The sequence below is a fragment of the Coffea arabica genome, chromosome 10e (assembly GCF_036785885.1).
Source record: "Coffea arabica cultivar ET-39 chromosome 10e, Coffea Arabica ET-39 HiFi, whole genome shotgun sequence".
NCBI lineage: Eukaryota > Viridiplantae > Streptophyta > Magnoliopsida > Gentianales > Rubiaceae > Coffea > Coffea arabica.
The window spans coordinates 4,766,943-4,827,890 of NC_092328.1; the positions used below are offsets into that span (position 1 = coordinate 4,766,943).

General features: G+C 36.7%; 7 protein-coding genes across 8 annotated transcripts; 3 read left to right on the forward strand and 4 right to left on the reverse strand.

The window, feature by feature from the left end:
* Nucleotides 1–4,065: 4,065 nt before the first annotated feature.
* Nucleotides 4,066–6,678, forward strand: LOC113711038 (cyclin-D5-1-like). The gene is made up of 5 exons (XM_027234173.2): nucleotides 4,066–4,824; nucleotides 4,948–5,034; nucleotides 5,201–5,492; nucleotides 5,584–5,717; nucleotides 5,813–6,678. Exons 1-5 carry the CDS (start codon nucleotides 4,543–4,545, stop codon nucleotides 6,032–6,034), a joined length of 1,017 nt encoding a protein of 338 aa, XP_027089974.1. The 5' UTR covers nucleotides 4,066–4,542; the 3' UTR covers nucleotides 6,035–6,678.
* Nucleotides 6,679–8,838: 2,160 nt separating this feature from the next.
* On the reverse strand, nucleotides 8,839–15,110 carry LOC113711037 (calcium-transporting ATPase 1). The gene is made up of 7 exons (XM_027234171.2): nucleotides 14,505–15,110; nucleotides 13,761–13,815; nucleotides 11,703–13,633; nucleotides 11,168–11,326; nucleotides 10,338–10,509; nucleotides 9,924–10,222; nucleotides 8,839–9,410 (listed from the first exon to the last, which is right to left on the reverse strand). Exons 1-7 carry the CDS (start codon nucleotides 14,679–14,681, stop codon nucleotides 9,162–9,164), a joined length of 3,042 nt encoding a protein of 1,013 aa, XP_027089972.1. The 5' UTR covers nucleotides 14,682–15,110; the 3' UTR covers nucleotides 8,839–9,161.
* A 10,343-nt stretch (nucleotides 15,111–25,453) lies between these two features.
* Nucleotides 25,454–27,093, forward strand: LOC113713001 (probable strigolactone esterase DAD2). Its single transcript, XM_027236689.2, has 2 exons — nucleotides 25,454–26,009; nucleotides 26,364–27,093. The coding sequence occupies exons 1-2, from the start codon at nucleotides 25,639–25,641 to the stop codon at nucleotides 26,794–26,796; spliced, it is 804 nt and encodes a 267-aa protein (XP_027092490.1). The 5' UTR covers nucleotides 25,454–25,638; the 3' UTR covers nucleotides 26,797–27,093.
* An 8,845-nt stretch (nucleotides 27,094–35,938) lies between these two features.
* On the reverse strand, nucleotides 35,939–38,669 carry LOC113712959 (uncharacterized). Its single transcript, XM_027236638.2, has 2 exons — nucleotides 37,399–38,669; nucleotides 35,939–36,522 (listed from the first exon to the last, which is right to left on the reverse strand). Exons 1-2 carry the CDS (start codon nucleotides 38,404–38,406, stop codon nucleotides 36,418–36,420), a joined length of 1,113 nt encoding a protein of 370 aa, XP_027092439.1. The 5' UTR covers nucleotides 38,407–38,669; the 3' UTR covers nucleotides 35,939–36,417.
* Nucleotides 38,670–44,724: 6,055 nt separating this feature from the next.
* LOC113713014 (mitochondrial outer membrane protein porin 2-like) lies at nucleotides 44,725–47,609 on the forward strand. Its single transcript, XM_027236706.1, has 6 exons — nucleotides 44,725–44,992; nucleotides 45,089–45,156; nucleotides 46,200–46,310; nucleotides 46,397–46,483; nucleotides 46,599–46,807; nucleotides 47,077–47,609. Exons 1-6 carry the CDS (start codon nucleotides 44,941–44,943, stop codon nucleotides 47,381–47,383), a joined length of 834 nt encoding a protein of 277 aa, XP_027092507.1. The 5' UTR covers nucleotides 44,725–44,940; the 3' UTR covers nucleotides 47,384–47,609.
* Nucleotides 47,610–49,457: 1,848 nt separating this feature from the next.
* On the reverse strand, nucleotides 49,458–50,844 carry LOC113712389 (F-box/kelch-repeat protein At5g43190-like). Its single transcript, XM_027235788.2, has one exon. The coding sequence runs from the start codon at nucleotides 50,678–50,680 to the stop codon at nucleotides 49,604–49,606; it is 1,077 nt and encodes a 358-aa protein (XP_027091589.1). The 5' UTR covers nucleotides 50,681–50,844; the 3' UTR covers nucleotides 49,458–49,603.
* Nucleotides 50,845–52,009: 1,165 nt separating this feature from the next.
* LOC113712388 (WD repeat-containing protein ATCSA-1) lies at nucleotides 52,010–57,946 on the reverse strand. 2 transcript variants are annotated; one of them, XM_027235786.2, is made up of 10 exons: nucleotides 57,657–57,946; nucleotides 56,609–56,866; nucleotides 56,317–56,476; nucleotides 55,164–55,342; nucleotides 54,486–54,735; nucleotides 53,708–53,862; nucleotides 53,528–53,617; nucleotides 53,083–53,154; nucleotides 52,889–52,962; nucleotides 52,010–52,367 (listed from the first exon to the last, which is right to left on the reverse strand). In XM_027235786.2, exons 1-9 carry the CDS (start codon nucleotides 57,804–57,806, stop codon nucleotides 52,906–52,908), a joined length of 1,371 nt encoding a protein of 456 aa, XP_027091587.1. In that variant the 5' UTR covers nucleotides 57,807–57,946; the 3' UTR covers nucleotides 52,010–52,367; nucleotides 52,889–52,905. The 2 variants fall into 2 exon arrangements, with proteins under 2 accessions (XP_027091587.1, XP_071923361.1); XM_072067260.1 differs by lacking the exon at nucleotides 53,528–53,617.
* Nucleotides 57,947–60,948: the final 3,002 nt, after the last annotated feature.

A 60,948-nucleotide genomic window follows, 5' to 3' on the forward strand; every position in this document is an offset into this window, starting at 1 on the left:
CCTTATATTTTGGAGCAAGTTTTAATTAATTAGAAAATTCAATCCAATTTATTTTTAATTATCTAACGCATCTGAATATGTTATTAAATTTAAATGTTGAATTGAATTATTAAACGGACTGTCACGTGAAAGAATTTATGCATGCATAGTTAGAAGCCTATTCAACACGGACGTAACACCGAGGTTTACAAACAAAATCGCTTTAATTAGTGTTTAATTTCCAAGGAACAAATACATGATATTCCCAAACAAGGAAATTAATTTGCAGGCTATCCTTTCACGAAGAGATTGATTGCCTTGTCACTTTGTCAGTCGTGAGCGGGGAGTTTTTCAGATCGTAATGCAACCAACAGTTCTCAAATCTCAAGACCTGCCTACCCGTCTATTGCTGTAATCCGAGATCTCGCACATGAACTCTAGTAGCAAAACTTACAATTATCAATTACATTCCTTTCTCAAGAGTTGGGTTTGGGTTAGGTTATAAGTCCTTGGGACACCCTCAAGAGTTGCCGGCTTTTGAGGACTGTTCTGGGATTAGATTTATAATTTGACAAAAAAAAAATTACATTCCTTTCTCTCTTTTTCTTTTTTTTTTTTCACATAATATCCAAGCTTGGACCACCCCACAATTCTTAAATGTTATTCATTTTTTCATTCGTTAATTGTTAAGCTCGAATTCTTGGCAATTATTTCTTGATGGGATATACAAGTCCCTTTTTTTGCTGTTAGCTGTATTATTTAGTGTCAAATTCTTTGGCATTATTTTGATGAGTAATACTAACCTAAAATTACATGGCAAACAATCAACATTAAGAACAAGTGTTGCGGGGAGAGTTGGATTTGATGTTAAGGTGAAAAATGATTGTAAGTAAGAGATCTTAAATTTAAAACCTTTCATTTTTTTTTTTAAAAGACAAGTTGATAAGTTAATTTCCAGCTATACTTTGATGGCAAGTATTCCTAACTAATTGCCATCCTAGTCCATGATTCTGCTGACACCTTCGTGGTCCGGGGCCTCGGGCATTGATGTCACAGAGGTCAAAATCTCGATTTAAAAATGTCTCAACTCATGTTGGTAATCGAATTTATTAGTCTCTTCAAATATTAATGACCATCATGCTCTATGTAAATTTGCCATTAAATGCAATAAATGCTGCTTAAAAAATTCCATAAAGAAAAAGAAAAGAAAAACATAAATGTATGTCTAAGGGGACATTTGCTAAAATTGAAGTTTGAAAATTGAAATCCGAATTCATTAAATTATTGGATTGTTAAGTAATAAATCTGATATTTTTGAATGTATACCACACTAAGGTCTTGTTTGATAACCCAATTCAGCACTTAAATTTAATAAATTCAGATCTTAATATGTTTAAACACGTTTGATAACTAAAAATTAAACATCTGAATTAATTAAGTGGCATTGAATTTCCTAAATAAAACTTGCTTTAAAAAATAAGTGATAAATTATTCATTTATCATTGAACCTGATATACAATTTAATATACACTCAAATTGAATATACACTCAAATATATTTGATTTAATATTTAACAATTTAATAATTTAATGGATTCATATTTCAGTTTTCAGATTTTAGTTTTATCAAATGCACCCTAAGTGTATCACTTATTTTTGGAAAGTAAATTTTGCCTAGAAATTAGTCAATCAATGAATTCAAATATTTAATTTTTAGTTATCACCCGTGTCTGAATGTATTAAAATCTAAATACATCAAATTTAATTGCGGATTATCAAATAATAACTCAAACATTGATAGCTGGCCTCGTACCTTTCTGATGCATCTGACATCTACCCACGTTCTGGTGACAGTAACATAAAATGGGGTATACCTAAGACAAGGTTAAAATGATGAACTAACGTTTAATTACGACTCCAAATTAGTATAACTTCATAGAGAAATGCACCAAATAAGACACCCATTAGCATAAAAATAAATCTTATCCAATACAGCAGTGTTCTCTTATTTATTGCTTCATAATAAATTAACAAGCTACTTACTGAGCATTCGGTCTTAGTACAGTTACAGACTGACCCAATTGCTGAAGTCGAGATCATAAAGTATGTGGGTTCGTATAAAACTACAGAGAAGGTCTGGTGCCTTTGAATTCATCAACCGAGCTCCAGCTAGCGATGGGAAGAATAATCAAAATGGTCCTCAAAATTCTGCTAAGCTAATAAAGACAGAGCACAATCATTAAAAAACATGGCAGTAGAAACAATAGATGCAGAAGAAGAAGCCAATGCATCGACTTGACTCATTTTTGGATCTTGTGTCATTCTTCTTCTTAATTAGTGGAGGGGCTATATTATTAGTGTATTAGCTATGACCCCATAGCTGCTTTGCTGTGCTTGACATTTAATTTGATGAAGCCATAATTAATTAATGTTAAGATTCTTGAAGCACAGAAAAAAATGAATCCAGCGTCAACATGGCTTTAAGATATTCCATTAAAGAAGGGATGAACCAATAATATTTTTAAAGTCTGTTTGATGTGCTTAGCAGCAAAAGGAACCAAATGAAAAGAGAAGTAGTTGGTGTTATCTACATAGATAACCTCAATAATATCGAATGAAATGTGTTGATGATGGAAATCATGATGAATTCTGCACATCAAAAACCACTAAAACTAACCAATGCAATTTTTCATGTAAATGGATTAATACTTGGTACTAAATTTTTGATAAAATGAGATAATTGAGTAAAAAAAAAAAAAAAAAGAGGCACGAATTACATGGTAGACATACTGTATTACTGCACTAAGTGGCAACCAAGCTAGCTACTCTATTCTAATTTTTAACTTCTTGGATGTTTTAGCATTATTATTTAGCAGACTTAGTAGAAAGTCATCAACTACTAGCTTAAATAAATGAAATCATAAAGCTACATTGGAGAACTACTTAATATGAATTAGCATTTAATCAAGATTAAAATTTTAGGTTTGGTAGAAGATTGATTTTTATATCTATTTGATTAGGACCCTTTTTTTTATGTGGAGAAAGACTTCAAACTTTATCAGGGAAAAAAGAATAGTCATCTACTTTTTTTTTAATGTAAATGGAGGGGAGTGTCGAACCCGAAATCTTTTACTTATACTCCCGTACCACCCAATCCCCCGGCTCCAAAAGTTTATATAATTATTGTCTCTATCACCTCAATTAAGTCTTGGAAACATTTAATCTACATTTTAATCTGCAGTTGAGCTCGTCGAAAGCTGCAGGAACAAGTGATACTCGGCCAGATAATGAAGGAAAGAACACTGTAGAGTCAAGACTCGAGACGGAGAAAGAAAAGCAATAAATGCGTTCGATGAAACAAGTCATTGACAAAGAAGAAAATAGAAAGAGAAAGGCAAGCCAAATCATGCATAGAAGTGTTAACACATATTGGCTCAGTTGATAAAATCAGGCCACTTCTATATAAAAAATTATGTGTTCGAATCCTATTATTAAGATAAACTATATGTTAATGGATAATATATAAAAATCTCCTATATGCGATATATTGAAGGTTGATATATAAGAATTTGTTTTCTGAGATGTGTTTTTGTCGTGATAATGATTAGAGTCGAACTCACAATAATAATGTTTTTGGAGGCATATCCTAATGCCGTGATAATTATCGAAACTAAACTCATCCAAACTTTTATATATATAAAAAAAAAAAAAAAAAAAGAAGTCCTGTTGAATTACGTCATGCCGCCGGGGGAGTTTGCCTACAATTTCTACCAGAAATCAATTTTGAGATTGCTTACATGGTAACCTTTGACTAGTCATGCGACAACACTACTGGACTGGGGGTAACAAGAGAAACCGGCCCCATCTTTCAGCCATTCACAGAAGTACTAAAACCTGAATGTGGACCCCAAAACAAACCTTGCCACGTTTCAGCAATTCTTAAGTAATCAAAGGGCACGTCGTGTCACGCGCCACTACCAGTCCCATCCACGATCCATCCATCCCACGGTTTTAAGCTAAAATTCCCTCGTTCCCCTCAAACTCAGCAATCCCATCCCTTCAGCCCCTCGCCCATCTCACTTCTACAGTCAAAGCCCAGTTGTCGCCCTCTACATCTTCAATTTGACCCAATTTTTTTTTCTTTTTTTTTATAAAAAAATAGTAATAATAACAATAATAATCCCCACCCTCCTCCACCTCCTCCTCAGCACCACCTCCACCTCCACTTCCACCACTCCATCTCTTGCTTACTTCTTTGCTACCGACATTCATGCCCCATTTTACGTTTCCCTGAATTTAGCTTTTTGCTAGATTTTCCATATTTTTATTTCTGTTGAAACCGTTTGTTAATCTTTAGCAAATAACTCACGTATATTAACCCCCAAAAAAGAAGAAAAAACTATCACATCCTAATCGGCATCAAAACTGCATCCTAACCTCATCTCGATAGCAACCACACTAGTATATACCTACTGCATAGGTCTTGGTACCCTTTCGAGCATTCTTTCCGATTTCCGTTGACGCTTTCACACAACACTCACAACTGAAAGAAAGGCAAATACACATGCAAAATTCTCAGGATGCATTTTCATCTCCTTCAAGTCTACTATGCCGAGAAGAAAGTGAGAATGTCTTAAATGATGGTGGTGGTACAATTGGTGATTACATATCAAATGCGGGGAAAGAAGAAGAAGAAGAAGATGATGATGATGATGCTGAGTACGTAGAGATGTTGCTCCGAGAAGAGATTAGCGGCAATGGACCTGTACTTCAAGAACAAGAATGCGCATACATTAGTAATTGGATTAAAGAAGCTCGTTTGGATGCCATCCAATATATTCTGAGTGTCAGTCTTTCGAGTCTCAATCTTGATGGATTATTAGTCTTTCAAGTCTCAATCTTGATGGATTATGCATTAATTGTATTAATTGTGATGGATGAGTCTAACCTTCTACAATCTTTAACGCAGACCAATGCATCATTTGGATTTAAAATCCAAACAGCTTTCTTGGCAGTCACATATCTTGACAAATTTCTTTCAAGAAGGCTTATTGAGGTATCATTTCATCTCAAATTCTGATTCTGTTAGAACCCCATGTACTCCAGTGGTTTTAGAGACACTGTCTCGCTGTCTCCCTTCCCCTTTCCGGGCACAACTTCCTTGTTCTTCTCTATTGATCTTTCATTTATGGGTTTTCATCGTCTTTGCTCGTTCTATACAGGGCGAGAAATATTGGGCAATACGTCTGCTAGCAATTGCTTGTTTGTCATTGGCCGCAAAAATGGAAGAATGCAGAGTACCCCTATTATCAGAATTTCCAGGGGAGGATTACAATTTTGAAGGCAAAGTGATAAGGAGAATGGAGATTTTAATATTAGATACATTGGAGTGGAGAATGGCAATAGCTACTCCTTACACCTTCACCCCTTATTTCGTATCAAAACTTTGCAAGAACAACCAATTGAGAGACGCGGTTTCCAGAGTAATTGAGATCATCCCTGTTGCAATAAGAAGTAAGTTTATCTTCTATTTTTGAGTTTTGTTCCAAGTCCAAATCTTTTGGTTTCAATTAATTGCTGACATTAGTTTTGCTTCATATGGCAGATGCCAATCTAATCCATGATAGACCGTCTACAATAGCAGCAGCAGCAACATTGTGGATGTTGGACCAAAGATTATCAAGAGAGTCTTTGGAGCTTAAGATCAACGCCTTATCCTCCAGTGGTTTTCTAAAAATTGTCAGACTCCTCCCTAGTTTATACTAGTTTATTTAGAATTCCTCTGAGTTTGATGGTTGGCGTTTGTGTCCTAATTACTATTCTTTTTTTGGCAGGAAGATATAATATCGTTTTATAATCAAATGAAGGAACTAGACACGTCCAGCAGCATAAGATCTCCTCCATTAACACCAATTCAGTTGCGAAGAACGTCGAATGATGTTTTGGAGAACTCTTCCATTGCTAGCTCTGGCCTTAGTGCTAAAAGAAAGAGCCTTACTTTCACTGATGAGGGTGATCAAAACGTTAAAATGCCTGATAGTAAACGACAAGGCTAGAGAAATCTTTTAAACGTGGTTTGGCGGGGAAAAGAAAGCAAAGTTTGCTCGCGTTACGCCTATGGACATCTATATGAATTGCAATTTAATTGGTGAGGTTGATGGTGATTTGTTGTTCTTCCGTTACATCACAGTATATGATATGAATGTGATTAGATGTCTCACGAACTACTGCAAAATAAAGGAGAACATATGAGAGGAAAAGAAAAAAAAAAAACGAAACAAAAAAGCATACTTTGGTGCAGCATGAAAAAAGCTTATTTGAAGTCAAGGTTCACAGCTCATAAGTTTGAAAGAGGAGGAGTGCTTCAAGAATCAAGATCACTTTTAAGAGTCATTCTTGATATGGACACTTGTACCTATTGATTTGGTTGTTGTTTTTCTTTATCTTTTTGGTTATTGTTGGATATGTATCTCCGGCAAGCCTAACTTTTTAAGGGTGTGCTTGGGATGCTTCTTTCTCGAGTCTTTGAAAGGCTGAAAGCCAAAAAGACTTGGGAGAAAGAAGGGCAATCGAGTGGGGTTAGAATGGCTGTTTATCGTGTGATTAGATGCATCTAAATGTTGCATGTTGGCCATCAGAACTCAAAAGAAGCTTTTGTAAAGTGATGGATTTTATTGGATTGGTTTGAATGTTTGTAGCATGACGCTTTCGAAACGGGTCCTGCTGTTTTTTTTTCGATAGGCTCTATGGGGTTTTGCCGAGTGGTGAAGCCTGAAGAAAAGCGACACACTTTGTTGTGGAAACGGGTGGAATTTCACTAGAGCAGGTATTTGATCCTGTGTACTTCGTTATCTGTCAATGAAGTAAAGCCAACGTCACATGTTGTTGTTATGGGGCAAAGTTGCTTAGTCGTTTGGGATTTGTTTCTGAAAGAGATCGTCTTCTTTCACCTCACGAATTTCATGCCCCAAGAATGTTGAATGCCAGGGGCTATGAAGCAATTTCAAATCAAATATCAAAGTTGTTTGGTCTTGCATTTCTAAGACAGCCTTTGCGTTAGTTTAACGTCCGTAACTGCAAATTGCCCAGCAAAATTGAGGCTTTCAGTGACATAGGATGCAGTGGGGAATTTGTACCTCTAAACCAAGTGAAACTTCCTCCATGCATGCTGAAACTGTAATGAGCCAAGATGGTGGGGAAAAGAACAAAGGTCCCTTTTTCTCTGGTCTTTTTTCCCTTTATCCTTGCAAAAAGTGCTTCGAGAACGAGTCCAGTCCATGCAAATCAACGCCCGTATATGAATCTCTGAGGAGGATGCTTCTGAACTGGCCCTTCCGTTCTTCTCTGCTTTTTTCGTTTTTGTTGTTGAGGTGGTCATTGGATTATTCTACAAGACATATATTTAAGCAACCAAATTAGTCCACCACAAATTAGAAATTCTGCATGACTTGTGTTTAAGCAATCAAACTAGCGGCCAGCAGGGTTTGGTTTAGTGATTGAGATTGAGATTCCAGGATTTAGATATATCTTGAGTTCTAATCCCCTTTCCCTTGGCTTCATCTTAAATTTCACTCATCCCCTACCGATTTTTTTTTTTTTTTTGTTTTAAATCAATCGAACTTTGTTGCTTTTAGCATAGCATATAGTCCAATTGAAACTTGGGATGATTTTGTATGGTTGGACCTTCAGATATCCACCATGTGAGAAGCTTTTGGTACACGTCTGGCCTGGTCTCCTCTCAGCAGATAGCTGCCTTCTTTGTTGCCAAGACTAGACCTTAGAGCGGCAGCAACCGGCAGCCTTACCTCATATGGTACAACGCATAATAATTGTGCATATATTTATCCGCCGGACTGGTCCACCTCTTTGTCTTCGAGTGCTAAGACCTATCAGAAATACTTCGCCTGCACAAGAAGTTGTTTGTTTCATATTATACGCACGAAATACTTGATGATATAACAAATCTTGTAGCATGGAAAGCTATACAGAAGATACCACTCTCTTTTACCGGCTTGAGCAGAAGGCCGGTTACCAGTGTTCATCCTTTTGTTGAATTTTGCATGATCAATGGTAATTACCAACCCCTCGTAATTAAGAAAACATAGCCAAGACTCTTTAGTACCTGGAGACCTCGAAGGGAAAGGCCATGAAAACACTTTTGATGTGACTTTTATTGATGTGCTATGTGACATTGACTGAAGGACGCGGTTCTCCATATATAATGAATGGTGCTGGTTGCTACTAACTTATTATTGTCCAGAAGCCAAAAAGAAAAAGATTCCAATCGTATTGCATTCCATCCCTCAACCTCAAGCGTGTCTGGACAATTTTCGCGAGTTTTCTGCAGAAAGTGGCTGAAATCTCCCTCAGGTAATAAACTAGATCTTTCCTCAATCCGTCGAGTTAGATTTGGAGCAAACGCTTGTAGCCTATCATTATAATGGGTTGAGGTCCGCAAAACAGGTCCATTTAAACTGTGATTTTGTGTTTTTTCAGTCAGAAATTTCACTCCGACCAATTTCCAATTCTCTTACTAAACCAAAACAAATAAGCAGGCTAAAGCCGTTCGCCCGGTTTTAAATTTAGAAACAGCATGAAGGAACACGAAGGTAAACCAAAACTATACGTGTCTTCTACATTCTACAATAACACACAAATTTTCAGGGATGGGCACGAAGGTCAAGAATTACTCTAATGAATCACTAAAAAGTGCACAAGCAAGAATGGTATAGACAACAGGACTTAGCTAACACGAAGGAACAGACGAAAAACCACAGGATACTTGAACAGTCATATAGGGCAAATATTCATCTGTAAGAAGGTACTGCTTCCAAAGAATCTGAGAGGGAAAAGGGAAACGTAGTCCTAAACCTTCAAAAATTCATTCAGGAAGAGATTGTTCATTCAAAAATTCATTCATGTTAGTCCTTTTAGCCTTCCCTGGAGTAGTTTATAAATGCAACCCAAAAGAAGCTTATAAGGATGTAGAAATTGTTCCTAAAAGATGAGTAGACCACATATTAAGCAATTTGAAATGTGGCCTTTGATAAAATTTCTGTTCTATTGCTTCTATGTATCAGAAATGTAGTCGGTGCTCCCCTAGTGCAGAAACATAGACATTCTGAAGCACACTCCAAATCCAAGGTTGGGCAAAATTGTCAGTGGAATTCTCTCCATCATGCTTCAATTTGATCCAACAGGGATCATCTTTATAGCAGCGGCTATTGGCATTCCAAGAAATCCCAAGCACACACTTGCAAACCACTGCTGCCAAGTAAGAGGGGAAGTGTTTGCAAAAGTACCAAGAAATTCAACAATTATAATTTGGAAGAGGACCGTGCAGCTGATCACAGCTACAAAAACATAGTTCTTCAGTATGCCTTTGAAGACATTTATGTTCTCCATTTCTCTGGAGCTAATCTCATTGAAAACCTGCAAGAAAAAGTAATGATCGATTTGAATTAATAACACAAGAAGTTTTAAACAGAATCCCACCACAGACTAATCATGATCATCAGGATGTATTCTGCCAAACAATGAGCTATTTTAGTTGCTACCATTAGGTAGATTTATGTGGACAGCAACGCTCATCTTTCTTTAAACCAAAATCAGGAGATAGAGTCAGCAAGAAATAAAAATCAACTTGCACTACCTACCTGCTGGATGACATACCATGCTGCTTTAACAATTATTACTCTCTCTTGTTTTGGGGGAGGGGGGTGGGGGGAGTGATGAGAGTGAGAGCGAGGGAAAAACCTTCTATCAATTCAGTGTTCCTTGAAAAATAGTCATGAACTTGAATTAATGAAAGCTTAGTGGTTTAACCACATTCAATTCCACTATTTGCTAAAATGGTTATCGTTCTAGTCATGCTCCAGAATTCTAAAGCAACAGGGACGAAGTCCCTGCATATCATCCTATACTTGAATAAGCCCTTGAGCATACCTGGCAAAAGACAAATGAGTTGAATATGAGGGTATTCAGAATCAAATCAGAATCAGAGCCATCAAGATGGAAAACTGATTTCCCTGATGTCTGAAGATACCATATGATCACGAACTGATATATTGATTGCCCCAAGATATTCCTCCACATGACATTGCTAATAAAGTTTCCTTTCCTTCCTACGGGAGGTCGCTTCATCAAGTCACCATTTGGAGGCTCTGTGGCTAGAGCAAGTGCTCCTAGTGTATCCATGATCATGTTGACCCATAGAAGCTGGACAGCTGTGAGAGGAGCATTGCCTGATACCATACCACAATGCCACCACACAAAAGTAGAACAAAAAAAAGTTCAACACAAGGATTACATGATCTTCTATAAGAGGAATCTCAGGTGGAGATGGATAAAAACGTCTACCTGTCAAACAGGCTGAAGAAAAGTTGACAATTAGGGCAACCACATTTACAGTCAACTGAAACTGCACAAACTTCTGAATGTTTACGTAAACCGAACGTCCCCATTTGGCAACAGTCACAATTGTGGAGAAATTATCATCGAGAATGATGACATCAGCGCTCTCTTTAGCTACCTGGAATTTTTGAATCAGCACAGTGACGTGTCAAAAAGATTGCCCGCCTAACCTATCTCACAATGCCAAAGGTAGATACAAAAGCAGACTAACTGGAACTGCCACTAGATTGATCGAGGATGATTTATATGTTTCATTTTTGAATAATCACATTTTACTAAGTTAAGGTGGGACAAATTTTAAGTGAATAAATCTAGTTGCAGCAAAAGTGAGGCTGAATATTGCAATAGAAGTTCTTCCCCAACACCCCCCCCCCAAAAAAAGTTATTGCAATAGAAGCTTCAAAAGACAGAACAAGACAATGAACCTTATGTTAAAAAATCAAAATATAAGGCTAGTTGAACTCCAAGAGTAAAATTAATGGGACAGAAAAAATCACGACAAAAGTTCAAGAATGTATTACCTAAGAATAAAATCAAAGTTCTCCACATAATACCCAGGAATAAACTGCTTGACTTTGGATTATTGAGCATTCGATAAACAGAACGTATGCCATATCACTGTCCTTTCTAAAAGAATGTCCATTACTAGTTTACAGAAAATTCTAAATTAGCGCTTGAGATAAATCAGTAATGTAGTTCTAGAAATTGTCTTAAAAAAGAATCGAACAAGCTGCACGTAGCTGCTGGAGAAAAACATTTCAGGCATTAAGCATCACCTCAGTTCCAGATATGCCCATTGCAAGCCCTATATCTGCTTCATGAAGTGCAGGAGCATCATTTGTACCATCTCCAGTCACAGCAACAACATCTTGAAATGTGGTGCGCAAATGTCTCACAAGGGTGTGCTTATCCATTGGTGAAGAACGAGCCATGACCTGTCAATAGACATGAATCTGATATAGTTCCCTAAGGCATTCGGCAGTGCATGAAGCCAATTATAGTTGTCAATGAAAGCAAACAGCTAGTCGCAGATGATGGAGTTTTTCATTATTGCAAGGTAGAGATGGGAGGTTTTCATTACTAATAGGATTTAACACCCCACTAAATTGCCAATTTTAGCCTCGCTAATGGGAGCAACAAAGATTCTAGCACACAACTTCTGCAAATCCAGGTAGACAATTTCTCTTAAAAACTAACCTGATTTCTTACTATTGATCATAATAGTTCTATTGTGGATGCCGAGGGCCATTAACGTGACTACATCAATATTAGGTGACGGAACAAGAGGACTAAATTACAACAAAAAAGCACCTGTAATTTAGGGATGATTTCTTGCAACTCTTCCTCACTCTTCAATCGAAAGTCAGGGCCTTCAATTGCTATGCCCTCGTCAGTCAAAATCCCACACTCTCTAGCAATTGCCTTGGCAGTATTTATGTTGTCGCCTGTGACCATCCGCACAGTAATCCCAGCTGACCTACAAGTTGCAACAGACTCCTTAACACCAGGACGTACAGGATCTTTAATACCTATAATCCCTATACAAGTATAGCCCTCAAAAGGGATTGGGTTTTCAGCCGAAACTTCACTTCCAATTTCCTTGTAAGCAAGGCATAAGGTTCGAAGAGCCTCAGAAGCAAATTGTTCAATTGTATCTTTGAGATGACTAATGGATGCTTCATCTAGGGGAACAATCTCTCCTTCTTTGTTCAGGACCTTGTCACATGCAGCCAATATTATTTCAGATGCACCTTTACAGTGTGCCCTGAAATCTCCTTCCTGAAGCTCCAATACCACGCCCATACGCTTCTTCACAGAGTTAAATGGTTCAACTTTCACAAGTTTAGATGCTTGTCTCTCAGCCTGAAAATTCCCACCAAGTGAAAGACCGAATTCCAAGAGCGCAGTTTCAGTGGGTGTTCCCAATATTTCTATTTTTCCCCCTTCACACTTTACTACATCTCCTCCAGTATTGAAAAAGATAGATTGAAGCAGAATTTGGACAACAGAATCAGGAATTCCAGAGCAGATATTTGAAGGCTCCAGAGAGCTAAAAACTGTACCGCAAATGCAAGTTTTTACAACAGTCATATGGTTAGTAGTTAGCGTACCAGTCTTGTCACTACAAATAGTTGTGGCAGATCCCATAGTCTCACAAGCAGCCAAATGACGAACTAGTGCTTTATCATTCATCATCTTCTTCATGGCAAATGCTAGGCTTAGTGTGACAGCTAAAGGTAAACCCTCAGGAACAGCAACCACAACAATTGTAACTGCAATAGCAAAATATTCAAGCATTTCCACGGCATCATCCCCAGCCCAGCTCCAGCGTGACCCTTCTCTTAATTTGCGGCTTAACAGTCCTTGCACCAGGACAGAAAACGTGATAACAGCAAAAAATAATCCTATTTTTCCAATAACGGTTGCTACTCCATTCAACTTCACTTGCAGTGGTGTCTCATCATCTCCTCCTTCACTGAGGGTGGCCATCAATTTACCCCACTGAGTTCTCATTCCGACAGTAGTAACAAGCATTTTGCAGGATCCATCTTGCACCTTAGTTCCAGAGAGGAGAAAAGGATTTTCAGCAGTAACATTAATTGGTTCACTCTCTCCTGTTAGGCTCGATTCGTCTATCAACAAAGAGTATCCTGAAAGAAACAGTCCATCTGCTGGGACCTGATCACCTATAGATAGGTGAACAATATCACCGGGAAGTAAATCATATATCGAAATCTTCTGCCTGTATCCATTTCTAGTAACATGAACAGTTATCTTTTTCTTTTCCTTATCCAAATCCTTAAATTGTAACGACTGTTTATAATCACTAGTTGCTGTCACGAAAACTACTAGCAGGATACTGGCAACAATTCCAAGTCCATCATGTGCACCCTTTGGCCAGCCCTCTGTAGCTATCCCAACAATCAAAGAGATAAGCGCACATACAGCAAGAATCATAAGTGTTGTATCCTGAAGAGCTTCCCAAACAAAAATCCAGAAACCCTTCTGTGGGATTTCAGTAAATTTATTAATTCCATAAATTTGTTTTCTCCTATCAACTAAATCATCAGAAGTGCTGATCCCATCAGGCACTGATGTACGGAGTTTCCTCACAATACCTTCAACCCCTTCATGAACCTTCAACTTCCTCAAATTACGGCCTTCAACAATGGATCCTAACTCATCAGCGCATACTTGGAACCCTGCCGCTTTGACTTCCTCGGGTATGGTGTAACTGATGCCTGGAGTCATTCATTTTGAAATATTAATCCAAAATGTGAAAGCTGTGGAGTCATTCATTTTGAAATATTAATCCAAAATGTGAAAGCTATCATACCCCAAGTCATCAAGTATAAGCAATCATAGTACCTTGAATGAAACTAAGAGCAGCTTGAGAAACCAGCACTGCAATTCTAAGCTTCTCCTACAATGTTTCAGAATGAAGTTCAGAACACAAAACACAACCGGATATGAGTTCTATATGAAATAATAGAAGCCGACGCCAAATTAGTAGATCATTTTACCGAAAACATTGTTTTAAAATGTTATAAACTACAATAAAACACAATTGTTCCCTGAGCTACTCAATTTGTCAACACAGTTAGCTAAGCTAGCTATTTTCAAATTGTCCTCGGAATATAATTCTTGCTTTTCTAAGATACCACAAAAAACAACAAAAGTTCCTGAAAACCAGAAAAGGGAATGAGGTATAGTCATTTTGCTACATGTAATAACTTTTACAGCTTCAATTTATAGTTCGAAAAAGACCTAATTTAGCTTTTCCTTTTTTCTTTTGAAAAATAATAGAAAAATCGAAACTATAATCTAATAGATAAATACATTATTGAGTATGATTGTGAAGCCGATCTTAAGTGCACGGCAAGATCAATGAATTTCCCCTTGAAGTCTTCCACGCATTTCCATTGATGGAAAAAAAAAAGCAGCTAAGGAAGTTAAAAAAAAAAAAAAAAAAGAGTCAACCGAGAAGGCGAAAATACATCTTCGCTGCAATTTCTCAAACACATAAAAAAGAATCTACTTATTTACTGAAAATAGCAGAGCGAGCCCGTGCTCGAGCTGGAAAACGCGGAAAAAAAAAAAAAAAAAAGCAACCTGATTGGAGCGTTGGATAGCACGAACTTCGCAGCGTTTGGACAGATTAGCCGTGAATCGAAACCTTCGTTTGCGATTTTTGACGAGCCAGCACAACTTCCTCCATCTCTGCAGCGCTTCTTCCGATGAGTTCTTCGCCTTCACTTCTCCGAAGTTCTCCTTCAAGTAGCTCTCCATCTCTAACGTGCTTAATATCTATCTATCTATCTACTTCGCTAGTTCGCTTAAAACCCTACCTTCACTTCATTTTACTGGCAGATCAACAACAAAAGTATAAGTCTGCTAGTAACTGAATTTTCGAATATTAATGGAAGCAGGCAGTTGATCTAAATCTACGAAACTTCCAGATTTTTATTTTATGTAGAAAATGCAACGCTACGCTGAACTTAGGTGGAGGAGGAGGAGGAGGCAGTTGAGAAACGTGGTTTCTGAATATGGATCTCGTTTGCTTGGTTTGGCGTTGGCTTAGCTTAGATTTTAAGTAGTGGAATTTCCTTTTCCAGTTTCTGGTTACTGTAATTGGTACGGACTATGGAACTGTCAGTCAACGTGTCGTGGGATACCACTACCAGAACGGGAAGAGGTAGATATTTAATTGAACAATTAACCATCTACTTGCACACTTGTTTATCACAGCAAATTGTTGCTGTTCATGGGAATATAATCTAACAAACTCGGATAATTACTAGTTAGTCAATAGGTAGAGTTGTTATCAAGTAGAGTTCAGTTCGAATAGCACGCTATTCTAGTAAAAATAATTAAACTCGCGCTTGAATTTGTTGAATTGGAATTTAAATTCGAGTTCGAGATGGATCAAATCAAACTTAATAGGGTTCTTAAGTTCAATTTTTTTTGGTTAAATTTAATAATTGTATAATAAATAATTAAATATAATATTATAAATAAAAGTATTCGATAAGACTCGACGAATACTTAAATTTAATTTTTTTCATCTCGTACTTGACTAGAAAACCTTATCAAATGGCTTAAAGTCAGACTAAAAACTCAATCACTGATGAATTCGAGTCATGTCTATGATCAAGTTATTCGTTGAGTTTTAGTAGAGTAACTTCATTTATTTACACTCTCAATCAATTCTAGTCACTGAACGCTATATTTGCTACTAATATAGTGGGAGCAAGTAGAACCCTATCTTCATGAAAATAATTTGAATTTGTTTATAATCACTAATGGAGGACCTTGGATGTTGTTTTATGTAGACTTCTTTGGTTATCTACGATTAAAAAAAAAAGAAAAAAGAAAACTAAGATAGTCCATAACAAATGAAGCGAAGTTTTAACTTAGTTGGTCAAAATTTTTTAAAAAAATTTGTAATTGATGGCCTAGATAAGTCAATTTGAATTTAGATGAATGAGATTGGTTAGAGGAATAATTTTAAATGTGACAAAATTTGTTATAAGATTATTTTGATTCTTTCTTTTCATGGAATACCAATTTTTATTTTTTTATTTCCAATTTGTGTAAAATAGAACTTATAGAGCAACTAAAAACAGTTCGCAACTTACAGATTAGGTCAATGTGGAAGTGTTTCTATTAAGGCTTTAGCTTGCTTTTGCATTAAAAATTTAAGGTGAATAAAGTTGTGTTTCTATAAATTAAGTCGTGTAAACTTCATCAAAATTTTTAAAAAAAAAAAAAAAAACAGTCGGGTTGGTTAGTAAAATAGTAGTATGCAATTTAGAAACCCTTCAGGGGAAAAAATTGGAGAAAAAGTATTGATAAAGTTTGTCTAACGTCTGCTTCAAAAAAATAAAATAAAATAAAAACAAATTAGATCTCTACTCGAGCACATTTTAAAGAGGTAGTCCAACTACGACATGAAGAATTTATGGGGATTGAATTAACTTCGACACACTCGCATAGATCTGATGATCCAACTGAACCATGGTATAAGACTATACCGCCTTTAGAACAAAGGTTCGAATGCAATGTGCACTTGTACGAATTCGGAGAAGTGATAGAAAACAAGTTTTGAATCTTAACCTCTGCCTCCACAAAGATTCTTTTGCAATGGTCAGCAGCCTAAGGGGCTGAGGGTTCATCCGGCGACTACCAATTAAAAGCTAGGAACAGGCGCACAAAATCCTGGCAGCTGTGGATTGGTCTGGTGGAGGGCCAACCCAAACACATGTCGACACATGATGTTCCATATTTCCGCCGTCTTTGTTTGTCGTTTATGTTTCACGGTCGGCGTTCGGCCGAAGCCCGTAGACTTCCCGGTTGTTGAGCAGTCGTCCAAGCTCTAGTCACTATCGTTGGAGATGAAACGTTTGTCATGCCTGCTTGGACAGAGGATCCGAACTGGCGAAATCAGCAACAAAACGACATTCATGTAATTCTCCATTTGTACTAATCCGCAACAAAACGGCGTTTCTGGGATTGTAAACTGTAGATAGTGGCGGATTAGTTATCTCCACTCCATTACATAATCAGATTATTTTGGATTTTTTCAGGTTTAAATTCAGGGATTCCTGGCATTTCTGTTGTCAAACACCAACGATGGCACTAGGCCCACTTAGTTGGCCTTTGTCATGAGGCATGGATGGCTTCATCTTGTTTTTTTTTTGGAAGCCCAATCTACAATCTAATTTCATGTTTCCAAGCCCACTGCATTAGTTCTCTACAATCAAATTTTGCCCATTATGAAACGTGTGGTTGATGGGCTTCTATAACTGATCAAGAGTGTAAATTGGATTGGGTGGAAAATCTGAAAAAAAAAAAAGGGTGATGGAAGAGAAGAGACTTGGGGAAGAGAATTCTAAATGAGTTAATTAAATTTGATGGATTATTTAATAATACCCATTTAATGAATGGGTATTATTACATAACCTATTTATACTCATATATAAATAAATAAGATACCCATACCCATCTATTTATGGATGAGTATGAATAAATTTAGTTAAATGAATTGGTTTGTCACCTATAAGTATAAGGAAGAAAACCCGAAAATGTAGGGGCAATCTCCAATCACCTCCCTCTGAGCTTATCATACAATTAATGCGCAAGGGGGAAAAAAAGACAGGTTATGCGAAACCTCATACTAAGTCACAAGCCATCGAATTTACCTTAACCCTTTGTCCCTGTCCCTTCAATGTTTTAAAAGGTAAGCATGAATATATTGTACAAATCGCCTTCCTTTCATTTTTTGGCTGTTTCTAAAACTGGAGAAAAAAAAAAAAAAAAGAGTTAGCATGAGTACTATCCAATGTTAAAAGCAATGTTTTGAAATCCAACTCAGATCGCTCGATCGAACCAGTTGAACCAATTGTTAGCTGGATAGTTTTCTGGATTGAGCGAAGGCTGAAATCCTATAGAATAAAAAAAAAAACACTTTATTTTGTAGGAACCAATTGAATCATTTAGTCGAACCAATGAACTGATGAACCGGAATGATTTCCACTAAACCGTTTGATTCTTGATGTCAATTGAAAAAAAAACAAAAAAAACCAGTCCCACTCGTCAGATGCACAAGTTGCAAGCGCCGACTACTCTTTCTATATTTTTCATTTAATCCTTATATTTTATTTTTATATTTCAAAGCAACCCCTAATTCATGCAATATATATTTTTTGTATCATATCACCTTCTAAAAATTATAGTTTAGCTCTAAATTGTTTAAAACTTCAAAATTTCTTCCTAAATTTTATATTTCTATCTAAAACCATTATAACAATTCTACTATATATATTGTCGCTTATTTTTATATAAAATTTTCAATTTTTATTCATAAATTCACAAATTTTTTATTTTTAATATTAATACAATTTCATTTTTACCAAACATATTTTTTAGTGTAAGTGGGAGGTTTCGAATTCAGAACCTCTCATTTACATTCTGTCTTCTAGTACCATCCAACCCATTCCTCCTCTTTTAATTTTATCAAAGTTAGTTCTTTTTTAGTTTGTAATGATCTATATAATAATACTAATAATAACATATTAATTAATGATGACATATTTATGACTTCACGGGTCAATAACAACTCGACTATGACGATTTCAATAGTTGGACCAGTGACCTTTGACCCAATAAAATTCCTAGTTCACTAAATGGTCTGGGTTTTAAAAACTTGGGTAAAATAACCACAAACAGATTGATGACCATGTTACAAATCGATAAAGTAATTGTAACACGAGTTGATGGTAGAATCTCTTTTTACATTGATGGATCCTTTTCCAAGTTTTCATATGGGATAGTGATTGGACATTGATGGTAAACATGCACAGTCTAACGTGTCTAATCTAATCTAATCTAATCTAATCTAAATCGTTTACTTTTACGATATGATTAACATTAATATATCCATTGATGCTTCATGTCATCTACTCTAAATTAATTAGATGGTTGACCCCATCAAGGTAATGAATATTGTCCGCTTAAAGTTTTTGTTGGCCTTTCTTAGTCCAAATCCCAAACAAACCTAGAGGAGTATAAATCAAATGATTTGTATCCACTGACTCAAGCATGATAAAACTAGTTTCGCAGCGTGACCAATTTATACTCAATCGTTTTCCAGCTTCCTGCTCGTGTCCTCAGTACATTTTGACGTATGCATCGGTTCTTCTTCTATAGCTAACAGTAAGGCTTTGTTTGATTAGAGAGAAAGCTATGTGAAAAGGTGAAGTAAAGAAAAGAGAAAATCATTATATATATATATATATATATATATATATATATATATATTTGTTTGATAAGAAAAATTTTGAGAAAAAATGGATAGTTAGTGGAAGTTATTAAAAATACTGCGAGTAATCGATAATTTTCCTCCAAAATCCTGCAAAATTTGCAAGACGCATAATGATGGAAAGTGAGGAAAAGTGGGAAAAAATTTTCTAACTTTCTTGGTGAACAAACACACACAAAGGAAAAAATAACTAACCTTCAAGAGATAGTCTCGCTCACCTGAGTAAAATGTGCTTTAAAACTAATGATTGGGGATTAAATTTTTTTTTTTTTTGCTTTTGTTTTGTAGGTGGAAGGTTTTGAATTCAGAATCTCCTACTTACAACCCTCTTTCGATTGGGTATTAAATTTGTTTTCGAACTTGTAAGCACTTTGAATTAATTCATTTTTATGGCCCATATTTCATTCATTTCATGAAAATTTTTATGGCCCATTAAGCTTTAATAAATCAATAGATTTTTTTTGGATAAAAAAAAAAAGAAATCAATAGACAAGACAGAATCATTATGTCACTCAAAAAAATCGTGAATAGTCCATCCGGAAAAAAGGAGAAAAAAGAAGAAGAAGAAGAAATAGCGAACATTTCCCAACATTTCAAAGACATGTGACAAATTGTAGCCATTCCTAGGATGCATGCAACATTTTTAGTTGGGAAAATTGGTCTCTGAACTATATGAAACCTAATACGGCCTTTTGTCCATGTCTATGAAATGGAAATTTATGATTGAAAATGCGACCCAGAGGCCCTGGTCACCATTTTAAAATGTGGGGTAATGGGCTGCGTGATGCGTTTCTTGGCGCACGCCAGGATAAGAAGAAGATTGAAGATAATGTTCGCCTTTTTCTCTGTCTTCCCCTCCTTTCTCTCACCTAACCCCATTGTAATCAGAACTAAGCTAAAGAGATTTTTCACATGGATATGGTACGATATTGGATTTAATCTCCTCTGGTATGATTGGTTTACCCCAAAAATGACACCATGTCTCCCTTCATTCATGGAACTGACTTGGAATGCAATAACAGCCAGGCCTTAGAATCGTCAAAGGCTACAAAAATCCCTTTTTTCCCAATAAATTGCAGGGCCTTTACACGTTTTTTTACCTCAAGGATAGAAACCCACACACACACACACTTACACTCAGTAGACGCAGAGAGCATCGAGAAACCGGCCCAACAGAGCAATCTAAGGGGGACCACAGAGAAACCCTAGCCAGCCAATTGGTAGGGCCTTTACACGTTGAATGGGCTAAAAATTGATGAACCAACCTCACACTTGGATAGACTACTTGGATAGACTTGGGTTGTGTTTGGATTGCATTTTTCGTCATATTTCATGGAAAAATTACTGTAGCGATTTGATATATGTGAGGGAAAAAGGTGATAGGGAAATGTGATCACGGAAAACGACAATATTTTCCGACGGAAACAAGCAATCCAAACAAGGCCTTGATTTTTATAGACTCAATGACTCAGACTATGTCACGCTGGTAGGAGTAGGAGCGCTCGCATTCGAAAGTTCATGTGCTTAGATTGAGAGATGTACAAATTAGCAAGAGAATACCATTTCTGAAGTAAAGAATCTCAAGTAGAAATTTGGACAGTTTGGATCGTGGTGATTTTCTGCAGAAAAATTTTTATGTTTTTTATAAACATATTTTTATAATTATTTTTTTATTTCACATACATTAAATCGTTACATTACATTTTTTTTTTCTATCAAAGTTCCTAAAAATAACAATCTAAACGGGTACTTAGTCGTAGCTAGCAATGCAATCTGATCGAAAGACAATTCTTTGTAAATTGGTGGTCGCTTTTGTTTTCATTCCTCCTATTCTGCTCAAGTCTCTGTTAATTTTATTAACAGATTTATGATAAGTACTCTTCTTCATTTAGGAATTTTTGTTCATCACAACGAGACACGTTACACAAGTGCTGGACCATCGTACTACTACTGTGTACGATATTATTATTATTAGGTTAGTATAGTATGAGCCGTTATTAAGCACCACCGTATCATCTGTGGCTGGACCAGAAAAGTGGAGCTCTCGTGACTCGGGAGGCATCCATTTCTCTGCACGCATGATTGATTGCTCAGAGAGCAGATTAGCTTTGAATAGGGGATTGGAGGAGGACATGACAACATGGGGCAGATGCAGTGTGTGGTCATGTTGAGGAGAAATTAATTTATTTTGCCATATCCATCAACCTCAGCTATCCTTTTCCAACGTAGACAAAGTCGAAAGACTTCATTGTGGTAGATGCCTGCTGCGCTATACAAAGCAAAAGAAGAGAATATGTAAGCGGAGGAAAAGTCTTTTATAGATAAGATAAGCTCGATGACACATCAAACCTGCCAAAGCATTATGGATGGAAATTTCCCTCTGCATGCGCCCTTTCTTTAACTGCTGCTTCTTCTTCTTCTTCTTTTCTTTCTCTAAAACTAAAACAAAAAAGTCTTCATATCATCCATCCAGTGTCTGTCAACAGGTTATGCGACCTGTGGGATCAAAGCACATGGCCCCCCAATCACCTTGATGAACGCCCGTAACTTTCGAGCTCGTGCCCTTTCAATTCTTTCTTTGGCTCCATCATCATTGATGGAAGAAGCCTGTGAAGCTTAGCTCTGCTACGCATGATAATAGGAGTATGGCATAGTATAGTATAACTTCTGAATTCATTCACCCCGTGATCCAATTGCCTGGTCAGGCACTGCTCCTTATCTAAGCCCTGGCTACAAAATTCGTACCTGATTTCGGTGCATTGAATGCGACGAATTAATGCTCAGTGGATAAAGATATGGCCGTGGCTTACTTTTAAGCTTCAGAATCTATGAACCATATGTATTTATCAGTTGAGTACGGGCTGTTGTCAGTCAGTCACAACCGCCCGTCCAGAAAGGCCTTATATATATATCATATACTGTATTATCAACAGAGGAAAATTGTTTAAAAGATAAGGATCTAATAACGTCATGTAATTCTAACATATAATTAATATATACATCAACCCATATGAATAATAGTTGAACATAACATTTTTATTATTATTCTAAGAGTGTATAAGCAGTTACCAACGAGAATTATGAATGATTGCATTGCACTGGCAATTTTTTTTATCCCTCTCTCACTAACCATATCCATTTGGTTCATTTAATGCCAATTTTGCTTGGCTTTTATTCTTTACCACTAAAAATAAAGACCACCAAATAGGCTCATAGGATAGTAATTCAGGTCCGTTTGGATTGGTTTTTTTTTTAAATAAAATTTTTAAATATAGTATTATAATAATACATAAATATAAATAATTCAAAACACATTTCATTTATATAACATATCAAATATTTCAAAAAATATTTATAATAAAAATTTTTCATATACATTATTACAGTAAAATTTTTTTAAAAAGTCTCAAAAACAGCTAATTCAAGCTGAGTCTCTCGTCGATCGCGGGCTTTTTGTTTGTCAAATTTTAGTTGGTTGTGGCGTGTGGGCATACAGCCGACTTTGGTTTATTTATACACACATTGAATGCCCCTTAAAAAAAGTCTCATTTTCTATTTTCGTGGTCTTCCAGCACACAAGAATTTTACACTGCTCTAGTATTATCTCAAGAACGTTGGGTTAGTCCTATGTTTTTTTTTTTTTGATCTAATGTGTAGACGCAGAAAGATGGCACCTCAATTTTTAGGGTCATGATTACTACGTCATCTTCAATATCATTCACATTTGAGCCAGTTGGAGGAGCCTTTTTGTAATCATGTTTCCATACAGATGTCTATTCTGGACTTGACGAATGGATATGGATGCGGCAACATGAAAAAGAGGGACCATGCTAATTAAAATTGTGTGTGGGGTTTTTTTTTTTTTTGGGAGTGGGGGGTGGCTGTTGGGGTTTTGAAGGTAACTTCGATATGTTGCATCAGATTCTTCCATTAGCCTACAGTGAACTCCTCAATTGACGTTTCTTTTCACAGGGAAGGAAAGCACTACACATTTTGCAGCAGATGGAGATTCCCTGCAAAAAATTTGAAGGCTTTTTAGGCATGGTTTTCAGCTAGACAACGTGACCTGCAGTTGGATAGCAATCAAATAGAAAGTATTGGCTGCTCTATCATTTCTTGCAATGTTAATTGTCTACGTTGAAGTAGTAATTTCTGAGGCCAACTTTTATTTTTTGCCCTTTTCGGGGGGCTGTTTATTGTCCTAATTTATCAACTTCGTCAGCCGTTGCATCATGGCTGGTCTTGAATGGTTGCCATTATCAACATCCACTCAGCGATTCCTTCTGTTTCCCTGTATTTTCACTGCAATAGTACTGTGCAGTATGTACAGAGAAATCCTTTACTTCACCTACAATAAAGCTTAAAGCTATTAAATGTGGAGATTGTACTTAAGTTTTTTGCTTTTCATGATATTGTTCTTTTAATCAAATAAAGCTTAAAGCAACTAGATGTGGAGATCGTACTTAAGTTTTTTGCTTTTCATGATATTGTTCTTTTAATCCAAAAATTAACTGAAAGGAATTAGAAGTTCTGAATTCAAATTTCCTTCTCTTCCCCCAACTTCTTAAATATCACCCTTCTCTTGCTAGAAAAAATTTGACAAAATAAGGAGTGAAAGGATTGGCAATAGGTGCTAGACTGTAAAACAATTCAAGCCATGTTTTTATGTGGAAGCAAATAACTATATCTCATTACAGGTGTCAAAATGGATAATTTGAGCGGGTTTGGACGGGTCATAACTGGATGAACCTATTTAAATAAATGGGAATAAATGGATATCTATTTAATAAATGGATATGTATAATATACCAAATTACTCATTTATGAGTCACTTAAAGTTTTACTCTTTTTTCTATTTTTTTGCTTGTTATTTGACAAAAAATAATGATATTTTATTATTATTAGATTGGTAAGAAATTCAAATGTATTTGTTTAACACTCACTAAAAATTGAAGTTAAATGTATAAGTATTTATAAATTGGTATAAATGAATGAGTTGATTCAACTCCCTGTCCATCAATTAAATGAGTTTAGTTGAATACTCATTTAGATTCATTTAAAATTAATCGATGAATTTGAATGGATTATTAGTGGGCGAGTTTGTGCGGATCAACATACATAATTGAGTCGTTATCAATACCTCTGCCTTGCCTAAATCATCCAATACAGTGAGTTGCATCTAGATACTTCGATGACCTTTTTCTAGGGTCTAGGATGAGGAACAATCTAGATTACTCCAACACAAGCTTGTGCTCTAGGTAGGGCTGTCAAGGGGTCGGGTCCGGGTCGGAATTCATTACTCCGGACCCGGACCCGAATTACTGTACCGGAATCGGACCCGACCCGTTTACCCGACGGGTCTTTTATTCTATGTTTCGAATCCGGATCCGGCGGGTCCCGGATCCGGGTCGGGTCTACCCGCACAAATTTAGCAAAATTTATAATTTCTAATAAAAATGAAAAAAATATATATTTGTAAACTAATTTCTAACTAATGCAAAGAAAAAATCAAATAAGAAAAGAAATCAAATTGACTTTATTCAAATACATTATCCTAATCAAATTATATTGATAAATATATATTTTTTAAATTATGAATTCGTTTATATCCGGATCCGAGTCTAATACGGGTCGGAATACTATATTCGGTATCCGACCCGTTTTTTGTTTGAAAAAATGGATCCGGATCCGGATCCGGAAAACGGAATTAAATCCCTACCCATACCCGCAATAATTTCACGGATCCGGTCTGGATCCGGGTCTAGACCCGACCCGTTGACAGGCCTAGCTCTAGGACAGAGTATTATTTGAAATAATTATTATTATATTTTTTGTGATATGATGTATATGAGATAAAGAAGTGATTAATAATATAAAAATGTAGGTCGAAAAATGTGTTTATGATGCAAGAGAAATATTATTTAGAATAATGAGATATACAAACACACCAAAAATTTTCTGATAAAAAAAAAAGCAAGTCAATTTCTTTTATTATTTCATTATCATAAAACATGAAATTTAATACTACGTGTAGAACTCTCAATAGAGAAAATAAGAAAAAAAAAACACAAATTGTAGCAAGCTTGGCACCACAAGAAAAAAAAACAGGGAAAAAAAATGGTTATTCAGCTGTCACCACGTTGAAACGAAATATCCCATGTTATACCAGCAAATACATCCAAAATTCCAAGTTCACATTCACGCAACTATAAATAGCTCTCAAAAACTAAACCCAGACTTTGACCTGCACACAAGATAACACAACACTCGACTGTGATGATTTGCCAGCCCACCTTCTATTCATACCAACAGTATCCCGCATTCGTTTTCTCCCCACTACCACTCATCAAGAAGACTCTCTCTCGCAATTCAAGAACTTGAAAGGAAAAAAGAATATAACTAAACTATAAAAAAAATCCCATCATCATGGTTCCCAGCCTCCTGGAGGCTTTGAACGTGCAAGTTGTGGGCTCTGGCGAAAAAATCCTGGTCTTAGCCCATGGCTTCGGCACTGATCAGTCTGCCTGGCAGCGAATTCTGCCCTTCTTCTTGCCGAACTACAGGGTCATCCTCTATGACCTCGTCTGTGCTGGCAGCGTCAATCCTGATTACTTCGATTTCCGGCGTTACACCACTCTGGATGCCTACGTCGATGACCTCCTCCATATCCTCGATGCTCTTCGCGTCGATCGATGCGCTTATGTTGGCCACTCTGTCTCCGCCATGATCGGGATTCTAGCCTCCATTCGCCGCCCTGAACTGTTCTCTAAGCTCATCCTGATAGGTGCATCACCTAGGTAACCAAAAATGGACTGCTTCAATCCCAGTATTTGTTGTACTTTTACAAATTTAGCACCGTATATTTTAAGACTAGCCCACAAATGGAATCTTTGACCCTTTTTTTTTCCCCTTTGTTTTTGTGTGTGTGTTTTTTTTTTTGTTTCAATTATTATCAATTAAGTATATGAAAAGTAAAAACTGGATGGATTGGCTTTGGCTGAGGGAAGAATTAAAAGGGGTATGCCAATTGTGAATTGTAATGATGAATTTAAAGACTCTTGCACACTTTATGAGTTTATATTCTCCTGAAATGAGGCATCTGTCTAACCCCAGCTGGACAATGACCAATAATGTTGTCGTCCATTTTTTAGGTTCTTGAACGACAATGACTATCATGGTGGATTTGAGCTAGGAGAAATTGAGAAATTGTTTTCGGCAATGGAGGCCAATTACGAGGCATGGGTCAACGGCTTCGCTCCACTAGCGGTGGGGGCCGATGTGCCGGCGGCTGTTCGAGAATTCAGTCGGACCTTGTTCAACATGAGGCCCGATATAACATTATTTGTGTCACGCCAAGTTTTTAACAGCGACTTAAGGGGAGTGCTAGGTTTTGTAAAAGTGCCCTGTAGCATAATTCAGACTGCTAAAGATTGTTCAGTGCCAACATCGGTGGCGACTTATTTGAAGAATCACCTTGGCGGGCGGAGCACGGTGCACATGCTGAACTTAGAGGGCCACCTTCCCCACCTGAGTGCACCGGCTTTGTTGGCTCAGGAGCTCCTGCGAGCTCTGCCCCGGTGCTAATGGCTTTTTTGCTGGATGGCTAGGCCAGTCAGTCCCACTTTCTTTCTTCTTTTTTTTTCCATGGACAGGGGAAAGGGGGAGGGGGAAGGGCGGGGCCTGGGCGGGGCTGTGTGGGGAGTCTTGTACCAAATTCTCTCCTATTTTAACAGCTTATTATGATGAAAAATTGGAGAATTGAATAAGTGGGCAGGTGAGATGATGTTGAGACATGGCAAATAAATTGTGGACAAATTGCTTTTGAACTTTTGGATATACTCTTCTATTATTAGTATAATCTTTGCTTTGGATGGTTTTGCATCTTTCATTTTCTTTTACTCTTGACTCTTGATGAGAAAGAAAGAAAGAGGACGAGATGAGGATAAGAATTTGCACGTGACCTTCACGTGATGACGTGTTTGTTTTCTGTCTTCCCTTGAATTTTTGGTGTTTTGTGCCTCCCTCCCTCACGTTTTCTTGTTTTTTCTATTAACCCCATTTGGTTCAGTTAAAGAAAAGAAAGGGAAATGATGATGATATTTTGTGAATCTGTGTACCCTTTGTCCCATCAGTTTTTCCAAGATTTTGTACTCGAGTCATGAATGAATACTTGATTAACAAATTTCGAGTGTGTTTGAATTGCAAGTTTTCGAAGAAAAATTGCTACGTTTTTTCGTGGACACATTTTTCAATCATTTTTTTATCTCACTTACATCAAATCGCTACAGTAATTTTTCTATAAAAAAAAGCCGAACGGAGAAGTTCATGGAAAACTTGTTTGCTTCATATGGGCTGGCTCAAACTGAGGAGAAAAATTACCAATTTTGGTTATGTGAAACAAGTAAACCAATGAAGTCAAATGATGAAGTAAATCTTAACAACATGATATGGTGGATTAGTAAAATTCAGTGAACAACAAATGAGAGCACCAATCCGAGACTCCCAATGTTCTGAAGATATAAATTTGTTGCAACACATTACACACAGGAAAGACAAAAGAGTTTCTCTTAGGAAACCTTCGAGGTAATTGCATGTTCTTTCTGTTAACACGTTCCAGTTTAGACATTTAAATGCGTCATACATTGTTGTTGAAAACAAATGCCTCGAGTTGCTTTGCTTGTGGGCAACACATATGAAGAGATACTATACTACTGCTGAATTCGCGGATGATAAGTAGTAGTAGAGGAAGAAGACCCACGAGTATGAATGATCCAGAATATTGTCGTCCCCACCACTTGAAAGGCCTTGCCATGGATAATGGATTCGCTGTCTCAGTCTCAGAATTGGCCTGATCACTGCTTCAAACAAACAGATTATTGGCTCTTTCCTATCTCACATTTCTGCTGTATGCAGTTCTTTTGTTAATGCCCACTGAAATTGTCTCTCTCTTTGTTTTTCCTTTCACAAATAATCAAGGCAATATGTATCTGCAAGCTCAGGACGATCTGATTTTGGCACAAGCTTCAGCAAGCAGATATTCTTGTATCTCAATTAATTTGATAGTGAACCTCATGAAAACCAACTTCTGGGACGACATTATGGCATCAACTGTTTAATCAACCAATATGATCCGAATTCAGCAACATTCCTTAGCAAGGATTGTTGCAGTCATCTAAACATGCTCATACGCGGATTTACACGGGCTGGTTTGGACTTTCATGAGTTTGACAAGAATTTGCAGCTATCCAACTGTTTTTGTCCATTCTCCTGGGGCTAATATCAAGCTTCCCAAAGCTTCGCTGCAAGATTTTGCTCTCTCCTATACTTCACTGCAAAGGCGGTGAGTTATAAGCTTCAACCATTTCATATCAATCGAAAATTTGCTTATATATATATATACATTTTTGGATTAAGTTTTTATACAATATTAATGTATATTTATATATATAGCAGTTGTTAATATATGTCACTTATGTAAAAATTGAATTTTAAATTTGAAATCAAATTACATGACATATATCTAGTATTGCATGTGTCTGTACACTGACTGACAGTACATAAAAAAATTTTCCTGATTCTTTTCTCTTCTATTCGAGAGTGACCTAAGCTTTACAATAGGAAAGGGAAGATAAAGAATTTCATGGTGCTGGTTGCTGTAGATCGTCGCCTGGGCGCCACCCGTCCAGTTGGGCCAGCGCTGCATGAATATTTTACAACTCTCTGGAGTCTGGAAGAATAAAATGGGCTCTACTCATTTGTTAGATGCTCATTTTAAATGCCACCTTCACTGCTTGAATGATTCTCTCTGGCGCATGTTTATGTTCTCAAAGCCCAAGCAAGAGTTCAAGGCCGAGCAACAAGGAAAAGCCCGTCTAGCATTTTTTTTTTATTATAGCCCATTGTATTTTGTTTCTAATCTTGTATTCCGAAATGAACTTGTCTTGTGTTTATACATCTGTCAAAAAGAAAAGATAAGTAAAAAACAAAAAGGCTCCCCGTGGTAAGTTTAATATACAAAAAAGATTCCCACGATTTCAAAATGTACAACAGGAGACCTTATACTTTGAACTAAATTGTAAAAGTGACGGAATCCGTTAAACTTAACGAAAATAGACGAAATGACAAAAATGCCCTAATATAATTAAGCAAAAGAGAACTCAATAAAATCATTTGTTTTATTCTCTAGAGAAAGAAAATTGAGGTTTAAGGGGTAGAATAGGTATATTTGTTAAAAATTAGATATAAATTTTTTTAAAAGTTCCAATAAGTTATTTCTGTTAAGTCTAACAGATTCCGTCACATTTACAATTTAGTTTAAAGTATGAAGTGTCGTGTTGCATGTTTTGAAACTACGGGAATTTTTCTGTATATTAAGTTTATGACATGGGACTTTTTTGTTCTTTACCCAAAAAAAAAAAAGAAAAGAAGATTACATTACACGTGCACTCAAAAGTAGTTTATATTTCTAATTGGGTGTTATTCTTTTCCCTTATCCGCCTAAGATTATAAAACTATTCTTGGCATCATAGTAAGAGTGTGGCAATGTAATTGGCCTTGAAAGCCTCTTTTCTCACCGGAAAAAAACAAAAGAAAAAGGACGAGAGATCCCACTACAAGACCATTTCGTATTTGTGCTGAACTCACTAATGATGTTGAAACGAGAATATATCTACTATTTCATTGTTATTTTTAAAAAACGGAAGCCTTTACTTTTATATGTCAATACAAAGGGAAATGTGGATGTTTAGTGCTATTGAGTGGAAGAGTACCTCCGACAGTGACGGAGATACAGTGGGGCAATTGCGCCCCACTGACCCCATCAAAATATATGATTTATATAAGGGTTAATTACATTTTATCCCTTTAAAGAATACCCCATTTCTCAGATTATGATATTTTTTTTAGAATAAAATGAGAAACTAGAAAGGAAAGAGAAAAACCTAAAATTGAAAGAATTGAAAGACTAAAAAAATTGTATTTTAGGGAAGTGATTTGAATATTTTTTTAATCATTTAAGGAGAAGATAGATCTCTGCAATTCCTCTTTTTTAATTTCAATAATTAAGGTGAAGATTTTTGTGGGAAGGAGGAAAAATTAAATAAAAAAGAAAGAGAAAAAAATAAAAAAAAAGGAAAACAAGGTAAATGAAAAGTCAAAATAATGCAAGGGCAATTTTGTCCTAAAGGGGTTAAATAAACAAAATTAAAGGTTAGGGGGTAAATTGAAAAATGGGGTATCCGGGGATAAAATGTGATTAACCCTTTATATAAATACAAATTCATAGCTTTGCCCCTGTAATTACATGGTATTGTCCCCGCTACCTTTCAATAAGATTTTTAGTGTACTTTTCTTAAATGTATTTAATAAATATTATTCTTTGTACCATTTCACTTCTCATAGTTGAACAAAGACTCGTGAGGCCTTGTTTGGATTGCTTGTTTTCGTCGAAAAATATTGTCGTTTTTCGTGATCACATTTCCCTATCACCTTTTTCCCTCACATATAATCCAAACACAACCAGCCTTGCCATTATTCTTCTTTTCCTTCTTTAAAAAAAAAAAATTTTTCTCTCTACGCACAAATCCATTCAAGAAGTTGCCATCATTTTCATTTCTCTACGCATCGAAATTCACAAAACTGCCTAGTTCTCTCGTTATTTCACCTCTACAAATGAGGTAAATTCATTACGAATTTGATGGAAAAAGTGGCAAAACCATTCATTAGGGACTTAAGGTTTGAACGTAGTATAATTTTTTTCTTAAGCACCGCTCCTGATCTCTGAAATTAGTATAAAGAATGACAGGGATCAGTTTTACTTCACCAATAGCCTATTTTTAACACAACATAAAAGAACAAAGCATTAGTAACTTAACACTAGTGATTTCTAATGTACAAACGCGTGTTGATTGTAATAAACACAGATAGTAATTATTTCAAATAATATTTCAAAAGCAATCTTTTGCTTCTTTGAATTGGAAAAAAAAAAGAAAAAAAAAAAAGAAAGCAAGCGCTGTTGATTTCAGTGAATAGGTTCAATTAGTGTGTTTCCTTTAGATAGTTTTGCATTCGGACAGGGTTCAACAAGAAGACCATTTCCACCCTTGTACATTAGCAACATCTCGAGTTAGTCAGTCAATTGAAGCCACCAAAAATATGATGAAAAGCAAAAAAAAAAAAAAAGGGGGAAAGAGATTAGCGGCCACCATCGTTGAAAATTACAGGAGACGAAAAATAATAGCCACCAAATGTTGATAGGTTGACTGAAAAAGACAGGTCAACCGGTCACCACTTACTTTTAATTTTTGATTTTGTAGCATGGGATTAACAAATTCGGAGGTTAGACATGTAAGAAGATAGCTGAGTTTGTCACGTTATCATCAATTTGACCACCATCACGATGGTCACCGGAGCTCGTGAAGCCCCCCGGGAATTAGGACCTTTGTTGCTTTATGACGTTTCCGTCTGAAAATTTCCAAGCCTTGTAAAATTGAGCCACTGACCATTTTAGCCGAGTTGGGCAGAAACAGCTGGGTTGCTTGTGGGCAGTTTGGGGGCCTGATTCAGCTGTTTATGCAATTCTTTTTTCGGTTATGAAACTAAAGATTTCTCATTCATGTGTGAAACTTGTCTTAGCACCCAAAATATGAGATGACAATTTTTCAGGCATTTTTTTTTTTTAATTTTTCAGATGGAGAAACCAAATGGGGCAGCGAGGGAAGTCGAACTTATCTTCCTTCCATCAAGCTTCGTCGAATTGCCGCTACAGTCCGAGGCAAGGTTGTGTTGGGATTGTAATTTTTTATAGAAAATATACTGTAGCATTTTGATATATATGAGATAATATGATGATTGAAAAATGTATTAACGAAAAATGTAGAAATTTTTTTGATAGAAAATTCGTTTATGAGAAATCTTTAGTCCTCCGTCTCTACTGCCAAGACACGAACAAGATAAGTTGTGTAGAATAATCGTAAACTGTACTTGCCTTTTTGGAGAGTCTTTATCATACTTAAAACATCACGCAATGTAAACAATTTTTGTTGCTTTTTGAACTCTCAATTTTTACCATCGTAATGAAAGGACAAAGTCTAATTATTGTTGTAAATACTTTAGTGTAACCATACATAAGTGGTATCAACCAAAAAAAAAAAATGTACGTAAGTTTTGTTGATAGTCAATGCAACCATCCAAATTACTAATAAATAACTACTACACTATAGAAGATCATTTTAGTATTTTTAGCACTTTTTATTATGTGATATGTGTATAATAAGAAGGGCAAAAAATCTTAACGACCACTAAACTATTAATCGGATCATATTTTGGTTATCATACTATTTTTCGTCAATAATTGGCCACTAAACAAATTAATTAGTAAACCCGTGACCATTTGGTTAATTATTGCTCTTAATATGTGAAATTAGCAGTACACGTGACGTGACAAAGTACGGGGACAATTTTGTCCAGCAACTACGCGATCCTATTTCACAGAGTAACTGCTAATTTTACAAATTAAGAGCAATTATCGATCAAATGATCACAGGTTTACTGTTTAAGTTGTTTAGTGACCAATTATTGATGAAAAATAGTTTGATGGCCAAAACATGATCCGATTAATAGTTTAGTGACCGCCGACGTTTTTTGCCCAAATAAAAATGTGGTTGACAGAATATGAAAGTATTTACAAAACAAGATATGACAACTTTCTTTTTGATTAAAAATGGGTTATCTAAACAAATCTATAATTTTTTGCTTTAGTCATAAAAAAAATTTGGTGAAATCAATTCATTAAAGAATTTTCTTTTAATATTTACAAATTGTGCATAGTCTGGTTTGCCCACCGTACCATAGCACTAGTCTACTACAATTGAAGTTTGAAGGGACAAGTTCTTGCATCAATTCTTCTATTTAAACTCATTTTCCGTCACGTTTGATGCTGTATGACGAATATATGCACGAGACACTTCAAAACACAAGAAGATGGAAATTTTGAGAGAAGAATTTACTGTAATTTCAACACTACTAATTTTCTCTGTTTACCGCGTTTTTTGGCATATATTTTGCTAGAAAACGAGCAAAGGAGCAGGAGCGATACTTAAAAGAAAGCTACCTCTTCTCAAAGCCTGAAAAATTGAAACCACCACAATAATTTGGCATCTGGACTCTGGAGAATATATACGTGAAATTGGAAGCTGCATAACAAACGATGCTTCAGAATGTTCAGATCCGATGTCAATTTTTCCCACTAACATTCACATCTGTGTACCAAAATAGACTACTCGAATTAGCTAAGAAAGAATGTACATTTGGTGGAAATAGATCCGATTTAAGAGGGAGTCGTGAGGAACCATACCAAGTGTTCTTTGTGTTTTCAACTGAATCGTAGCAGCCCTGCCAAGTGTAGCAAAACAGGTGAAGGTAAGTAATCGGATTCTCTTTTCTACTTTTAGGGTTTTTGACTTCAATCAAGGAAGATTTTCAAAATTCCTTTGTTGCAAGCTTTCTTCTTCCATTTCCACCCCCCAACCCTGCAAAAAAGTCATAATTTGATGCTATTTCTCGTCCATGGATTTGCATATTCAAGATGGACCACAACAAGCCAACACCTGGCCTTATTCCCCGAAACCTATCACGTGCACGAACTCCGATTAAATACGCAAAAATTTATAACAGTAAGCTATAGTAAAATTTTATATAAACTCTCGAAAAACACGTCATAGGTTAATAACTAATGATCCCATGCTCAAAAGAAGATTATTGAAAATTTGCACGAAGTAGTAGAGTACATTAAAATCGTAATATATGCCATAGAAATCCTTCAGCCAACATCTATGATGAGCCGCATCGGAGCAAATCCCAGACCTTTCGCCAACAATTTACGGCGTACCGGCCTGGATGACAAGTAAGTGAGTCGTTGATTTTTGGCCATTGAAACGTACGTACCTACTAATCGGCACGTGAAACAGGTGGGCAAGAAATGAACTGTTGATGTATGTGTAAGAATGTCTTGCTCCAATTATTTTAAGCAATTCCCGTACTTGGACGAATCAACAATTGTAGCTGTCACCTTTGGCGATTAGTTTGGCTGTTGGTATCGCCAAACAATTGTAGCATATGATTCTGCTGTTGGTACTCGCTCATCCCACGTCTTCTTGAATATTTTCTCAGTTAAAATAATTGGAGTGCTAATTATAGCACTCCACTAATCTCACCTTTGTTTTGACATTATTGCAGTTCAATCTGGTTGGATCGTGGATGCTTCTTCTTGGTCTTGTTTTAATCAGAGGCCCCGTTTGGAAGACCAGTACATGTTTTTTGTCTCGAAAAAGTTTTCCAAGGACAATGAACGCATCGTAGCCTTTTTTTTTTTTTTTTTTTTATATATATATATATATTTTTGTACAAGGGATCAATGCAAATGCTGCTTTTATTGCAAGAAGATTATTATCTTTTGTCCATCTCCAAAATTGACCATACGAATGATTCTCGGATCCATCTTTTGGGCCCTATGATATCAGATGTGAAGCGCCGTGTTGGATTGGACGTTTTTCCCGAAGATGAATGTTATGGCATAAATCCCGGCTGAGTTTCCGTGTGGATTGACTATATTTTTCAAAAATAAAATTTTTAAATATAATGCTATAATAATACACAAATAAAAATAATTCAACAAACATCTCGTTCATACAATATATCAAATATTTTTAAAAATACTTATAGTAAAAGTTTTCATATATACTGCTATAGTAAAATTTTTTCAAAAACAGTTAATCCAAACGGAACATACATTTCGGTTCACACGGGTTGGGCGGTCCAACTTTATTCTATTTCAAAAGTTAAAGCTAAAAAAAAAAAAAAAAGGGCCGGGGGTGGGGGGGGGGGTGGGTTAAAACAGATACTAGTACTTATGTAGCAAAGGTGTCTAATTGGCGATAATTCTGGTGGAGCCGAGCCATAGATGGAGAAAAAGGGCATCTCTCTATCTTAAAAGAGATTTGTGGGTATTCTCAAGCCACCAGGCAATTCCTCATTTGCACATTTACTTAATGAGAACAAAAGATAAAGAAGATTTTCCGTTAGCTCTCGTGTTTATTGGATGGTTAGACTTTGATAGTTTGTGCCTCCATTGGAAGCAAGAGGAGAGATGATCATGATTACTTGTTTGTGACGTCTACAGAGATCAGCAGTCACTCCGAATGAGTAATTGCTAATTAGAACGTCGTTTTTTACAAAAATTTTTGCGTTTTTTTTATAAATATATTTTTAATTATTATTTTATTGTATATATATATATCAAAATGTTTTAATATACTATATTTTTTATAAAAACTTTTAAAGATAACATCAAAACTTGCTAATGGCTCTGAATAAATATGTCACTCTGAATGTTGACGACGAGCGTTAGTATTAAAAATGTTCAACAATACAAACCAATTTTTATATTCACATGCCCCACATGCACCATACATACAAGGGGATTGCAATTTTTGGGAATTTTTTTTTAGAAATTTAGGATGATATTATTATTCTTCCTATAATTTTTTAATTACTTTTCAGCCTCATGCACGTCACATTTCGCCAAAGTGTTACCGCGTTAATCTTCTGGAAAACACTCCAAAAAAAAAAAAAATTAATTCTTCAATTCGTTATATCCATTGGTACACCACAAGTTCAATTAATTCTTCATTTAAGAAGAAGAAAAAAAAAAAAGAAAACAAATTTCAAGTGACAAATGTCTTCCAGCACCAGAAGGTGGCAGAATTCGCATCTTTTCAAGACATAAAGTCAAAAGTGAAAAACTTCGAAGGCACACAACGAAGCACAACCAACCGCGGAATACCCACAGACCAAAGCCTCCGCAACTTCACACAAATCCAAAAAGCTCTTCTTCTTTCTCCAAAAGCCCAAAAAACAAAACCAAAACCCCAAACCAAGCAACCGATGCGATGATTAGTTTTCACCAATTTACATTATGTAGTTTTCATTTACAATTGACCGCTTATATACAGTTTGATCTCACTCCTTTTTCCCATCTATTTTCTTTTTCATCATCAGACTAAAATATCTCAGAACTAGTGCCGTGGTACGTACTAATAAGTATGTCTTTTCTTTGCAAGCCCCCCCTTTTGCAACCACCGCTAACCGGTGATGAGACGGTGGCATGGCCTCCCCATGTGGCATGTTGTAGACATGATGCAGCAGCTACTAAGCAACTGACACATCAGAAGACGCCCTGGCAGTGGCAGCAGCAGCAGCAGCAGCGGCGTTGCCGGATCTTGGTTGCCGTAGGAGCCCAATCAGCATCTCCGCCTGCCACCAAATCAAGCATACGCCCCACAAACGACAAAACAATGTGACGATAATAATAATATATTATTATTATTATTATTAAAACACCATGCACATAAACAATAATAATAATAATCAATGAAGGAAGTTTGTAAATTGAATGGCTAATAATTCCATCTGTCAAATGCTAATTATGCTGCTGAAATTACATTCACTCACTCTTTTTTTTTTTTTTAAAAAAAAAGTTAACGCGGGGCGGGGTATTATCTGTTCCAAATCCAACGAACACGAAAAAGAGAACAATTCGCCGATTTCCTCCTTGTCATTTCACCAAAGCCACATTTATTATTATTATATTGCATTCCCCATAAAGGAATGGTTGCTCCCACCAAAATTTTACTCTTCTTAGTAGGGAAAGATACCATCTTTTTTGTTCCTCCACTCGATTTCTTAGCCCACCTTCCTTCCTATTCATTAGACGGCTACTTAACTTTCAATACAAGAAAATCTTCTCCTTAATCATGTTTCATCTTTGATTAATTACTACTACATTTACTATCCCTCAATTAAAGTATCTTCCCACTAACTTAACTAACGTCACGATTAAAGTAAGGCTACATATTCCACCAAATTTTTAACTACATAAATTAAGCAGCCACGTTTTCTTCCCACTTGTCGCAAGTAACTATTATATTTTTCACACCGACCAACCCCAAAAAAAAAAAAGAAAAAAAAAATCTTTTTTTTCCTTCATGGCAAGCAAAAAGCTTTTCTTTTTTTTTTTTACACCCAAAGAAGAACTTTCATGGCAAAAGTTTGCAAAATAATAATAATGACGTGGCAGAAACTAGAGGTGAAACAATTGCAAAAATTCTTTTTTTTTTTTTTTCAAATTACCTTTTGTTTAGCCCGACTAGTTCCGGTCTGAGACAGAGCGACCAGAGGAGGAATAGCTCCTTCCCGCGCCACCATAGTCCGGTAACTCAAGCCGTCTTCACACAGCTGCAATAGTATAGCCACCGCAATCTCCTTCTGCCGTTGAGTCCCAACTTCCACAATCTCCACCAGCACCGGAATCCCACCTTCGTCCACTAGCGCCGCCCTGGCCTCCGCCACCGATACCAGCAAGCTCAAAACAAACGCTGACTTGTCCACCATGTTCGACTGAAAGTCCGCCATCAATTCCACCAACGGCTTCATTATCCCAGCTTGAACAGCCCTCACCTTGTTATCTTTCACCGAACACAACGAATAAAGCGCCGTCGATGCATCCTTTTTCCCCCGAAAATTCCCATTTTCTAGAAGGTTCACTAGCGGCGGTATCGCCCCCGACCTCCCGATAGCGGCTTTATTCGAATCAACTTGCGACAGTCTTAGTAAAGCACAAGCGGCGTTTTCTTTGGCCGCGGGGTTTCCCACTTTCAAAGCTCTAATCAGCGGCTTTATGGCACCGGCGGCAGCCATAACCTCCTTATTTTCGTCGCAGAGCGAGAGGTTAAGAATTGCAGTGACGCCGTACTCATGCAGCTGAGAGTCGGTGGAGGAAGAAATGATATCAATCAAGGGTCTGATGGCGCCAGCCTCGGCAATCTTAATTCGATTCTCGGGTTTGTTTTTGGCGAGGAGTCTGAGCTCCAAGGCGGCTTGTTTTTGGTCTTCAGGGGAGGGAGAGTTAAGATCGGAGACGAGCTGGCGGATCAGTTCGTCAGAGGAGCTGTTGTTGTTGTTTTCGGAGGAGGCGCAAGCGATAAGTAGACGTCGGCTCTGGGAAGAAGCGGTGGGGAATTCGCCGGATCTGTCGCTGTTGCAGTCGCTGAAAGCTGAGGAAGAACCATCGTGGATGCTGAGGCCGCTGAAGCTTCGCCCCATATAGGTAAAACTATTGGACTGGACCCCTGTTTCCATTTCTAGTGCAAAAAATGGGATTAGTACATCAAGAATTAGGTGGATGGAGCCTGGAGGAGGGGAGGTGAAGACCGAAAACGACAGCGTTTGAGGTTGTATGGGCCCTTTTGAGGTAGTTACCTGTATAAGACCTAGCTATGAGTTGATCATAACCATTTTCATGGAGCTAGCCAGCAAGGGGGTGTGGAGTTCAGGGGGAGTGGGGAGTTCAATAAAAGGCAAAGGCAGGGGAAGAAAAGAATATGAATAAATATTCGGTGAGTGGGTTTTACATATACATATATATATATATATATATATATATATATATATTTGTATATATTATAGGTTGTTTTTGTGGGGCTGATGTTGGGTTTGTTTGGAAGGGGAATGCTTTCCGGGGGACAGAGGTGGTATTGGCCTTTTTTTCTTTTTCTGACGGTTAGAGGGTGGGAAGGAGGACACGTGCAGAAGCGTAGAGAAGAGCACGTGTGAAGATTTTCCAGAGTCTGACTTGTTTTCTTTTCACGCGTGCATGGAAAGAAGGTTCGTTATTCGATGGTTGCTTTGGGAAAGTCTCTCCCAACATCCCCCGGTCGTCCCAGGTCTCTCTTGTTTTCTTTAGTTTGCTTTAGTTTTTTGCCTTCTCTCGTCTCTCGGGTTCATTCGATTTTCTTTTTCGATTGGATTGGTAAAGCTGCTCATCATGGATATACAAACGTAAAACATGAATAAACAAACGTAGGGGGTTTTAGTTAGGATTACTGTGGGAATCATTTGATAAAAATAAACATTTTAGACGTTTATCTCTCGTCATTACTCGATAATGACTTGGGTTTCAAATTAATTGATTCATTACTAGATTGAAATGAAATAAATCCGTTGTGATTCTAAACCAAAAAGTGTAAAAGAGACCCTAGTGGGGTTTATGATTCGAATTCCAACTTTACTCGGGTTTTGAAATTGATTAGCGAATTAATATGGAATTGACTTGATGACAAAAATAACACACTACTAACGGTTGAGGTTCCGATCTAGGCTCAAAACTTTTTGACTCAATTGAGCGCAAAACCAAAAAGACGCACAAAAACATCAAATTTTTCACTTTTATTCAATTTTTTCTTGCTTGCACGAGCTTAAAACTTTGTTTGGATTGCATTTTTCTGAATTTTTTTTTTTAAAAAAAATTACTGTAACGATTTGATATATGTGAATTGTGATGTAAAAAGGTAATCGAAAAATGTATTCACGGAAAACGGAGCAATTTTCTTTTGACTATCCAAACAAGGCCTAAGACGTAGTTCAAGTTCAAAGAAGAATTCAAACCAGACTTGTACAATATAATATTATATTATGGCGTTCATTTCACTTAGATTTGTCCGCGGCCATAACTTTCGCGGTAGAGATTTCAAATCTCTTGTTTCAACTATTACAAATGTCAAATCCCTTATTTGAAATGGCTTAACAATTCAAGTGAGAAGAAGTATGAGCTTATAGATTTGACAACAAATTATTCAATCCAAAAAGCGACTGTTTTCGAATATTCAATTTAGCCAAGGTGGTAGTGTCAGATGTACTTATCAAATTCTATAGTATTTGACAGAGCGGTTGATGGAATGGAAGTCTATTTGAGATGCAAACTCAACTTTTTAATTCGTTCCAAAAATTACATGTTTAGCTAGAGTTACACATAGATGAATTTACGTATACCTAATTCTTCACTCGGGTAATTATATCTTCAAAAACTAGTTAGTTGTTAAATTGCTATCGCAGAGCAGAGGGAAGAAGCTGCATGCTTTTCTGGGAGGGATGTTTAAAATTTTTTGGAGGACCAAACTCCTATCCAAATACACTACTCTTACCTTCGATACAGAAATTTAATTTACGTCACATGTACCTAAAACCGGAGGACATTTCTTGCTAGTTTATGTGCCACGAAAATTATCGAAAAACAGTCGGAGTGACCGATCGAAAACTGGTATTGCTAATGCAAAAGTTGACATCTTGCCCATAAAACAGTTTACTTCTTCAAATTTTTCTATCTTCAACCGTTGACTTCTGTCTCTTAAATCAAGCTGCTCGTTTAAGAACTCAAGAGTCAACTATTTCTAGAGCATATAGAAGAGGGGTACATAAATACCAAAATATATATATATATATATATATATATATATATAGAAAAGAAAAAAACCATGAGTTTCCAACCGGTGGTTGCAAACTCAAAAAATTGTCCAGCAATATTTTGCGAGTTAGGATGAGGGGTAGTATTCTACTCCATCCGTTCCAATTATTTAGTCATATTTCGAGAATCTAACTTTTTAAAAATAGTAGTTTTATTGTAATATTTATGCTTCTCTTTCCAATTTTAATCCCACAAATTCAAAATTTAACGTACATATGATTAGAAAGAAGGGTTATATTAGAAGAAGAAAAAAAAAAAAACTACAACATGTTTCAACTTTTTGAACATGACAAATGTTTTAGGACTCCCCAAAATAACAAATATGATATTTTCGATAGTACAGAGGAAATATTTGGGATCTCTTGTCGAGTAGTATCAATGAAGAATGATATTGTATTATATAGCCAACTATGTGTTTGTTATATGATCCACTTCGTCCTATTTCATTTTCATATTAGTATATACTACTTAATAGTTAATCGTTATACATTTGAAAACGGTACACTTAAGTTTGTTTTCACAAATGCAATTCCTCAAATATTCTTCCTCGAAATCGAATAAAACGATACTATGAATTTGAATAGTTCAAAAACGTTTAATTGACTACAACAACTCACTTCGTTTCAATAACGTGTGACTCAAATTAAAGAAATAAATGACCATTTAGAAGGGGAAAAAAAAAAAAAAGGAACGAACAACGCATTCAACACCAAACAAATCCACATCGAAAGCGCTTCCTTCAAAAAAGGCCAAAGTTGTGGTTTCTTTCCTTGTATGGGTATATTTTTCCATAGGAAGCCATCTCAATCTGATGATGATATCATTTAAATTCTCCGTGTGAGGACCTGGTAAGAAGTAAACGGCTGTGCAAGACGAGAAGCAAAAAAAAGGAAACATTAGCTACCAACATTGAAAATTGTTGTACTTACAAGATAACCGAAAGTTCAAAACAGCTCCGGTGCAAGTTCTTGATCAATTCTTCCTTTTTTCAGCTATTGACATCAACATCTCTGGTAGACTCTGTGTGATTGAAGAGCCAGACAAGTCTTCGGAAGTTAGAGCTACGGAATGGATACACTACAGTGCATGAGATCAGTTTGAGGGAGCCACAGCAACTCAACCAACTTGGGAATAAAACTAGTGGTGCTGCCATGATCATGATCTGCATAATTACTTTCTGTTTATTAAATGTGCATGGTGCCATTAAGATGCTTTTATTGCATTTTATTATGGAACTGTCTAGTCAAACATCATTGACAAAATCATCTCCCACAAACCTTACAATTTTCTCCGACCTCATTGATTGGTTTTGCCCGCAAGTGAAACTTTAAGCACGGTTTGAGTGAGATTTTTGTACGGATGATACAAAATTAAAGAATTTTTCTGGATTTAGGCACAGTTTGGAAAATTGCTGTCCAAACAAGGCCTTAGTTAACTTTTAATTTATCTAAAATATCCTTATTTAATATATTTTGTGATATATAATCTACTTTATTTAATAGAGTTGACTTTCGATAAATAATTGCTTTGGTTCATGCATTGAATGGTGCAATTTTTCATCAATATTGTTATAATAATTTATGTAAAGGTATAATGATTAATCATCCTCGTAAGGCTATTTTACAAAAACAGTATATTGGATTTACTCTTTTAACAAAATTAACTAATTTTTCTTAAATTGTGTGGGAGTAGGGATGCACTCGAGCCAAGCCGAGCTCAAGTATTGCTCGACTCGAGCTCGGCTCGACCTATATGTAACTAGACTCGGGCTCGGCTCGAGCTCGATCGAGTCTAAAAATCGCAACTCGAGGCTTGACTTGAGAAAATTTTTTTAAGCTCGAGACTCGACTCGATAAGGCTCGACCAAAGGTCAAGCCTTATCAACTCGAGTCTAATCCAGTTTTTTGCCTCAACTCGGAAAATGTACACTTGTAAATTCAGTATAAATTATACCTATAACGTTCATTTTATAATTATAATACATGTATATTATTTAAATTATATATATATATATTAATTAAATATATCCGGCTTGACGAGTAGCTTGTCGAGTCACAAGCCGCAAATTCCTGACTCGAACTCGAATATTCGAGTAGCTCGAGACTTGGTTCGGACTCGATTTGACCGAGTTCAAGCCAAGTCATCGACCGAGCTACTCGATAGTAGCTCGATTCGCTTGCATCCCTATGTGAGGGTGGGACGGAGGGAGTAACAAAATGTGTCTCGAATGTTGCAAAAATTTAATAGATAAACAACAAGAAAATTTCTTCAGGTTCTTTTGTTTTTTTTTTTGTTTACGGTATTATTACTGGCGAGGAAGGAAGTTATCAAGCAATTCTGCGAAGGGAATTTTTTTCCATTTAGACCACACTACAGCAAAAGCAATTAAACAAAACAACCCATGCTGCTTTTAATGGGGTTTTGTTCACACTTGTCAAATAAAGATATCAAAACGTGTGAGCTGAAAATTGTAGGCATTGCATTTTGCTTTTTCCATTTTTTTTGGGCTCCCCTCAATCGGGCAGCTTAATTTAATTGTATTCATCCGTTAGCTAGTGGGCACAATTCGCAAAAGATAAGCCACAAGGGAAAACTTTTTACCCAAATAAATTATTTGCGGACCTAACAGTGGAGACACGCAATTAATGGCATTCCGAAGCTTTTGAATGGACCAATTCCTTTTGGATTGAAAATTTTAAGTGAGCCCAACAACCATCTCTGAGAAAGGTGGGCAACCGTCAATTTCCAGATACCTCAGCCAATACTTCTAGTTTCTTTCTCATTTTTTTAGTTCTCCTTTTTCTTTTCTAGTTTTGGTCTAGTTCCCTTTTTTTTTTTTTTTTTTTTTGGTGGTTGGGGGGTGGTGTTGGTTGGGCATAGGGGTGCATAATGTTATCTAGAGTTAAATGTACTTCAAGGCTTTTTTTTTTTTTTTCCATAGTATTTCTTTCATTCTTCTTAATTTACATTATTGGCTTGGACCCTGAATCAGAAATCGCGTATCCAAAATAATCAAACTATTTGTTTGGATTGTACATTATTTACACACATTGATTTGTTTGTACCATCAACACATTTTTTTATTTTACATATATCATATTTAAAAAAAAGTGCTATAATATTATTTTTAAATAATCATTTCAAATAACCTCCTATACAAACACACTAAATACTCTCACGAACCTGGCTGGCGTTCATTTTCCAATCACATTCCATTCGAACATCCAATGTGGTGATGCTATTGTGGGAATCACAATAACTCCATTCAAAAAGCTTCTTAAGACTGACTAAGGCCTTGTTTGGATAGCAATTCTCCCTACGTTTTCGGTGAACACATTTTCCAATCACCTTTTTATCTCACATATATCAAATCGTTACAGTAATTTTTCTACAAAAAAATCTAGAAAAATGCAGTCCAAACACAACCTAATAAGTATTCATATAAAATATTTGAAAATGGCTTTTATGTCGAAATAGGAAACTCGCAAAAGCAAGTGAGCACTGATTTGCATTCTTAACCAAAAGAAGATAGTAGTTTCATTTGGAATCACTCCCTTTCGGTCGTAGGAACTAAGTAAACTAATGTCACATTTTGATGGGATATAAGAGACAGCTACACCGCCTAAGTGGAGCTCAGACACCTTAACCATTATCATTATCTTTGATCACTCGAAGCATTTGATTAGTTGAAAAATCAGAACCATAGACCATACTTGTTCGTTAAGCAATGGTCGAATCAATTGATATACAACTGATAAGGCTTATCTACTAATTTGAGAAGGTGGAGTTCGATATCTCTTAAATAAAGTTTCAAATTCAAATTTTGTGATCAGAAAATATAATATTAATGGAGCCGTCAAAAAAGATATCCCGGAATCGAGCAAATCTTATGGTTGGAGAATATAACACTAATATAATAGTGTCCTCCGGAAATATTCCCTGTTGTGCTCGACCCAATGTGATCACCCCGCGTCCATCCGAGCTTTGATCACAACTTCTTTTATATCCCGATGAGGATGCCCGCAACCAACCCATCCTAGGCCTAAGTCAGGCCCAGCCCAATAAAAAACTCCAACTATCGTCAGATCAGCGAAAACACAAGACGACATCGTCTGAGCATCCTTCTTGTCCGACAGGAAATTGCCGGTGCCAGCATCCCCGTAAGATTATGATACATCTTTTCGGGAAAGACAACAGATAAGAAAAGGTTTAAAAAAAAAAAAAAAGGGTTGAAACCCAACAACACAACAGTTTTCCTATAATCCAACCCCACAAGAATCTCTCTTAATTCTAATTCACACCACCAGATTCTTCGGAATCGTCGAACTCACCTTCGACAAAAGGGAAAAAAAAAAAAAAACAACGCTGCGACCATGAGTAGTAGAGGTCCAGGCCTCTTCTCCGACTTCGGCAAGAAAGCCAGCGGTAAACAAAGAAAAGAGAAAAAAAAAACAGTTAAAGCGGTTGGAATTCACTTTTTTTTTTTTGGCTCTGAATTAATGGAAGTTGAAAATTTTGCAGATGTACTGACTAAGGACTATAGTACTGAGCAGAAATTCTCCCTCTCTTCCGAGAGTGACGCGGGAGTGGTATGCACCGCAATATTATTATTATTTTGATGTTTTGAACCGATATATTCTACTTCTATTTAATTTTGATGGGCATTGATTTTTTTTTTTTTTTTTTTTTTGTCTTTAAATTATGGATACTAGTATTGATTGATAAAGATGGAAAAGTTTGAGAGGACTGGGAAGTTAAGAAGGTCACAGAATAATATGGATAGTAGTAATTTGGAGGGGGTGGGGGTGGGGGTGGGGAATTGCATTTTGGGCTTTTTTTATTAATTAAAATGTCAGCTTCAATACGTTACTTTTACTTCTATGGCTGATTTTGAAGTAGAAACTTTGTGATGTGCAATTAGCTAGTCTGTGGAAAGTGGAAACTTTGTTTTTGTGATGTGCACTTAGCTGGTTGGCAACAGATTTTGGTGAAATGGAAACTAGTTTCGATTTTGGAGGATTATTCTACTTATATATGATAAGAAAATTGGTAGCAAAATGTATGGTCTGACTCAGTTTAGATTGTTCCACCATTGTTCATTCTTTCTTGCTTTGAGCTGTTCTGCTGAAATATTGATGTTGTTCCTCTATTTCCAAGTTCATTCTTTTTACCTTGAGGCAAGGTAAAGGGTGGTTTTTTTTTTTTTTTTTTCCCTTTCTTATTTAGAGTTTAGCGAGTGTTTTGTTCATCATCAGTCCAGTGTGAACCAAGTTCTACATGTATGGTCATTGAAGTGATATCATTGAAGTTTCACAATGCCCTGGTACTGGGGTCATATTACTGTTTTCTTGTGGATTAACTGCTACCCTTCAGAAGTCTCATACAGTAACCTATTAAAGTCTATCACCCTATATGAATATCCATCTAGTCCTCAAATTGTCGTGCGATTTTATTTTACATATATCAGAGAGGTTTCAAATGGTAACTCTGTCTTGTTTTCAATAATTTGGCCACACTTCTTCCTGAATAGCCCAAATTTGTTGCTTGCTTGAACTTTTTATTTTAAATTTCCTGTGTCAGATTGCAAATACTTATCCAACATTTACTCATTGCTGTTCTGTTGTGTTGCCAGGCCATTGCGTCCTCTTTAGCTAAGAAGGGTGGATTTTCTGCTGGTGTTGTTGCTGCACAATACAAGTACAAGAAGTCTACAGTTGACGTCAAAGTTGACACAGAATCCAGTGTACATGTTCTTTTTGTAGTTGCTTTTTCCTTCCCCTATGCCTCTATACTTATTGAATTACTGATCTCATGATGTTACTTTGGCAGATTGCAACAAGCATAACCGTGACTGACATCTTACCATCTATGAAGACTATTGCCACGTGTAGATTTCCCGATTACAATTCTGGCAAGGTTGTGCTCTGATTGGACACTCCTGGTCCTGGCTATTGCAACTTGGTGCAAGTTTTGTGTACACAGTTTTTTCCCTTTTTCTTCTGCAATTAAGTCGTTCCATTCTAATTTGCAGATAGGGGTTCAATATTTCCATGAGCATGCAAGTTTCACTACAGCTGTTGATCTGAACAAGTCTCCAAATGTTGATATTTCCGCAACCATTGGTACTCCTTTCATTGCTTTTGGTACAGAAGCAAGTTACAAGGTGGATTCGCGTTCGTTTACAACGTACAATGCTGGAGTCAGTCTGACAAAACCAAATTATGGTGCTTCTGTAATTTTGTAAGTTTTCCCCTTCTTGTGGACTCTTTTACAGAATCAAGAAGTAAAAGAGGATGGTTTCATAACAGACTAGCTTTGAGAATGAGAAACATATGTTTTGTATGGACTGTTGCAATCAGACCAGTTCTACCCTTCAATATGGGCATTTTTTTTAAAAAAAAATATTAATATTTAGCATCTTTTTGGATGTTGTTAGGTTCTATGCTGCAGTAGTAAACAATAATGTGATCCAATTTTTTGTGAATTAATGGTGTTTTATTTTTTGGTAGGGCTGACAAAGGAGATGCAGTGAAGGCAACTTATTTTCACCAATGGGATCAGGAAAAGAGAGGCGTTGCTGTGGCAGAAATTGCAAGAAAGTTCTCTACGAATGTCAATATTTTGACAGTTGGAGCGTCATATGCAATTGATCCTCACACACTGGTCAAGGCAAAGCTGAACAACCGCGGCAACCTTGATACCTTGGTGCAGCATGAGTTGGCATCAAAATCTTTCCTGATATTATCTGGTTCCTTTGACACCTTAGCCATGGATAAGCAACCCCGGTTTGGTTTGGCACTATCTCTCAAGCCTTGAAAAGTCTGTAGTCTAGAACATATGGATGTGGTCTTCTTCCAAAAATGAAGAAGTTTTTTAGATTTGCTGATTCTTTTTGACTAGGTAATAGGGTATTCTTTATTCTTACTTCTTAATTACCTGGAGGCTATATGGACCATAGTCCTTGGAACATAAATTTTATCTACACTCAACTTTGATGTGGTTGCATCACATAAAGTGATCATCCATATTGCTTCTTGGAAAATGAGTCCATACAGTTGGCGGCCAAAGGTGTTAATTTTCTTCTCTGGACCAGAAGCTTAATCTTCATTTGGATGACTCGATGGTGAATTAAACTTTGGATTGGATTTTTTATTAGTTATCCGGAAAGTAGTTTAAAGCACCATTGCCTTCTCGAGAAGGGGAAGTGTTTTACATGTTGGCCATTACCAGACCATTAAACCACATGCTTGAAACATATTTCTATGGAAATTTGAGCTGGAAGACGTATGCCTATCAGCCAACAGATTATTGCGTAAGAGCAGTTATTAATAAGTCAATCTTCAATTATTTGGCTAGAAGAATTCGCCTTAGCAGAGTAGTTCAGTGATCACAATCACATATACTATGTATGCCATTGTTCAAGGAAATGTCACGATTCTGTATTAGGAGAAAATGTCACAATCGCATATACTATTACTATAGCAACTGCTTTTGTGCCTTTGCGGCCATGGACGTTGTATTGAAAACGACGTTTGACAGGGAATTTACTTAGATTACATGAAACAACAACTGATATCCAGGCGTTTATGGTTTGGTCGAGAAAAATAATTTTGAAAGACAAAAACTCTTTCCAGAAGAATGTGGCTTAGCAGCTTTCGTTGTAAAGGCAGCATTTTTCCACTAGGAAATTTCTTCAGTCCCGCTCACCTCATTTGACTTCATTTCAGAGCACGTTGAAAGGGCCTCAGGCCTGATTAAGGAGGGGAAGTCTAAAGAGGTTGATTAAGGGACTAATAGGTGTACAGACTCGACTAAATTAAATGAGTGCTCTAATATCAGTTTTGAATTTTTTTCACTACAGCCTGACCTACAGGCCGAAAGAGAGATTTAATCCCTTTTTAGTGGCCACTGAGTTAAAGCTCGGTAGTTGATCTCAGGTCTGTTAGACCGAGTCGGTTATGAATTTTCTGCTGTATACCATATGTTCTAAAAGTGGCTTGGAGGTTTCAACAAACTCTATCAGGTTTGTGAGAGTAGATAAAGTCTAGATGTTTATGCTTGATGGTGAGAGTTGAGAAAGCGTCTGAAAGTTTTGACTACTCAAATTAACGTTGTTGATGGAGTATGCAACGCCATCCAGACAACTATCGACTGCATATAAATTATGCGAAAGGAAGAAATCATACATGGCTAGGACATTTTCAATGACTTTAATGGGAAACTTAGAAGGATGAGAAAAAGATAAAAAATTATACAGCACCACTTGATCACATGAAGAGCTAAAAGTCAATTTTATTAGAAGAATAAAAAAAAAATGAAAAGTCAAGGTTCTCTTTCTTTCTCTTTTTTATTACGACTGAGTCTTAGGGATCAAAACTGAATTCAGACGTTTGTAGAAGTGTGCAAAATCGAAAAATTCCAATTTATCGCTTGAATTCGAATTGAATTCGGAATTTCGAATTTAATAATTTTGTAATTCAAAATGAAAATTGAAATTTCGATTTCGAATTGGTTGAATTCGGAATTGATCGAATTCGGTTTGATAACGAGATTTTTCAAATTTCTTGCAGGTTTGGACCTTAAAATTCTACTCAGATATGGAATTTCAAATTGCCCATCAACAAACAGCATTTTTATTCGTTTTGCTTATTCACAGACACTAACAGCCTTCTTGAAATATTACAGACGATAAAGTCGCTCGTGTGTTAGCTAAAAATGCAAAATTCATATGTGATGATATCTTTTGGAGGAAAAATCCTTCAGATTTTGTTGTGCCACTTCTAATGGCGGATTTATTAGAAGGTTAGTGAAATTCCAATAATGTTTTTATCCAAAAACAAAAAATTATAGACAAAAATTGTGTCCAACATCATCGATCAATACTCAGTGGTAGAAAATGCAAAAACAAGTAGTAGTATATTCATCCAGGATACAACCAAAGAAAGAAATAGAACTGTTGTAGAATTTCATAAAACATCGCAGAATAAAAATTGATCACTAGAATCTCTCTAACTTTAATATTCCAAAGCGGAATGATCATGCAAATGAGTATAGCTGTGGAACGAAGGAAAACCACTTGAAACCGCAGCTCCATTTCTCAGTTAACAGAGGGCATTTGGGAAGCCAGTGCCAGGTCTTCCTAGAAACCTTGTAATACAAAACCTCAGGCCAAGTGTAGCAGCAAACGCAGAGAAGTCCCTCGTGCCAAAAGCAATAAACATGCTCATACTTGTGGTAGCAAACTGATAGAAATTTTTTCACCATCATTTCCGGCAGCCTTTCGACTTCAGCCCAATTTTCTCCATCTCCGCTCAACTCCCATAACTTCAAACTCCTTGAAATCCCATCACTCCCAATCCCCCCAATCAGGTACAATTTCCTATCCCCATCACTGACTAACCTGGCAAAGGCAAGCTGATTTGGCAATTGAATCGGAGATCTCTCCCAGCTCCCAGTCTCCAGATCAAAGCATAAGATGTGGAAAGGCTCGGTGGTGATAAAGTACAATTTCCCTTCATGGAATACTCCCCCTTGATTGTTTAAAATCAGGTTGATCCCCTGGAACTGCTGCCAGAGGTGGATGCCAGAGTCGTAAACAAAAGCAGTATTTGATGATCCAGAAGAAGACATCATCAATAGCTTGTAACCAGTTGACGTAGAAACCAAAGTCAAGGACTCGAAGCTACAGGGAAATTTGGGGTACTTGACAACTCTTGAAGATCTTGACAAGAGGTTGCAGACTATAAAAGAGGAGGAGCTGGGATGAGAGAAGCAAAGGCGGCCATGGGAGACGGATAAAAGGGAACAGGACTGCGCAGGTGAGACCGTGGGAGAGTAGGAAAGAGGCAAATTGCGCCAAGCGTTCTGGACAGTATCATAGAGAGGACATTTGCAACTAAACTGATGGTGTGAAAGTAAGAGAAAAGAAGAGAAAGGTGAAGAAGAAGAAGTAGGAGAAGCAGGAGAGTGTTTAGAAATGAAGGAAGGAGAGAAAAGGAGGGACTTGAAGTGTTTGCAGGTTGATCTGAGGCTCAAGAACGTTTTCAATGGAAGAAATGAGAGGACCCGCTCCAGGATGTCTTCCGGCAACCTGCTCCATATCTCCGGATCCATTTCTTGCTCTATTCTATTTCTAACTCTAACTCAGGCTAGTAGTAGTTTTATTTGGGTGTGTGAATCCATTTCTTTTTCAAGACTGAGCTATTTTCCTTGCTCCTCTTTGACCTCCATCTCCATGGATTGTCGCTGGCTGGAGGTTTATGAAAAGCATGTGGCCATACCATACCCTCGATGTATGCATACCAGACCAATACATACAGCAACTGGGGTCCCCATTTTTAGCGGTCCAGTACCAGTAGGCTTTTTTTTTCTTTTTTTTTTTCCCGGCCCCCCCTTAAAAAAATTATTAATGTGTACATCGGGTTTCAAACTTTTTATTTTTTATTATTTTGGGTAGTCTCGAGTTTTGTAGTAGTTTAGTAGCTCTTAAAGAATTGTAGTAATATAGGAGTGGTTATTTAGGAAAGTAATATGAGAAGAAACCAAACTTTTTAAAAATTTAAGAGGGCAATACTAAGAGAGAATAAATAGTACCTCTTGAAATTGAGGGAAGACAATTAATTAACTTGTTCAGGAAAAACTTCAAAAGTTCGTAAAGCTTGCAAACTTGTTCAATCATTTTTGGCAAAACTGAGGGGGTCAGCGGCCCACTCTAATCTCTACAAGCCAGAAGAGTACGTTTTAAAATTGAGGGAAAACAATTGTAAGAAAAACTTATAAATGTTTGTAAAGCTTTCCAACTTGTTAAATAATTTTTGCATAATTGAGGGGGGCCCACTGTCACCTCTAAACTCTACTTGGCTCTGCCTGCCTGCCTGATCGTAGGAACTCCTGCGACCTTACACATTCACGTCTTAGAAAACAGGTTGCCAACTCTTTGCAACCTTACATTTAAACAAAAAAAAAAAAAAAAAAAAAAACTCTTGCGACCTTTCGGATTTTCTTTCACGTAGACTTCTTCGATGCCCATACACAAAATGCCAGTCACAAAGTAGGCAGCCCAGCTGGGCTCATTTAAAGGAGTCAACTTCTCTCTTTTTTGTGAAATCCCATTCTATTACAAGGAGAGGAGTCAACTTCCCTGCGGGTCTATAATAAACTGCAACTAGCATCCACCACCAACTGACCCGGAATCCATAAAGTAAAGAAAACTGCATCCATTTGTGATTCTCTAGTTGCATAAAACTTTCTGGCTTCTTAGATATACCTCAAAAGTATAGAAAACTAGAAAAGTCAAACTATCACCTGCTCTTTTTTTTTTTTTTTTTTTTTTTTTTTTGAAACAACTATCTCCTGCTCTAATACTATGTGTACAACTAAAAACCTCTAATATAATATTTTACAAAGAAACAGCTTGGCCTTCTATGTTATCTAGAAAATATATTGGCAAGCAACGCTACTGATGATTATTAAATCTTACAACACATGCAACTTTAGTGAAAGCTATTTAAAACCAATAGCAGATAATCATATAGCAAAGTTAGAAAATAAAATAAAAACTTCAAAACCATTTTGATTGTTCACTCTCAAGGCCGGCGGTCACATAAATGCTAGTCTCCAGGACGGCCACGCTATACGGCCATCCCCACAAGCGTTCCATCTACCACCTCGTCTCTATTTCAATATTTCTGCTGTTCTGGCCCAGCCAGCACCAAGACGTACTTGTATACCTACCTCCGTTGTCATTTATCTTTGGTAGCAACCACACGGCTGGATGCTGATTAGCTTGGAACATGTCAACCTGTCATAGAGATTCAATACCAAGATCTAGTCGGAACACAAACTAAAGGAGAAAAACAAGAAACAAACATGACAAATATGAAAGAGATTGATTTTCCATATAGTCAGAAACTTTTGCCAGATCCATTTGCATTTGGATCTTCGGAACAAGATAAAAGAAACAGAAAGTCTGTTGGTATAGAGGAGTTGATAGAATCCCATATTAAGTTTCTAAAGTACAATCATAAGAAAACGTCGACTCCAAGTACAAATGCAATAGCCTATCCACGAAGCTGAATAAGAAATAGAAAAATGATAAGACAAAACTCTACTTTGTATGGGACTATGTACTTATGGATCTGCTCTACATCCACAATTAGAACTAAAAGATGGGTAGTCTTTCAAACAACAAGGAAATTGGACAGCAGCACATATAGCATGAAATTCTCACAATTTTCTTCAGTATCAAAATTGGGTATGTGCAGGATACTAGATATATACACAGTTGAAAAGGGAGAAATGGGATTCCGAAAGCTAAATTACCTTGGCAGGATCAAATCTCAGTCACTCCAATTATCTTGATCAAGTGCAGCACCCTGCCCCTTCCTCCACTCATCCTACAATTGAACTCAAATGGTGTAAGGCCCTTGTGCCCATAAGGAAATCATAGCATGATTCGTGCACTTTAACTTAAATCAATAGATAAAATGTGGTGCAAATTAATGCAAAAAGCGTACCACTTCACCAGTGGTAAAATTAGAAGGAGACCAAACCAGAATCTGTCTATCATTACCACCAGTGTACAGTTCCTGACACAGGTAGAATGAGCTTTGTTAATTACCAGATTTAAGGTGCAAACCAAGACAAAATCCTCTAGATTAAATGAATAGCAACAGCCTCAAGATTTAACATCCTCAATCACTCATCTTTCTTTAAGGAAATACAATATCTAAACAACAGCTTAAATGAACATATTGATTAAATGCAACTCCAGTTGCATTTAAAATCTCTAAATTGAAAATATTACCAAGAATTCTCCAGACAGATTGAGGGCAGAACTTTCTTAAGATGCTAAATGACAAATGCCCAACAGAATAAAAGACAAAGCAACACTGCATCCATACACTTGTGCAAGCATACAGACGCATGCATGCACAAACACACAGAGAGAGAGAGAGAGACCTGATCCTGTGCACTATACCAACAACAGTTCACATTTTCATAATGGCCACGAAAATTCATCAACGTCTTGCCTGACCACATATCAAATGCCTATGCCGTTCAAGTGGAACACATGGTAAGAGATGGTTAAGTGTGTATTAGTACAAAATAAGATTTGACTTAAAGGAGAAAAACAATTACTTTTGCTGTTGTCATGCATGGAACAAAAACAAGTGCTGAATCTTGAGTTGTGGCCAACTGTAATGGCTTGCTTGTTTGCAGTCGCGTGATTTCAAAATTAACTAGCGTATTGCACCCAGATTCTATGTCCCATAACCTCAACCTAGAATCAGAACCTGCAACCAGGACCCAGAATGAGAACATTAAAGCAATTAACTTATGTTTTCTGGCATAAAATGCATCGATAAAGCATTACAACATCTCTGAACAAGTAGACACCACAGTATTCTATCCAAAGATAAGCCAAGGGCTTTGATTGCTCACATTAAATAAAGTGGATACACCTCCATCTTCTACGAATTGGGGAAATAAGCAATGTTACTCAAAATAATGACAAGAGTTCACTGGGACTTTATCGATCAGTTGACTCAAGGTTATCATAACTGCTGTCCCAATTATGATCCTAACTAATGTACAAAATGCACATAGAGAGAAAGGCAATGTCATGGCTCCTATATGGTAAAGGCAGCTACAGAGGGGTGGAGGCATTGAGAAGAATCAGATGCACATCTCAAGGAATTTTCACATCTGTTGACCTAAAGAGCTAAAACACTTGGACATCATTTCCAAATTCTGCAATTATAAGCACGAAATATATGACCCTTGTTTTCAGTACTAAGGAATTCTTGGGGCAATTGTCAGGTCCTTAAAGTGGTAACCAACAGGATGTCCAAATTTCAATTCAAGAAGTGTTTACAACACATGTGGAACAAAATGTTGAATAAAAAGCAAATTGAACCTGCACTTAGAAGGTACATCCCATCCCCAGTAGCTCTTAAACCAAAAACAGCACCATAATGAGCAGTAGCGCGATCCTGAGTGGACAACATTCCAGGATGCAACCTCTGCTTCACAGAACCCTTAAGTTGAGAGGAATGCTTATTAAGGCCACCATGTTTTGAAGAATTTCCATTATTAGTTTTCCTTTGAGGTGGCCGGGACTTTACTGATGAACTTGGATTGATGGATGAAGATTTAGACGTTATAACCTGAGAGAATACGGTGAACAATTTTTTCAGAGACAGGAATGCACCGTAACTGGAGGAAAACTGCAAACCTTGAACCCTAGGAATTGGCTATTCTTTAGCTGACCAGATATGATAGATAATTGCCTTTTTGACATCGTATGAAGATTATAAAGCAAAAAGAACTACCAAAAGGAAGATGACATGAATTTTCCTTACACAATGGGGCGTCTTTCTAATCAATAACAGAGAAAATCTTAATGCTCGTCTCTCCACCATATCTTAATAGACAACTGTTACAAGCAGGGATAATGTATGTTTCACTAAATTATCATTGCTGGAACATTTCCAGGGAAATCAGAAGGCAACATGCAAACGAAAATGTTCATTTGATCCTCCAGATTAGAATATTATAGGATGCTTTTGACACAGGATGGAAGAGAGATAGGGACCTTATTTGCAGTGGATCGAACCAGGAGGGGAGGGCGTCTCCCAAGCTGAGAGCGAGACTGGTCTAACACATGGAAGCATCCAGCTCGCCTGATGTCCCAGAAACGTATTGCACCATCACATCCCCCAGTTATCAAAATCCACTCACTTGAACTAGACCACTCCACTGACATTACACCATCTGCAATGGAAAAATATTTTGCATTAAGGGCCTTTAGATGCATAGCTGTACATTTGCTATATTTACAAACTAAAACAAAGGTAAAATCTGTAACTAAATGAATCAAAGGTTAAGGATGAAGAATTAAATAAAAATGTTGACCACGATTTTAGATGAATGCTCTTATCCTAGTCTAGTATGGAACAGGATCGAACAGGTGCAGTGTATTAAGGGGGTGAAACATGTTATATTAAAAGAGCAAACACGCATATTGGAACGTACATAATACCAATTTCTTGAAACAGAAGGAATCTACTTCACAGTCACAAAATTATTCACAGCATACCAGTTCCTTGTCAGATAGATTCTGGGTGATGTATTATTTTTTATGCTTTTAAAAAAATTGCTAGTCCTGGCTCAAATCCTTTCATGTGTTTCTGACAAGGTAACATCAGCTTAAATGCAAATCCAAGATAACATGGTCAAAGCATCACACCTCTAATTAAGCTAATTAATCCCAGCATCTAAGCTTAGGATCTAAACATCAATTCCTACTTCAACCAAATCAAGTCTAAGCATTACTTTGAGCCAAAAAAAAGGCTTTAGCCACCAATAAAAAGTTAGTACATTTTACAATAATAAACGTGTAAGATGACCAATAATATGGATTTGATCTCCATATTTCGCACATTAAACTAGAATAATCAGTTCCAGGTTCAATTCATACTAACCATGCTTACAAGCATTTGCCACAGGAAAGATATCCTATTATGATTAATGATTACTTGTTTCTGTCTTTTCTTTTCATTTTCCCTGATTTTGACAGGGAATATGATTTGGCACAGAGTTTGATCTGAACTAAATTTTTTTGAATCATGTTAAAAATGTAAGTAACTGGGAGGTCAATTCACACAAAACAAATGTGGTGGAATACAAAATACAATGGATGTTAAAGAAGAAACCAAAATGACAGCAAGCCTTAGATTCAGACATACCACGGTGTCCAGACAAAGTGTGAGCAAATGCCCCTGAAGCAATATCACAAAGGCGTACTTGAACATCTTCAGTCCCAGCAGCAATTAGCATATGTGAGGTTGCTAATGAAGACATAGCAGTCCTATAAACCTTTCCAGGCATTTTAAAGTCCATTACCACCTAGAAAATGAATGAACAGCTAAATTCAATTCTATTGGATATTATTAAATGGAAATTTACTGTAGCATGTAACCAAGAGGATAAAGCTAGTAGTATGTAGAGAAATGTGTACGCATATCAAACCAACAGTACCTGTGTGGTATTTGTATCCCACACATTGATGTGATGATCATATGAACCAGTAATAAATAGCCCTGTGTCGATAGGATACCAGGTCACTGAGGATATGGCGTATTTGTGACCATGTTCATGTTGCTTGTCAACAACAAAGAGAGACTTGTGCCTAGCAATAAGACCATTCCCCTCATGCGATGCACATTGAACATCGTAAACAGCAACTGAAGAATCTGCAGCACCAGCCAACAAGTATCGACCCTCTGTCAAATCAACCTGAGATTGTGATCACATGAATGGCCACAAAAAGGTTTCTTTAACCAAAATTAAATCTTAATCACACCTGATTCAGCAAACAACTCATCCAATGTTTGTATTAATGGAACCCCCAATATCCTATCAATATATGTACTTAAGACAATACAGTTTCTGAGCATGCCTATTACATCTACTTCAAGCTGGAAAAGTCGTATCACGTTGACATACAAATATCATATGAGTTAATTTTTCACCAAGAAAAGAACAACAAAAACTTACAGTCCTAGTAAACACAAAAGAAGCCCAGTTAGATAGCTAAATCCCAATAAGACTTGAAAGACAAACTAAGCTACTTTATACTCAACCTCAGGCTCAGCTTGAGCTCTGAATCACCAACTAATTCAAACAAAGAACTCAGCTAGATTAGCATCAAACTTCAAGTTTCAGCATACATAAATCAAGCTACTCAATTCCAGCTGCCTCCAACAATAATCAAGCTGAGTTCGAACGCATACAGACAATTTTAAATTGGCTAATAAAAATAAACCAAGCTTGAAAACTTAGCTAATTTCCGATCGTTCAACCAACAAAAAGCAAAATTCAAGTCTTTAATCACACTCTTCCATAAAATTTTCTACAGCGCGAGATATATCAAGCTAAACTGAATATGAGCTAAAAGCACAACTACATTATCCTAGAACACAAAATATCGAAGGCACAAAACTATTAATCGCAGTCATTATTATTGCGATGGCTAACGGTTAATTTAATTGAGGTAAAGGAGCTTATTAGTGAGTAAAAAGCGAACCTGCAGAGAGTTAACGGAGCCGCGGTGAGCAGAGACGATTTCCTTGTGGTTAGAAAGCTGAATTGAGGAATTTCTGCCGGACTTAATCCTACTACTGAATAAATTAGGTCGAAGCTTCCCGAATTCCCTATCTCCGATCTCCTTCCACATCGTCGTCCTCGCATCTTCCCCCCGGCCGATTATCCAGTAACTAAGTATCCAATTCAACTCACTGCAATATATATTTATATGTGTTTAATCGAAAGGGATGACTTCTTGAACTAATTTATAACAATCGGTTCTAACTTCTGTGAACAAGCCAAATCTCGGTGACATTGAACTGTCTGGTTTCTGGTATTGTTTTTAGTTTTTCAGTTGACGTTTGCTTCTAGAAATTCGACATCGTTTTGGGCCGACTTTGATGGCACAAATTTTATAATTGGACTTGGGCCCAAGCTCCGTGATCCCGTGGTAATAATAGGAATTCGATCTTTAATTTTTTTTAATCCTTAGTTTCCCGTCCGTAGATTTTCGGAGCAAGCCCAAAGGCCAGCGCATTCCAATATGTAAAATACGGAGGCATTGGAGTTGGGTTTGCGCGAAACGTTAAAGCGTTGATTTAGGCTCTTAGATTATAATCTTTCTTGCTGCGTTAGGTTCAAGATTCAAATCATTAATTTAGACCAATAATTGGATAGAGTTGTTAAAAAAGCGAACCAAACTGTTCGGTAGCTCGATTCCTTTCGACACGTTCGTGTTCGTGAAAACTCGTTCAAAACCTTAAATGAACCAAGTTTGAACAAATTTTTTTATTCGATTAATAATCGAGTGAACGCGAGCATGTTCGCAAGTTTTAACGAACGTTCGCGAACATGGATATAATTATTATTTGACAAATTTTATGGTTAATTTTATGGCTAGACTTTTATATTTGGAGGGTTTTATTTGTTATTTTTATGTTAATGTTAGTTATATAGTTAATGAATAATAAAATTTAGTCACTTAGTGCTTTTATTGTTTTTTAGAATGATTAATGATTTGTATGGCATATTTAAGGCTTAAAATAATTTGGATTCGAGCATGTTCGCGAACGGGTCGTTTATATTAAACGAGCCGAACATGAACTCGAACGTGAATTTTGTTTAGCGAGTTGAACATGAACACATGTTTAGAGTTCGAAAATTAACGAACGAGCACGAACGTTGTTCGAATCGCTTAACGAACAGAGCTCAAACATGAGATACTCGATTCGATTCGGCTCGTTTACAGCTCTATAATTAGAGGAAGGTTCAAATCCTGCCACTCAGTGGGATGATAAGGATGTGAAGAGGGGTTGAATGGGGAAAGAGAAAAAAAAAAGAAGCATTGATATAGAAAAGAATAAATAAGTAAGATTATTTCAAAGTTTATGTCATGGAACACCATTTTGGAAGTCGAACATATTTTGGTCCAAATTCAATTGTTACATTTTCGAGATCAATTCATGATTCATGAGCGGAGAGGCATTGGCAGATTTATGCTATCTTGAGCAAACCACCAAGGTCTCATCATCATGTAATAGCAAATAAAGAAGGTGGTTGGAGGATGGGTGGTAGCAGAGGCGGACTCCTTTTTAAGAGCAATCAAAGAGTTACTCGTAGCAAAGCTAAAACCCTAATGACACTTTAATTGCTTATCATGACAGCCTCGTACCATTTCTTCCCTTGGGGCCTCAACCCCGCAGCATTATTAGCCCCACGATCAAAGGGAACATCATCAGTTTTTTTTTTAATAAATAAATTCAATTGAGAAAATAACGTGATTATTGCTATCTCATGCTGGAAGTTAGTTTAACTTTAACCACAAATAGGAAGAGTACCCAGCGGTGACATGAACGAGAGGGACAAGACAAGAAGAGAGGGGAAGCTGCTGCCCCCCCCCCCACCCCACTAATACAATGACAAATGAAGTAGTCTCAGTCCCAGGGCTCAGGAAGGTCCCCCCCCCCTTCCCTCTCTCTCTCTTCCAAAACTAACTGTTTAAGCCTGGGCGAAACAAAATTACCTATGCAAGAAGCTCAAATCAAATCCTTTTGGTTTTGCTTTGGGCCTAATTGACGCCCGTTTTAACGTCTTGAAAAGTTGTTCCATGTTGCATCATTGCTTGATCTTTGACATTCTGGATTAGCCAACTGTCGGTTTAGCCTTTTAACTTGAACAAATATAAATTTTTTTTTGTTGAGTTAAGCTAATGATATCATCATAATCAGTCGCGATTAAAAAAAAAAAAAAATAGCAACTCGGGGGAAGATTTTGGCTTTCCACATAACGATACCTGTACGGTTTCTTGGTATATGCACATCCAAGCTTTTTTTTTTTATTTTTTATGACATTGGTTTATTGCCATGGACTGCATCATTAATTTAGCATCTGAACAGACGAATTACTTAAACAACAACATTTGTTCGGGCTGTCAGGATTAGCCAGTTGTCGAACATTTTTCCACCATTCTAGAGTAGCCGACTTGTTGCTGCTTGTAAGATAGAGTTGAGATAAATAAATACGTGACAGACAAATCCCAAGTACGAGTACTATTTCACCCATACCAGCAAAAATAGAATAGCATTATTACCTTTTTCAACCATTCATATATTTTCTCTTTTAATTAAAAAGTTCGGGTGAGCTCAAAGGGACAGGTTTTGCTCTTGAGATCATAAATTATTTACAGGAATTCTTATAAATCTCTCACTACTATACGGAGTAGTTCTCAATTGATATTAATTAATATTAAAAAATATTAATCAGGCTCAATTTGGATCTAGAAGGACACAGTCTTTTTTTTTTTTTTGAAAAAAAGAAAAATATGAACCCAAAACCTTTCATAAGTTGGTCATTTTCTTTGGATTGAAAATGTAGTTCTACATTAGAAGAATAGAATTCTCTTGCACTAAGTCCTAGACTGATGCAATGATCCGTATTGGTGTATATATGGTTATGTGGATTGGCATTATAGCAGACCCGACAGTCCAAATAAATCTGCCACGTGCTCTTCATTACATTAATTGTTCAATTAATTACTCTTTATCTACCTAAGGGTTCATTTGGGAGTTGAGGATTTGGACAGAAAAGAAAGGGAAAGAAGAGAAAGTTTTGATTTTCCTTTGTTTGTGAGTTTTTAGTGAGAGAGAGAGAGAAAAAAAAAAAGAAATGGAAGGATGAATACTAGGCAAAATTTGAGAGAAATAGAAAGAGAGTTGGAGGAAACTTGTGAAAATTTTTAAAAATATCTATTTTATCCTTAAAAACGTCTTGGCTCCGTTTGGATTAGCTGTTTT

Coding starts and splice junctions, on each gene's coding strand:
- LOC113711038 (XM_027234173.2), top strand. CDS start 4,543: ATGCAAAATTCTCAGGATGCATTTTCATCTCCTTCAAGTCTACTATGC. Junction 4,825..4,947: donor CCATCCAATATATTCTGAGT/GTCAGTCTTTCG, acceptor TCTTTAACGCAG/ACCAATGCATCATTTGGATT. Junction 5,493..5,583: donor CATCCCTGTTGCAATAAGAA/GTAAGTTTATCT, acceptor TTCATATGGCAG/ATGCCAATCTAATCCATGAT.
- LOC113711037 (XM_027234171.2), bottom strand. CDS start 14,681: ATGGAGAGCTACTTGAAGGAGAACTTCGGAGAAGTGAAGGCGAAGAAC. Junction 11,327..11,702: donor AAATCATCCCTAAATTACAG/GTGCTTTTTTGT, acceptor GTCTATTGACAG/GTCATGGCTCGTTCTTCACC. Junction 10,510..11,167: donor TGGGCATATCTGGAACTGAG/GTGATGCTTAAT, acceptor CAAAAATTCCAG/GTAGCTAAAGAGAGCGCTGA.
- LOC113713001 (XM_027236689.2), top strand. CDS start 25,639: ATGGTTCCCAGCCTCCTGGAGGCTTTGAACGTGCAAGTTGTGGGCTCT. Junction 26,010..26,363: donor CTGATAGGTGCATCACCTAG/GTAACCAAAAAT, acceptor TCCATTTTTTAG/GTTCTTGAACGACAATGACT.
- LOC113712959 (XM_027236638.2), bottom strand. CDS start 38,406: ATGGAAACAGGGGTCCAGTCCAATAGTTTTACCTATATGGGGCGAAGC. Junction 36,523..37,398: donor CTAGTCGGGCTAAACAAAAG/GTAATTTGAAAA, acceptor ATTTGGTGGCAG/GCGGAGATGCTGATTGGGCT.
- LOC113713014 (XM_027236706.1), top strand. CDS start 44,941: ATGAGTAGTAGAGGTCCAGGCCTCTTCTCCGACTTCGGCAAGAAAGCC. Junction 45,157..46,199: donor CCGAGAGTGACGCGGGAGTG/GTATGCACCGCA, acceptor TTGTGTTGCCAG/GCCATTGCGTCCTCTTTAGC. Junction 46,484..46,598: donor CCGATTACAATTCTGGCAAG/GTTGTGCTCTGA, acceptor TCTAATTTGCAG/ATAGGGGTTCAATATTTCCA.
- LOC113712389 (XM_027235788.2), bottom strand. CDS start 50,680: ATGGATCCGGAGATATGGAGCAGGTTGCCGGAAGACATCCTGGAGCGG.
- LOC113712388 (XM_027235786.2), bottom strand. CDS start 57,806: ATGTGGAAGGAGATCGGAGATAGGGAATTCGGGAAGCTTCGACCTAAT. Junction 56,477..56,608: donor GGGATACAAATACCACACAG/GTACTGTTGGTT, acceptor TTCATTTTCTAG/GTGGTAATGGACTTTAAAAT. Junction 54,736..55,163: donor TTCGATCCACTGCAAATAAG/GTCCCTATCTCT, acceptor GTATTCTCTCAG/GTTATAACGTCTAAATCTTC.